The 72089-nt window shown below is 38.7% G+C and overlaps 2 protein-coding genes across 4 annotated transcripts; both read left to right on the top strand.

Annotated features, from left to right (window-relative positions):
• Positions 1-20037: 20037 nt before the first annotated feature.
• Positions 20038-20607, top strand: LOC104237976 (uncharacterized). Its single transcript, XM_009792226.1, has one exon. It carries the CDS (start codon positions 20038-20040, stop codon positions 20605-20607), a length of 570 nt encoding a protein of 189 aa, XP_009790528.1.
• A 9970-nt stretch (positions 20608-30577) lies between these two features.
• LOC104237972 (rRNA (cytosine-C(5))-methyltransferase NOP2C) lies at positions 30578-60837 on the top strand. 3 transcript variants are annotated; one of them, XM_009792222.2, is made up of 13 exons: positions 30578-30673; positions 30753-30871; positions 31564-31924; positions 33009-33156; positions 34351-34488; positions 36102-36164; positions 37552-37673; positions 55038-55248; positions 55804-56012; positions 56912-57012; positions 59437-59518; positions 59695-59756; positions 60478-60837. In XM_009792222.2, the coding sequence occupies exons 1-13, from the start codon at positions 30611-30613 to the stop codon at positions 60590-60592; spliced, it is 1794 nt and encodes a 597-aa protein (XP_009790524.1). In that variant the 5' UTR covers positions 30578-30610; the 3' UTR covers positions 60593-60837. The 3 variants fall into 3 exon arrangements, with proteins under 3 accessions (XP_009790524.1, XP_009790523.1, XP_009790525.1); XM_009792221.2 differs by having other exon boundaries at positions 55801-56012; XM_009792223.2 differs by lacking the exons at positions 59437-59518; positions 59695-59756 and having other exon boundaries at positions 55801-56012.
• Positions 60838-72089: the final 11252 nt, after the last annotated feature.

Below are 72089 nucleotides of genomic sequence, written 5' to 3'. Positions count from 1 at the left end.
GGTTATTTCCTATATTTCTTTTTCCGCTGTACATATAGCTATTTGAACTGCACAGGTTATTTGGTAGTCTGATCCTAGCCTCGTCACTACTTCGCCGAGGTTAGGCTAGGCACTTACCAGCACATGGGGTCGGTCACGCTGATACTACACTCTATGCTCTTTTACACAGATCCAGGTATTAGACAGAGGTAGTAGCGCGGGAGCCAGCCTTTATTCTACCGAGACACAGAGTTAGCCTTGCAAGCGTCCGCAGGCCCGGCGTCTCCTCTCTCTTAAATTTCATTTTGTTATCTCATGTATTCGAGACAAACAGTGTTATATTTCTTTCAAACGGTTGTATTTAGTACTCTTAGTAGTTCGTGAGTGATGTGACACAAGTTCTTGGGTAGAGGCATATATTGATTTTCGCATCATTGTTCAGCTTATTTAATTTAGGTCTTCCACTTATTTATTTAATTCTGTTGTTTTCATGCTATTAGTGATAATTGTTAAAAGAGGTAATGTGTTAATGAAAAAGGTAGATAAGAATTGGCTTGCCTAGATCTCATTAGTAGGCGCCATCACGACTCCCGAGGGTGGAAAAATCCGGATCGTGACAAGTTGGTATCAAAGCTCTAGGTTACATAGGTCTCACAACTCACGGACAAGCTCAGTAGAGTCTGAGGGATCGGTATGGAGACGTTTGTATTTATCCCCCAGAGGTTACAAAGTTTGGAAAATTTCACATTTGTTCTTTCTTGTCGTGCGGATTTGTTCCTCAAATGCTAATTGGATTTCTACTCCGTTCTTTCACCGATGGTGAGAACACGCGCTTCCTCAATTACCGCTCAGTAGCCTGAGCCCCCAGTAGCAGCTTCCACTAGGGGCAGAGGGCGAGGCCGAGGTCGTGCTAGAGGCCGAGGTAAGGGCAGAGCTTAGCCCCGAGCAGCAGCACCAGTGGCAGAGCCTCAAGTTGATCTTGAGGAGGAGGTTCCTGCCCCAGCAGTTCCGGTGGGTCCAGCTCAGGTCCTAGAGGGGTTCATTGCCACCCCAGTTCTTCAGGACGCTCTGGTCCGATTGGTGGGCCTCATGGAGAGTGTCACCTGAGCAGGTTTGCTTCCAGTAGCACCAGCCACTTCTCAGGTTGGAGGAGGGGATCAGACTCCTGCTACGCACTCCGGAGTAGGTAGCTCCCCAGGTTCAGGTTCCAACGATTCAACCAGCTGTGGCAGTTCAGCCGGGTGTAGTAGCTCAGACCGGCGATGGAGCGGCTATGTCTGCCGATTCTTTGTGGAGGCTGGATAGGTTCACCAAGATCTTCAATTCTATATTCAGCGATGCATCTACTGAGGATCCCTAGGATTATATAGATAGTTGTCACGAGGTTCTTCGGAACATGGGGATTGTTGAGACCAATGGAGTTGATTTTGCTACCTTTCGTCTGTCTGGATCAGCCAAGACTTGGTGTAGGGATTATTGCTTAGCTAGACTAGCTGGTTCGCCATCTTTGACTTGGGAGTAGTTCACAGCGTTGTTTTTGGAGAAGTTTCTCCCCATGACTTAGAGAGAGGCCTTTCGGAGGCAGTTTGAACGCCTCCAGCAGGGTTCTATGACGGTCACCCAGTATGAGACCATGTTCATCGATCTAGCTCGCCATGATCTTGTCATACTTCCCACCGAGAGAGAGAGAGGGTGAGGAGGTTTATTGATGGTCTTATTCAGCCGATTTGTCTTCAGATGGCCAAGGAGGCCGGGAGTGAGATCATTTTCCAGGAGGCGGCCAATATGGCCCCAAAGTTGAGATGGTTCTGTCACAGGGAGGTAGTCATGGGTCAGATAAGAGACCCTCTCATTCAGGCAGATTCAGTGGTACCTCATCTGGAGGTAGAGATTCATATGGTAGAGGCCATCCTCCTAGACCCTTTCAGTCAGCACTCTAGGTCTCACATGGTACTTCAGGTGGTTGTGGTTCTCAGACGCATTATTCTGATCAGCAGCCTTACAACTTTTCAATCTTGTCTACAACATTTGCCTTGTTAGTATTAAAATTACAACTTTTTAATTATATTGCCTCTAGTTAGTATACACTCAAACCATTATTTACTATTTCTGAAAATTGATTACTTGAATTCTTGCAAAACTAGTGATTGTGATTAGTAGGTTATTTCTTTGTGGGATTCGACTCCGGACTTGTAAACTGGATTATATTTACAACAATCGCTTAGTCCTTTTTGTAAGGTATAGTTGGGCATGATCAAATTTTGGCGTCGTTGCCGGGGAATTAATGATGTTTTAATTACGACGAAAAGAATTGTTAGAATTCATAGTTTATTCAGCTTTCTCGACTTGAAATTCATTATATTGAAACTCTAACATTTGTAGTCTTGTATGTTACAGGTGCATGCCTAAAAACTCCTCAAGAACTGATAAAATGTACGAAGTATTACCGGACCCTGAGAAAGCTTTCAAGGCGCTAAATCGAGCAAACAAGAAAGACAAATGACAACAGAACTCAACATAACAAATTGAACTAGACATGGGTGACGTAATAGACAACCAAAATAATGTGAATGACCCGAATAATTAGGGTATGGAACCTCTTGTGCCAGAAGCAGCCTTATATGATTGGGCACAATCCACTGCTGAAAACCTGGCAACCGCAATTGCAGTTCCTCCGATACAATTGGAATCATTTCAAATTACAAACAACAGGCTATATTTGTTGCAGAACAATGGACTATTCTCGGGATCTTACATTGAAGATCCCCAACAACATCTGAAAAATTTCCTGTCGATTTGTGCCATACAAGGCAACCGAATGTGACACCGAAAACAAAAAACTATTGTTATTTCCATTTTCAGTGATGGGAGAGGCTCAAACTTGGCTCAATTCACTCCCCACAAACTCCATCACTACTTGGGAGGAATTCGTTAAGCAATTTTTGAACAAATTCTACACACCCAATAAGACTGCCAAGCAAGTTGATGAGATATTGAGTTTCAGGCAGAAACCAGTTGAAACACTGCAAGAGACGTAGGAGAGACTTAAAGAGATGTTGGTTAAATGTCCACACCATGGCATTCTGGATCAGATGTTGGGACAAAGGTTTTACATAAGATTGGCATACATCTTGAAAGCCAACATTGATGCTTCAGCATGTGGAGCATTTTTTAAAAAATCATTTAGAGAGTGTAAGGTTTTGCTTGATAAAATGGCTCAAAACTCAGGATGGATGACAAGGGACTCTACAATCACTCCGGTAGTCCACTCAGTAGCTCTAGACCCAAACAACTCCATGGCTGAGAGTATGGCTACTATAATGATGCAATTGAGTATCCTCACCAAAAAGATTAATGAGTCAGGCCAAAAGCAAGTGCACATAGTTGACACGACAGACAAAAATAGGATTATGCACACGATGCATTAACCAGCCATATGTATGCTCATGGAGTGGTGAGAGTAGCAAGCAGAATTATCAAGAGAATATGAACTATATGGGAAATTATGGAGGCCAGAGGCAAGGTGGTCAAAATTAGGGGTAGCAGAATCAACAGTATAGACCAACACAACAGCAGTACAATAACAACAATAATCCTGGAGCTATGCGATCACAGAGTCAAGTTGTTCCTTACTAAAGGCAACATGGATACAATCAGCAAAATCAGCGGTCAGCTTATCAACAACCTCAACAATAACAGATAGTGAGACAAGATGGCGGGCTATTCAAAATTAAAGGAATGTTGCAACAACTCATTGGGTCCAACGGAAAAATGGAAGAAAAGGTCCACTAGATGCAAGAAAAAGTACTATGACATGACTCAGCTATAAAGGGCATTGAGATTCAACTAAGGCAAATATCCATGGCCCTTAACAATCATCCTCAAGGGACATTACCTGCAGACATACATGTTAACCCGAAAAAGTATGTCTCGAATCAGCAGATGGCTATGAGTTTGAGAAATGGGAGAGATCTTGATTTAGAGTAAGAAATTGCTTGCGAAAGCCGACCAACTGAGATACTTGTGATTGTACCAATTGAGGTAGATGAGTAAATTGAGCTAACAGAAGTAAGAGCGCATCCAGCCCAAGAGGAAGTAAACAAAGAAAAGAGAGGTTGCACAGGAGACTGAGAAATTGCAAGAGAAGGCATTAGAAAAAGTGCCCCAGCAGGATCTAACTCAAGCCACAGGAAAGAAGCGACCTCTATCACCCTTTGTTTACCCTTAAAATTGGATAACAATTAAACTTATAATATGATTTTAAAGATACGTGATTTCACCTAATACCAATTGATAAATACAAGGAGTAATAATAAAAATTAACAATAATATAAAGCGAACCCATGTATGAACAGAATCCAGCCCTCGAGTTTGAATACCGTCGAGCTAATTTGTGAAAGAACAATTAAAATATAACAAGCTGATGAATAATGAACAAGAATATGAATTATAGAAAAGACGTTATATTGCTTTGATATCTCAGAGTGTAAGTTGCTTACAAAATGATTAGGACTCTCTTTATATAGTAGAGGAATCCTATTTATGGTACAATTCTAATCACGGAAGTAAATCCTATGATTAGCCTAAACAACTGCCTTTGATTTGATTCGTTCCGAGATTCTCGCCATGATCTTCGACCGATCGCGGATATCTCGCTTTCCTGTTATTGTGCTTTGCTTGAAGTCTATCATGTTTGGTCTCGATTCTCGAACTTGGTACCTTGTCCTCGTCTTTAAATCTGATCCACCACGAGGCTGGCCCTCGATTCAACTCTTTGGTCTGGATCAAATAGTAAAATCGGGTAGGTCCGATTTTAACCGTATACAAATAGTCCCCTAATTTCTTGGAATGTAATGAGAAGAAACGAATTGAGCCTTCGATTTTATACTTCGATCTGTCATGATGTCACCCTTGTGAGAGCGTCCCGTCGGTACAGTTCCCAAAGTCATTAATGAGCGTCAAATGGGCCCTTTTTCTCATTGATTCAATCTTTACTTTTGATTCCTTCTAATCCGTTAAGCCTACATCTCTTAAGTTTTTTATTTCTTCAAAATCTCCAGGTTTCGTTACCAACCTTCCCTCAAAACATCAAGCTATACTCTCTTGTTCATTCTCTAAACTTATAAAAAAATGGTAAAAAAGTCAAAAATTGTTCCCCAAAAGGAAAAAGCTTCTTTATCGGGGCCGACCGGCGATAAAATTGGTGGAGCCACGCCCTGAGGAGTGTGTTCCCCGGGGGGTGTGAACTTACTTCAGACTTCAAAGTCGAGAAAACTTCGTCAGTCCCTGGTCGATGCGAGTCAATGTCGAGATATATATGCTCGATAACTGAGGATGATCTCGAACATGTGAAGAAAGACTGCCATTAGGAAGATAAAGAGGTGGTAATTCCGACCCCCGAAGAAGACATCACTACCCATGTGAAAGGGTTTCTGAGTGTTTACACTTACCCTTTCATGCTGGGCCCTATTGATCCTGTCATCATCGACTTTTGCAGCTAGAACCAAATAACCCTAGGTCTGATCCATCCCTCTTTTTGGCAGATTGTCATTCTGCTCTAATTCTTTGTGAGTAAAGTCGAAGGGATGTCTTTCACCCTTAACCATCTTATCAGGTTGTACAGCCCCTATCTATCGAGGTGGGTTAATAAGGCTTCAACATCGGGCTACCAAGGTGCTGTTCTCGAGCATAAATGAGGACAAAGATCGAGGTTGTATGGGTCAGTTTGTTCGAGTGAAGACCTAAGCCCTAATCCCGACGAGAAGATACCATTTCCCGAGAAATAAAATATGAAGCGCAAGTATAATCCCATCTATAGCTTCAATTTATAGTTTTGTCTCCTTTGATTTTCCTCATCGATATCATTTCCTATGATATAGCAATCCCTTCGATGCCCAGTGCAATTCCTAACCTCGAGAGCTGGGTTTGGGACCTGGATTTGACCTCTTCGTACGCTGAGCACTCATGGCGCGATTTGGCAAGGGGCCGATGGGAGGCCAAAATCATGGTAAGCCCCCTTTTCACGTACTTGATGATTTTCACTAAAATGTTTCTTTTCATACCCAGTTAGTTTCCTTTCATACATGCCTAGGAGAAAATGCTAGTATGAGGCCCCTGTCCAAGGAGGAAGAAAATCCTCCCCAACCGTCTGTTCTGAAATAGAAAAAAGAGTGGAAAAGGAGAAAGGCTTTGAACTCTATGAACCCGGATGAGAAAAATCCTAAAAAGAGGCAAACCCGCAAGAGGAATGTTATCCCTTTGTCAATGGATTCAGTCCTCAGGCTACGAGATGAGCCCGAAGAGGGTGAATAAGAAAAATAAAAAGAAGATGATTCAAGGCTGGTAGATCGTACTCGAGATTGCATTGGGTCTAGGAATGCTTCAGAGCCAATGAGGACCGATATTGACCGGTGTAAGCTCGATGAGGTCGAGGAGGATGCTTTGGCCCATGTCCCCGTGCCGAAAGGCATTTTGCCTTGGGGCAAAGAGGCCGTTGAAGAGGAAGTGGGTGCTTGTCGCGCCCCTTTTTTCTCGCAAAATCGGGTTTATGACATTTGGGAGGACAACTCATTACCTTTTTAGGAACTTGGGTTTGAATTGAAGAGTCGCCACCTAATTATTAAGGTGCATTAGCACACCAAGAAAGTTTGATTTGAGTAACCAGAGATTGGGTAAGGGCTTTAAATTATCCCAAGGAGAAGGTATTAGGCACCCCTCAGGATCCACTAGTGTGGTTCCCGGCCAGACTATTGTTGTGAATTTAGGTGCAAATAACATGTAGGCAAAAAAAACTTCAAATAAGAGGGGATTTTCACATAATGGTTACAAACAAAATTGGAAAGAATTAAAAGGAAGCTGATTTTCTTAAAAGAAATAGTTTGAAATCTTTAGAAGAAACAAAGGGAAAAAGGGGGTCCTAGGTTTTTTTTAATAATATGGATCACCCCACACAACATCCGGTAATCACTCCTCAGTAAGGGGCTACACGAGACGTTATCGCGTGGTCATCATATCCATATCTACCATTTCCCACCCCGTTAAGGCATTAAAAAGCGAAATGGTCTCGTTTCCTTATTGCATGCTATTACCCGTCCCAATCCTATCAGTCCCGGAGGCATTTAGGACTACTAAACTTAAGGGGGAGGGATATTAGGCTTATTTGTAGTTTCAAAGGCAAAATTCTAAGGCGACATACAAAAACATGTATACCAAGTTGGGGAAAAGCACATAACAAGTAAAAGGCTCAGATATACCTCCTTGAACAAAGAAAGCACATAATTAGCATGACTTTCACATACTGTTTATGGTCTGATTAAGAACTTAAAGGTTGAGGCAGACTGATTCATTACATAATTCAGATAAGAAGCCCGAATTAGGCCTACCTGCTGGTTGTAGTTAATAGCACAGATTCAGTTTATAACTTCGCCCTAAGGCTTGCCTAAGTGTTGGACAAGGATCCTATAGGCATGGTATCTACTGAATTTAGAAAGCAATAATAATAAACTGAATACATACTGGTTAAAAAGGTTGTCAAATTATTAAAGAAAGCAAGTTTTTACGAAGGTCATGAGTTCTGCAAATGATGATCCTTGTTATTACTGGTTTAGCTCTAGACGTGAATGAAGCGATTCAGATTCGATTAATAATTCCTATAGACATGCTTTCTACGCGTAGTTGGTCAGAAGCCTTATAGACATGGTACAAGTGCAGAAACCTTATAGGCAAGATATCTAGGTGCTAAATTTTGTTTAAGACCTATGAACATGATATCTAATTGCAGTTGATTGTTTAAGACCTATGACATGATTTGTAGATAAAAATGGATATACAAGATTCAGAAGGACCTATAGGCATATTTTCTATATGCATATGCAGAATTCAGATTTCCAGATACTTATGGACATGATTTCTATATGAGAGAATGCAGAATTCAGAAATACCTATAGACATGATATCTGTGTGAGAATGCAGAATTCAGAAATACCTATAGACATGGCATCTATGTGAGAGTGCAGAATTCAGAAATACCTATAGACATGGCATCTATGTGAGAGTTGCAGAATTCAGAATGACCTATAGGCATGGTATCTACCCTTTGCATACATAGTTACCCGCCCTTTTTACTAGCCATCCCCAAGAGTTTATTACAAAATATTACAGCCCATAATAAAGTAAAATACGTTAGAAAATGTAAATAAAAGTACAACCAAAGGAGAGCCTGATTCAGACTTCATGTCTGAAATATGAGGTAAACCAACTCCATAAGATCAAGATCCAAAGCCTTTCTCCCATTCGAGTGTGTCAAAGTTCCCTAAGAGACTCAAAAAGGACTCCGGGCAATGCTCACACACAAATGTATTGTCACATTAGGACAAGTGCAGTGTGGAAGGGCCAGTCCTCAAGTGTCTAAGTTCAGAGGGAGCTCAAAGGGTCCCAAGGCAAGGCTCACAAGAGAGGGGCAGAACTTGACTAAGAGAGTGTGCAAGTGCAGAAACAGAATTATAAAAGAGGGAAAGGAGAGGGAAATAGCTACAGATAAGTACACATAAGGGGTTTAGGGGGGATAGGGAAATTGAAAGAGGCAAGGGCAGGCTGTGAGTATGCCCAGCAATGGAGAATGCCAGCATACCCATAAGCCTGTTAGAACACACTATATAGAGGCTAGGATCCCAAGGGATCAAATTCAATTCGTGGACAATAATTTGCATATTGCCATGTATTAAACCATAGCTCAAACACATAGGGGGCAGGGGTTTGGGATTCAGAATAGAACAAGCAGAAAGAAATCAACATGCTAAAGTAAGTGTTGAACTATACATAAACAGTGAGTAGACATAGATATGAAAGCCATAAATAAACACTTTGTTGTGGTGCTAAAGCTTAAATCAGGACATACCAGTTTAAAAGAAACAAATAGAAAAAGCAGTAGGTCTTGTAAACAGGCCACAGTGCAGACAATAAGAGAGAATGTTATTGCGTGTAAGTGTAAGTTCAGAAAGACTATGAGTGATGGGTGTGCTAATGAAAGAGTCGTGTATTTATAGTGTTAAAAACAGGCAAAAATAAGGTAAGAAAACAATTAAGAAACTAGATGTCAATTAAGAATCAATCAACACAATATTTCCTTTAATTAAGGAATTCAGACTCAAAAGGTAAAACTATTTAAGGAAAGAAATCAAATAAACATCTTGTGCAAAGTAGGCAATTAGGGGTAAATATATAGAGGTTTATTTTAGGGGCAGAGCTTTGAAATACACGGTTGCATAAATAAGGTAAGAGAAATCAATTAGTAGCCAGTCAATCAAGGATCAGAGATTTTGTAATCATTGGTCCATGAATGAACCAACTCAGAAAAGCTGAGAAAAGTTTTTTAACTTAAGTCGAGTAACAGGGTAGTCAGCAAATAAGGAAAGAAATCAATCAAACTTGTACAAAGGAAGTCTAAAATTAATAAAAAATTGAAAGCCCTTTTAGAGGGAATTTCAGCACATATAAAGAGCACACAAGTATCACGCATGCGAAAAGGGGTCAAGTAAAAGGTCTTATAGAGTTTAGCAAAAGTCAGAATCATATGAAGAAACAAAATTGAAACAATGATTTTGAAACCTAATAAAGCACTAGATGAAACAACTCTAGGAACTCAAATAGGTCCAAAAGATTAGGGTTTCAGAGAAAAAGCACAAGCAAATCACATAACCAATGGTCTCAAAACTCAGATGAACCCCCAAATTCTAGGATTTTTACCATCAAGCGAGTGCAGAGATGAGCTCAGAAGGAACTAAAACCCTTAGCATGCTCTTTCAGTAGTAGAAACTCATGAAAAGCATAGTAAAAGAACAACATATGAGACACAGTAAAAGAAACATAGTAGAAGAAGCTAATGAGAAACATAGTAGAAGGAACTGATTAAGAACACGGTAGCAGAGACTTAACGATAACACAGTAGAAGAAACGTAGTAGAAGAAGCACACAAAAGAAAAAAGAAAAATCAGAGAAACATCTAAAAACCCTAGATCGGAAAATAAAGGCTTTGGAAGCATAACTTTGAAAGAAATATCAGAAAATCGTTTAAAAGCTTAGGGAAAACATGGATCTGGAACAGATCTACAAAGATCAGAAAACCCTCAAAAGCTAGGGTTTCAGAGAAACCCAAATGGTGAGAAAGGCTTGGATCTAAGTAGGAGGAGTCGAGGCCAAGCTCGAAATAGACATGGCTTGCCGGAGCAAGGTCGAAGATGGCTGTGAAACTTGAATCAACAAGGGTCTGGACCCAGCTCTTCGTGGTCAAGTCATGAAACTTCAGTAACCAAGCGTGAGGAGCCATAGAAGGCTGGTGGGTGGTGAAACCACCATGGATTCAGGCCAGGAGGTGGTCGGAGAAGATGGATGGAACTCATCGGAGAGGAGGGGAAGGGGGAAGGTTCTAGAGAGAACCAGAGATAGAGAGATAGAGAGAGAGTAGGTTGAGTGAGGAATAAGAGGGGTTTTGGGGGGTCGTTTGGTTTAATTTGGTAAGGGCGGATATGGACCGTTGATCAAAAATGATCAACGGCCAGGATTTAGTCTGGGTGGTAGATTTATGATTAGGCTTGAGTCTTGGGTTGGTTTAATTTGGGTTGGGTATTAGGTTTAATTAGGCCGAATTAAAAGGCCAAATGTGGCTATAGGTTAAATAGCCCCTTTTTCCGCATTAAAAAATAAAATAAAAAACTGAAAATAAATTAAAAACACTAAAATGACTTATAACGTATAATTATCAATTTAAAAATACAGAATCCCACTTTATAAATATGAGACGGATCTAAACATACAAATGGCTAATATTGCAATTATGCAATTTTATCCTTAAAAAACCAAATAAATTTGTAAAAAAATGTGAAAATGTCTTAGCTATATTTTAATATAAACATGAGAAGCCAATAAATAAATCACCAAAAATGATAATTTGCGAATAATTATTGGGTTTTTCTTGATAAAATAAGGCAGTAAATTGATTTGAAAATCTTTGAAAAATTAAGAAAAATAATGTAACCTTGGGATATACTTATATATGCATATACATGTTATTTTGAAAGGTGGTTTGCATATAAAAAATACAGGAAAAAATTGGGTATCAACAGTGCCGAGCCCGAGGCTCTTCGATATGAAGAGAACCCCCAAGTGACCCACTTGGGGTAATTAAAATTGAAGTTTCCCCGTCGTTTCCTTCATTTTCAGAGGGGACGATTCAGGAGGCCCGAGACATGGAGCCCTTGGAGGGGAGGACATTTTCCATGACTGTTTTACTAGGATCGAGGACATCCCTGGCTCGGGCAACCTGGAGACGTCGAGGAAAGATTCGGGTCTCTTCAATAAGGCACAACAGGCTCTGAATCGGGTAACCTTTAATTCCCTTCGTCTATATCATACTTGCAGTTTTCCCTCCTTTGTCTAATTCCTTTTCTTCTATATGTGTAGCCCTTGGAGCTTTATCAGGAGGCATTCTCTAAATCTCGGGCGAAACTGAGTCGGTGTGAGATCGACATTCAAAGGCTTACCATGGAGAAGAATGCCTTTGAACTTATTAGTGGGCAAAAAGAAGAGGAAACTAAAGACCTCCGAGATGAACTGGCAGCGGCTCAGAAAGAACAGAATGAATTGGCCGAGCAGGTAAATAAAGTTTTAGAAACTCATGGCCTCAGTACAGGATTGGCGGCTAATAATTCGATCTCACAGGTCCAGCAACTACATGAGACGACCGGGAAACTATGTAGAGAGGTAGATGTGGTGAAGGCAATAACCATAATGTGGAAGCAAAATATGGACCGTCTGTCCTTAGAGAAAGAGACTGTCCGGGCTCAGCTAACCTCAGTTAAAAGCCAGCTTCATGGAATAAACGAAAAGAACTTGGCACAAGCCAAGAAAATTGAGGAGCTCCAGGCTCGGTTGGTCACAGATCTTGTAGTGGCGAAATCCAAGGCTGAAAAGGCTAAGGCCGACACTAAGGCAATCACGACCATCTATTGATCCGATCTGAAGCTGCTTAAGCTCGAGCAAAGAAAGTTACTAATACTGCTTAGACTCGAGCATATTGGGCCGCTAGCTTGCTAAGTGATAGTCTCGAAGAGAGACTCTTTAAGAAATTCATGCTCGTGGTTTTAACATTGCTTTTGAGATCGAGAACACGAAGGAGCTTGAGGTCGAAGCTAGAATGTTGCTTTCTTCTTATGATGATGATTCCGGAAGCGTGAGTGGATCTGAGAGTGGAGGAGATCCCGATGGCAAGGGTGTAGCTCTCGAGGAAAATTAGGCACTTAGGATTTTTCTCTTTTGAATTTTTGTGTAGGACCCTGATTGTTCCTTGTAAATATTTTCATATGTATAAAAAATCTTTTGCTTTTTGACTTGTCTTTATTTCAATTTTTGCCTTGTGCAAATTCTATTTTGTCTATGCCTTGTGAAAATTTTGTTCATGAGTACAAGGCTTAGGCAATTTGATCAAAGTCAGACTAATGTAGTCTTTGTAATCGAGTGAGTACTTGCTCAGACTAGAAGTAGGGTGGCCCTTAGGTTTTAGTTGATTTAGGATAACTTCTTGAACTCAAAAAATAAAAGGGCCCTTAGGCTCTTGAATTAGGCCGATATGGCCTTAAAAGAATGAATTTTTCCCTTTTTGGCTTAAAAAGTAAATCATATAAAAAAATATGCCTTAGCATGAGATAAATTTGTACCCATTAGGATTTTTGAGCGTTAGTGTTATCAAAAACCTTTGCTTCATTACGCCTTAGCATGAAATAAGTTCGTTTGGAAGTTCGAACAATTCGATACCCCTTAGGGTTTTTTGAGGGTTGATGTGATCGAAACCCTTTATAAATTTGCTGAGGGTAGCCTTTTAAACTGGTTTTATGAAAATATTTGAAGGCCTATTTTATTACGGAATTCGGACGTCTCCGAGCCGTGTTGGTTTGGCCGTAGCTTTTGACTTGGGATTTGCCTCTCGGGCTTATTTTCCGGTTATACTTCGAACTTGTTCGAAGTGTCAGTCCCCGAGTGGGGTGGCTGTGGCCTATAAAAACGAGGGTTGCCTTTTTAAGGTCTTATGATCTCGAGATTTTAGTAGTTTAATTACATCAATTTTTCATACGGCAGTCCCCGAGTATAGGGTAAGTTGTTCGAACTTCAGTTGTGATCCTTAAGCCTGTTTCTACAACAGACCAAAAGTAAGAAATTTTTGAAGTAAAATTTTCTCTAAGGCATGAAATATTTGGCAAGGAAAAATACTTCTCTCAATATATTATACATGCGTACATGTTTGTCTTTAGGGCTCGAGTAATCTACATGGGCATGGTTCGTTTGACCATTTGGCCCTTACAAAGTTTTACTTATCGAGACCTTGTTAACACGAAGTACCTTCCTTGTAACAAAGTTAACATCCGAGGGTGATGCCCCCCAGTATTCAAGGTTGATTGTAAAGAAGCCTCGGATACAGTTGAATTGCCTCAAGGTAGCAGAAATATTGGTTGCCTCGTTAAAAACCTCATTGGAAAAAACCCACTTGGGACAAAAACTAGTCCAAGGTAAAAAGAGTGCAACACACACTTTAAAACCTAAGGAGAGAGTTCCTCGATGTCTTCGATCGGACACCTGCAATTGGTTAGTATAAAATACAAATGAAAATGGAGAAGGTCAAACCTTAGCAGTAATATTGTTTGAGGAGTGATATGTTCTAATTGTTTGGTAATTGCTCGGCGTCCATCATGCCAAGCTTGTAGGATCCTTTTTTGACGATATCGAGGACCTGATACGGTCCTTCCCAGTTCGGGCCAATTTTTCTTTTATTTGGGTCCCAAGTATTAATGGTGACCTTTCTCAAAACTAAGTCCCCGGTTAAAAGTGTCAAATATTGGCTCTTCAGTTGTAATACCTCTAGATTCGTTGTTTCTCCGTAGCCATTTGAACAAGGGTGGATTCTCTCCTTTCATCTAGAAGTTCGAGGCTCGTATTTATAGCATCGTGTTTTGACTCTTCCGTTGCATATCGAAACTTGAAGCTAGGTTCCCCGACTTCAATCAGGATCAGAGCTTCGGCACCGTAGACTAAAGAGAATGATGTTGCCCCCGTACTGTATTTCAACGTTGTTCGATACACCCAAAGGACCTCGGGCAATAATTCTCTCCATTTTACTTTGGCTTCGTTCAATCTTTTTTTCAGATTTTGGATGACAGTTTTGTTTGTCGATTTGGCTTGTCCGTTACTACTAGGATGGTACTGTGTTGACAAGATCCTCTTTATTTTGTGATCTTCGAAAAACTTCATCACTTTGTTGTCGACGAATTGCTTTTCATTGTCACATACGATCTCGGTAGGCATTCTGAATTGGCATATGACGTGATCCCAGATGAAGTCTACAACTTCTTTTTCTCTAACTTACTTGAAGGCATGTGCTTGAACCCACTTAGAAAAATAGTCAGTCATAAACAAAATGAATTTAGCTTTACCTGGGGCCCATAGTAGAGGGTCAACGATATACATCCCTCATTTCATGAATGGCCATGGGTATAGGACTGAGTGGAGTTGCTCTCGGACTGGTGGATCATCGGCGTATACCTTTGACATTTTTTGCATTTTCGAACAAATTCTTTAGTGTCTTTTTCCATATTGTCCCAATAGTATCCTGCTCTGATGACTTTGTGAACTAATGACTCAGCACTGGAATGGTTTTCGCAAGTGCCCTCATGAATTTCTCGTAGAACGTAGTCAGTGTCTCCTGGTCCCAAATATTTTGCTAACGGTGCATCGAACATTCTCCAATACAGTGTTCAATCTTCGGCCAAAGTGAATCATGCAGCCTTAGTGCGTAAAGTTCTCGATTCTTTAGGATCCGATGGAAGCTTCCCGTTCTTTAGGTATTCGATGTACTTATTCTTCCAATCCTAGGTTAGACTTGTGGAGTTTATCTCGGCATGTCCTTCTTTGATCACTGACCTTGAAAATTGCACGACATTCCCCAAGCTAAGTTCATCATCTTCAATCGATGACCCAAAATTTGCAAGGGCATCAGGCTCGTTATTTTGTTTTTGAGGTACGTGTTGTAGGGTCCATTCTTTAAATCAATATAGTGACACCTGTAATTTGTCCAAGTATCTTTACATTCATTTTTCTCGAACCTCGGAAATTCTCTTGACTTGATTCACCATGAGTTGGGAGTCGCACTTGGCGTCGATGATCTCCGCGCTCCTAAGCTCTTAGCTAACTCGAGACCTATGGGTGGCTTCAAAACAATGCCTAGCCCGGACCCCTTCCCATTCAAAGTATCATCTATGAAGAGGGTCCACACCCACGATGATGCACCCGATTTTAATAATAGTTCCTTTTTGACCTCGGGTACGAGGGCTGGCATGAAGTCGGCCATGAAGTCTACCAAGGTTTGAGACTTGATAGCCGTTCGGGGTTGATACTCGATATCGTACCCACTGATCTCGACGGCCCATTTGGCCAATCGGCCCGAGAGTTCGGTCTTGTGCAAAATATTGCGAAGGGTGTAGGTGGTTACAGCACAAATTGGGTGACATTGAAAATATGGTTTTAATTTCCTAGAGGTGCTTATTAAAGCAAGCGCCAATTTTTCTAAGTGTGGGTACCGGGTCTCTGCTTCTCCTAAGGTCCTACTAATATAAAAGACAGGAAATTGCGTAGCTTGATCTTCTTGAACTAAGACCCCACTTATCACTATCTTCGAGACCGCTAAGTACAAGTAAAGTTGCTCGTCTGCCTTTGGGGTGTAAAGTAATGGCGGGCTCGACAGGTATCATTTCAGTTCCTCCAAAGCCTGTTGACATTCTAGGGTCCATGTGAAATTGCTCTTTTTCTTAAGCAATGAGAAGAACTGGTGGCTATGCGTCCTGTTAAATCGACCTCGAAATAAATCGACCCAGGGCAGCTATGCGTCCTGTTAACCTTTGTATAGCCTTGACATTGTCAACAACTGTGATGTCTTTGATTGCCTTAATTTTATAGGGGTTGATTTAAATCCTCCGATTTGATACCATAAAGCCGAGGAACTTGCCCAAGCCGACCCCGAATACATATTTCTCCGGGGTTAAGTTTCATGTTATACTTTCTCAATATGTCGAAGGTTTGCTGCAAATGTTTCAAATAGTCCTCTGCTCGCAGGGACTTAACTAGAATATCATCAATATAAACCTCTATTGATTTACCTATTTGTTCTCCGAACATTCGATTTACTAGGTGTTGATAAGTAGCACCATCATTTTTTAGTCCAAACGGCATTACATTATAGCAATATGTGTCGTATTTAGTGATAAACGAAGTTTTTTCCTGATCCTCCGAGTTCATCTATATTTGATTGTTACTGAAGTAGGCATCGAGAAAACTAAGTATCTCGTGGCCAGCCGTGGCATTGATCATGCGATCGATATTTGGCAAAGGAAAAGAATCTTTAGGGCATGCCTTGTTTAAATCCTTATAGTCTACGCACATTCTAAATTTGTTTCCCTTTTTAGGGACTACAACTACGTTTGCTAACCATTCGGGATATTTTACCTCCTTAATGGTCCTATATTGAGAAGTTTTGTTACCTCGTCCTTAATGAATGCATGTTTTACCTCGGACTGAGGTCTTCTCTTTTGTTTCACCAAGCGAAACTTCAGGTTCAGGCTTAGTTGATGCGTAGTGATCTCCGGTGGGATCCCTGTCATATCTAAGTGGGACCAAGCAAAACAATCCATGTTATTTAAAAGTAATTGAATGAGTTTTTTCCTGAGTTCGGGAGTTAACCTCGTGCCCAGGTATACCTTTCGATCGGGCAAATACTCGATCATTATGACTTGTTCCAGATCTTCAACCATTGACTTCATTGCATCGGAATCATTGGGGATTACGAAGGTTCGAGGTATCATATAATCATCATCCTCGAAGGTTTCTCGCTCCTCCGATCGGCCCGAGGCCGACGGTTGTGGTTGCTATTTGACTTCTTGTTTCCCTTCGATTCTGATCCCTTTGTTAATGAAGTGCCGATACTGGTATTACCTCATCGATTGCAAACATTTTTTTAGCAGCGGGTTGTTCACCGTACACCGTTTTGATTCCTTCATATGTTGGGAATTTTAAGACTTGGTGAAGCGTCGAGGGCACTGCTCTCATATTATGAGTCCAAGGCCTTCCGAGCTACACGTTGTACCTCATGTCGCCTTCGATCATATGGAACTTTGTTTCCTAGATAGTCTCGACCACGTTCACCGGTAGAATGATTTCCCCTTTGGTAGTTTCACTTGCCATATTGAAATCGTTAAGTACCCGAGATGCGGGCACGATATGATCTTGCAGGCCGAGTTGTTCTACGACCCTTGATCGAATAATATTTACCGAGCTACCTGGATCAATCAACACATGTTTAACTTGAATTTTATTCATATGGATAGATATTACCATTGCGTCGTTGTGAGGTTGTTCGATCCTTTCTGCATCCTCATCGTTGAAGGACAAGGTTTCTTCTGGTAAGTAGTCCGAGTTTGCTTTTCCCTCGTGATTGTCACTTTGATGCATTTGAATACCGGTCCTTGAGGGATATCGACCCTAGTAACGACCATATGAATTATGTGATGTGGATCTTCCTGCTCATTCTACCTGTTCAAATTTTTATTTTTGAAGTGATTCTTGGCCTGATCACTTAGGAATTCTCGAAGGTGACCCTCGTTGAATAGACGGGCTACCTCCTCTCTCAATTGTCTGCGGTCTTTGGTTCTATGACCATGGGTACCATGGAATTTTCACATTTGATTAGGGTTCCTTTGAGCTGGATCGGTCTGTAAGGGTTTGGGCCATCTATTATCCTTAATCCGACCAATGGCTGATACAATACCTGATGCATCGATGCTGAAGTTGTTTTTTTGATAGTCCAGGTGCTTCTTTGGACCTGGCATCCCTATCGAAACCACTTCTGCTCATAAGCCCACAGGAACTCTGTCCTCGATCATTCCTTCTATCATTCCGTATGGGGTTGCGTCCAGGCCCATTATTTCTCTAATCTCCAATGTATGGTTGGTATCTATCTCTATTTGACTGTGGTTCCCGATCGACGTCCCTTCTAACTCTGTCCATGTGCCTTTGGGATAAATCGAACCAATTGGATTTCCCAGTTGATCATTTTCAACCCTAATCTTCAACTGATACCGATTGTGTACATCGGCCCAAGTGACAGCTGGATATTCGATCAAATTTTGCTTCAACTGTTGTGGAGCTATGAAGCTTCGAGTGTTAAGACCTTGCGTAAAGGCTTGAACATCCCAGTCGTCACTGACTGGAGGCAAAGCCATTCTCTCCGTTTGGAACCGAGATACGAATTCCCTAAGCATCTCGTTATCCTTATGTCTCACCTTGAAGAGGTTCGATTTCCTTGTTGCAACTTTAATGGCTCTGGTGTGGGCTTTCACAAAAGAATCTGCGAGCACAGCAAATGAATCAATAGAGTTGGGTGGTAAGTTATGATACCATATCATGGCACCCATCGATAAAGTCCCTCTAAATTTCTTCAATAGAACGGATTCAATATCATCATCTTCTAAGTCATTCCCCTTTATTGCGCATGTGTAAGAAGTGACATACTCATTAGGATTGGTGGTCCCATTGTATTTGGGGAATTCTGGCATACGGAATTTTTTAGGAATGGGCTTCGGAGCCGCACTTAGAAGGAAAGGCTTCTGCATGAACTTCTTTGAATCCAAACCCTTTAGAATCGGGGGTGCCCCCGGTATTTGGTCAACCCTTGAGTTGTACATCTCTACCTTTTTGTCATTAGCCTTGATTTTATTTTCACCTTATTTGATACGCTTAGTGAGCTCCTCGAGCATTTTCATAATGGAGGGGTCAGTCCCTGATTCATTGGTGTTTGATTTCTCCGATACAGGTTCTGTTCTGTGAACAACTTCTTGTGATGTTTCGAGCTCTATTCTGCTTGGTGCTCGATTCTGATTTTGGAGTTGTGCTATCGCAGCTTGTTGAGTTTGCAACATTTAGAATATCATGCGAAGGCTAATTCCGCCTTCTTCTTCGCTTTGTGAATTCTGATCGGCTGCTCGGCATCTTTGCGGATGATGTTTTCGTCATCGATGCCCAAATTCCCATTAATGGCAATATGAGAGCTGACATCGACTGGGTCTACGGCCGGTGGTCCATCGGGGTTGACTGGAGGTACTCCTTTTTCCCGGGACGATTATATTTTCATTTTCGCCATGAAGACTTAGGTCGTTGTCTGTTTGAATGGGTGCTACTTGAGAGTTTGACATGTTGATTCCTAAAATCAAAGACACTTACGAGAACAAGCATAAATCAGTGTGTGTTATGGGAATAATACCAGGCAATCACTATTATCCTTAGCCCCACGGTGGGTGCCAATTTGTTTACCCTTAAAATTGGATAATAATTAAACTTATAATATGGTTTTAAGGATACGTGATTTTACCTGATACCAATTGATAAATGCAATGAGTAATAATAGAAATTAATAATAATATAAAGAGAACCAGTGTCTGAACAGAATCTAGCCCTCGAGCTTGAATTCCCTTGAGCTAATTTGTGCAAGAACAGTTAAAATATAACAAGTTGATGAACAATGAACAAGAATATGAATTGTAGAAAATACGTTATATTGCTTTGATATCTCAGAGTGTAAGGTGCTTACGAAATGATTAGGACCCTCTTTATATAGTAGAGGAATCCTATCTATGGTACAATTCTAATTACGGAAGTAAATATTATGATTAGCCTAAAAACTACCTTTGATTTGATCTGTTCCAAGATTCCTGCCATGATCTTCGACCGGTCGCGGATATCTCGCTTTCCTATTATTGTGCTTTGCTCAAAGTTTACCCTATTTGGTCTCGATTCTCAAGCTTGGTACCTTGTCCTTGTCTTTCGATCTAATCCACCACGAGTCTGACCCTCGATGCAACTCTCTGGTCTCAATCAAATAGTAAAATCGGGTAGGCCCGGTTTTAACCGTATACACCATTCCCGTAGAGTATGGCCAAATATTAGAAGGATGAACAATATAAGAAATTCATGGAGATATTAAAGCAGATTCAGGTGAATATCCCATTGATTGATGCATTAAGAGAGATGTCTGGTTATGCAAAAATGATGAAGGACTTGATGTCTCGCAAGTTCGACTTTCAAGACTTGGCAACTATAACACTAACTCAGACCTGTAGTATTGTCATGATAAGACCCATAACTGAGAAGCTACCCGACCGAGGGAGTTTCACAATTTCGTGCACCATAGGCAGCTATGCTTTTATTAAATCATTGTGTGATTTGGGGGCGAGCATAAACTTTATGCCCTTGTCTATCTATGAAAGGTTAGGCATTGGAAAGGCAAGACCCACATCCATGTTACTACATCTAGCCGACCGAACGATGAAAAGGCCATCAGGTATACTTGATGATGTACTTTTGCAGGTTGGAAAGTTTGTGTTTCCGATAGATTTTGTCCTTCTGGACTGCCAGGTTGATGAAGAGATTCCCATAATTTTGGGAAGGCCATTCTTGGCCACATGGAGAGCTCTAATTGATTGTGGAACTAGGGAGATAAATATGAGGCTGAACGATGAAGAAATAACATTCAACGTGTAGAAGTCTATGCAGCAACCCAATGAGTTTGCTAACTGCTCTTTGATTGAAGTTGTGGATATGATTCTGGAGGAGGAAGATGAGACACTAAATGCAAAAGACCATCTAGCAACCTGCCTGATGAACTTAGAAGAGGTAGATGGTGAGGACATGGCGGAATGGGTTTTGGCCCTTGAAGTCCAAGGGTACTGGAAAAGAGAGCTCGAATTTGAGCCTTTACATTTAGAAGAAAGAAAGACCCTTCCAGCTAAGCCATCATTTGAAGAGCCACTACAGTTGGAGCTAAAACCATTACCGTCTCACCTCAGGTATGCTTTCTTAAGACCTAGTTCGACATTACCTAATATTATGTCATCGGGTTTGTTAAATGTGCAAGTAGAACAACTTTTGCAGGTTCTGACATAATGCAAGACTGCAATTGGGTGGACCATTGTAGACATAAAAGGTATCAGCCCAACATTTTGTATGCATAAGATTCTACTGGAAGATGGGCACAAACCTTCCATAGAACATCAAAGAAGGCTGAATCCCAACATGAAATAAGTGGTGAAGAAAGAAGTGATCAAGGGGTTAGATGCGGGAATCATCTTCCCCATCTCTGATAACTGGGCCAATGCAGTTCAGTGGATGCCAAAGAAGGGTGGAATGACTGTAGTGCAAAATGAGAACAATGATTTGATCTCAACAAGAACAATCATGGGATGGCGAATCTGTATGGATTACAGAAGATTGAACAAGGCCACCCAAAAAGACCATTTTCTTCTGTTATTCATTGATCAGATGTTAGACAGATTGGCGGGGAGGTCCTATTTTTCTTCCTGGATAGATACTCGGGATATGACCAGATCTTTATTGCCGGAGAATAGGGAAAAAACATCGTTCACCTATCCATATGGCATCTACGCCTTTCGGAGAATGTCGTTTGGCCTATGCAATGTTCCCGCCACATTCCAAAGGTGTATGATGGACATCTTTACAGATATGGTGGATGACGTAATGGAGGTTTTCATGGATGACTTCTCAGTGGTGGGAAACTCATTCGATGACTGCCTTATGAATTTGAAAAGAGCACTGAAGAGGTGTATAAAGACTAATCTAGTATTGAACCGGAAAAAATGTCATTTCATGGTACAGGAAGGTATAGTCTTGGGACACCTAGTGTCAAGTAAGGGCATTGAGGTTGACCGTGCTAGGGTTGATGTAAATTAGAAGTTGCCTCCACCCACTTCCGTAAAGTCCATAAGAAGTTTCCTTGGTCATTCTGGCTTCTACACGCGATTTATAAAAGATTTTTCTAAAATTGCTAACCATTTGTGTAAATTGCTTTAAAAAGATCACCCGTTGTATTTTCTAATGACTGTAGGGTAGCTTTTGAGGAATTAAAAAAGAGACTGGTGACTACACCAATCATAGTGGCACCTGACTGGGAGCAACATTTTGAGCTGATGTGTGATGCAAGTGATAAGTAGGGATTTTGACCGCTTATTTGCTCTCTTTACTTGCGTTTTAGCTCAAAAATGCTTAAAGGTATTTCCGGAAACTGACCAAATGTGCATACTTGCAGGAATATTGGGAAACGAGCCAAAGAAGTTAATATCAACTCATAAAGGAGTCAAAAGTTAACAAGAACCAAAATAGGGAAAAAAGGGCAGCAGTGCGGACCGCACAATTCTAGTGCGGGCGCAGAAGGGAGATTCAGAGAGTAGTGTTTGGGCCAACTAAAGGCATGCAGACCGCACCAAAATTGTGTGACCGCAGGAGGTCAAGTGCGGTCTCAGTCATTATTATGCGGTCCGCAAGTTTGAAGAATTAGAGAGCTATTTCAAGTCCAAAAGCAGAGAGTACATACCACATCACTTTTGTGCGGCCGCATAATCAGAAGTGCGGCCGCACCCATTATGCGGACCGAAGAAGCCCTGAAGTTCCAAGCCCAAGTTCCCAAGAATGCAAACTGCACGACAATTGTGCGGCCGTAGAAGCCCACTGTGCGGACCACACCAGAATTATGCGACCGCACAACCTTCGCAGGGGCATTTTTGTCAGATATTTTTAGCTTAGTATAAATAGTACTTTTTGTCATTTTAGGTTAAGTTCGGTTTACAGAAGTGCACCTGAGCCATTTTCTTTACTTTTTTGAGTAATTTTGTACTAGATTAACTTCTAAACATTAGATTTTCCTTATCCAATCAATTATTATGCATTCTATCTTAATTTCCTCCTGTATTTCTTTATTTTTTATGAGTATCTAAATCTTTAGCTAGAGTTGTGGCCCAACCCTAGTATTGGTATATAATGGGTATTTAATTTTAGGGCTTGTTTGTGATTGGGTTAGTGATATTTAGTCTTGTTCATGCTTGAATTCTAGAATTAATGGTTGCAAACATTGATTCGTGCCTATTTGACTTAGTCTCTACTTGAGAAAGAAAGACTAAGTCTAGGAAAACTTGGCTAACAAGGAATTGGCGCAAGAAATTGATAGCCCCAATTAAAGGATCAAATCTAGAGATAGTAAGACCCGACTTGAGCATATATCACTTGATTTGTGCAATACCCATTTGGACTTGAGAAAGCCAAATTGGGCAAAATCACTCAAACTACCGAGAGGTATAGAGTGAGAAATTGCGTGTGATTGCTTACGATCCTGAATAATCAAACTTGCCCTAGAGTTTACAACCCATTAGGTAACCACATAGGGGGATGTCACGACCATATATCCTTTATCATTTGAAAAACAATCAAAACCAAAAACATTGTCTTCTAGCTTATTACTTCCAATCAATAGCTAAAGTAGAAACAAAAACAACCAACAAGAATGTGGAAGTGCCCGACCCGTTTTCATTTGACCTTTTTGGCGTTGGCTCAGCACGTTGATTATTTTCATGTTCAGCTACACTCGGAGTTTTATTTTGACTTTGGAGTTGAGCGATGGCGATTTGCTGAGCCTACAACATCTCGAATATCACTTGGAGACTGACCTCCATCTCCTACTCCTGGTGTTCCTTGGTCCCCTGGTCAGGTTTCCCTGCGTGCATTCCCTACGGGGTCTGTGCCTGAATTCGCGTTTAGAGCATTATGTGAACTGATATCAACTTGGTCCATATTTGGCACTTCCTCAGGGTTTATGGGTGGTACACCGACCCATATATCGTTGTTTTCTCTAAGACATTCGTTGTCATGAACATGTGCGTTTTGTGTGCTGGACATGTTTCAGCCTGAGAATCAAAAAATCTTGACAAGAAAAAGTGTAAAGACAATGTGTGTAACGAGAATCAGTAAAGAAATAATCACTATTATCTTTAGCCCCACGGTGGGCACCAAACTGTTTACTTCGAAATACGAGTAACAATTAAATTTGATTTCTGGTTTTAAAGATATGTGATTTAGTTCAATACCAATTAATAATCAATAAATATGAAGTAGGAATTAAAAAAGACAAGTGAATCATACCAATATTATTTGATAGTGATGACCTCGAGACGGGCTAAGAGCAATAAAGTAAGAAAAGTAAAGTAAGAACAATAGAGCTAAAGGACAATGCTGACGAACAATAGGCGAAAAAGTAGAGAATATATACTTTTCTCAGTGATCGGATGATCTTACAAATGATTGGGTCCCCTTTATATAATAGGGAACCCCCAAATAAGGTATATTTCTATTTACAGTAATATTCTTGGTACAACTGTCTAACCGCCTAGTACGGAATCGTACAATCCTATTCCGCGATTTGCGCCATGACTTTGGGGACGTGGCAGGAATCTAGCTCGTTCGGGTACATATCCATAACGGTACTATTTCGGGGTCGAGCACACTTGGCCCCGATATTCCTCGCATTCCTATCTCCGGACACTGCACTCTGTCTTCGAGCTCAAGTCTGGTCAGCCGGTCTCGACCTCGACCTCGCTCGGACTCGGACCTATAAATCGGAGGTATACGATTTTGACCGTATACAATATGTACACGAAATAGGTTAAATAAAAATTGTGCCACCTGGAGTTATGAATTGGCACAAGGTGCCAGCGAAGAAGAGTCAGTTTAATTTCCCAAACGAGAAATTCAAAAATAGCTAGATTTACAAGTGATCATTCAAAAATAGTCACAGTTTCAAAGTAATTGAAAGTTACCCACTTTTCATGTAAAGATAAATCTGAACGAAAATACTGTTCAAAATCCGAAAAATACTCCAGCATAATATACTGGAATTCCAACATAAGTATACTGGAACTCCAGTATATTATACTGGAGTTCCAACAAATCCAACAACGCATATTGGACTTCCAGTATATTATACTGGAGTTCCAGTATAATATACTAGACTTCCAACATATTATACCGGCCAGCATAAAATGCTGGAAATTCATACACATGTGCACCGATCTTTAGTATATTATATTGGAACTTTCCGTGTTGCAGCAAAATAGTGGCTATATTTCAATGACTTTGCAAATGCTGGCTCTTTTTGAATGACCAGTTCGAAAACTGGCTAGCCCGTGCTATTTTTACATTCCCAGATGGTGTGGGTTCGATTCCAATTTGGTACACATTTTTCCTAGTGTCGAACCTATATTGTATTGTCAAAAAATTGTTATTAGGTAGAATTAAACTCTATGCCTCTTTTATCTTAAGACCCAACTAAATCAATAAGTCAAGGCTCTTCCTTTTTTTTACATAACTTACGATAAATTTATTGTTGGCTCTTTTCTGTTAATATTAACACGCTTACATGAAATTCTGTATGCTACGTTCAAAGCAGTGTGACACTTGAAACCTCCAAATCCTATATCGCACCTGTCTCGAAGTGTCAAACAATATTTTTGCCGAAAGTCTTCAAGACTTGATATTCAGCTTATTTGTTATAGTTCTGCAAAACTATACAGCTTCTACTCCCAAATGTCCCGATGTGCTAGTGCGCCATCACTAATCGCATGCAAAGAGATCGAAATTTCCTTTTGAATTACAAAAGGCAATCACTTGCACTTAAGAGAAAACGGGCCGATTTATTTTATGATATTCAAATTAAGAAAGTGTTTTTTTAAATCTTTTATATGTAAAAGATGGATTTCTCATATATGAAAGTAAATCTTTTATATATATATAAAAATAAGTTTGTAATGAACCAAAAAATTATTTGACCCATGCACTTGACACAGACGACACATATAATGGGGAGAAATTCAAAACGTTAAATTTACAAGTGGTCATTCAAAAATAGTTATAGTTTCAAAAGTAATCGAAATTTAGCCACTTTTCATGTAAAGATAAAATCTGAACGAAAACACTGTTCAAAATCCAAAAAATACTCCAGCATAATATACTCGAGTTCCAGCATAAGTATACTTAAGGGTGTCTAACGGGCTGGGTTTAACCGTACCGGGCCGGTTCCGGTTTTGTCTAACGGGCTGGGTTTAACCGTACCGGCCCAGACCGGTTAAAACCGGAACCGGCCTAGACCGATACAAAGGGGGTCGGGTGGGCTAGGTTAATAGGGTAAGGGGGGTTGGTCCGTTTACATTGGGGCTACCGGTTAACCGAACCAGTCAAACCCGATCAACGATTTTTACTGTACAACCGGTTAACCGGCCCGGACCGGCACTGCCCAGACCGGTGTAACAACTATTTAATTTATTTATTTTATTTTTTTTTAATAATGGGGCCTTTAAATTTACTCTTTTTTCGTTAATTTACTTGTTGTTAAATGTAAACCTTTCGATTTGTAAGTTTGAATTTTGAAATAAATGTAGCACTTGCAATTTATAAGTGCAATTTTTCCCCGTCTTCATTGTATTCTTTATATTTTTATTTTATATTAATATAACTTACAATAATTATACAAAAATAAAATAAAAATTACACTAACCCAACCTCTTGTACCCGTAACGCTTACGATTTATTTTTTACCCGGATGAACCCGAACCCGTTAAATCCGGTAAGCCCCAACCCGTAACCGGCCCAGAATCCAACCCGTACGGTTCCAAATTTTGCCTACTCAATCCGGCCCGGCCCACCTGTTAGACACCCTTAAGTATATTGGAACTCCAGCATATTATAATGGAGTTCCAGCATATTGTACTGGAGTTCCGGTATAATATACTAGTCCAGTATAATATACTGGAAGTTCATACACAAGTGCCTCTCGGGGTAGGGGTAAGGTCTGCGTACATACTACCCTCCCCAGACCTCACTTGTGGGATTATACTGGGATGTTGTTGTTGTTGCATACACAAGTGCTCCAATCTCTAGTATATTATGCTGGAACTTTCCGCGTGTTGGAGTTCCAGCATAATATGCTGGAAGTTCATACACAGGTGCATCAATCTCCAGTATATTGTGCTGGATCGGTCCCTATTATATTAAAATAGTGACTATTTTTCATTGACTTTGCAAACGCTAGCTACTTTTGAATGGACAGTTTTCAGCTATTTTACCTATATAATGTGCACCTTTGAAGGAAAGAAATGTCTACTCGGACAAATATCCTTCCAATAGAACCATGAGTTTTAAAATCAAGAAACTTTTGAATAACATGATGAAATCACATGTTTTGACGAGCCTATAATCAAATTAAAACACAAAATGACACTACAACACAAAAAGAGAGAAAAAATAGCACATGGCTCTTTGCAATTACTGCTGATTTAACGGAATTATGAGTTGTAACAACAGCCTTTTCATTTGCTATCGAATTTAATTTATTTAACCTTAATATGTACAATAATTGTTACCTTTAACTTCCAAATATACTAATATTGTATGCCCTCCAGAAGTGCAATGTGAACAGCGTACCTCAATTAGAAATGATAAACATGGGCATATCATGAAGTTGGACGATCTTGCGAATGTAAATCTCCAACCGCTCTAAAAAATAGGTAATTGCCACAGGAATAAAATATTATTGTCCATCCAACCGCTTAAGTTAAATATATATATATAATTTATATATAATCAGTATATAATCTATGTATACTGACTAAAAAAAGTAAATAATGAATCCGGCCGGCTATTTGTTTAAAGATTCCAAAATAAACTTGGTATGCTCGTGCTTGAACATGACCCGAGTTCTTTAATGAGAAAATTTCACTTTATACCCATTAATTCTAAACTATTTACCCTTTAATGCCCAGGCCCAAACTATTTACTACTCCTACCTATGCTGCCCAAACTATTTACCCGGTTATTTCCCAATAATCTTACGTCTGTTTGCGACTGGTGGCTTTGGAAGTTCATCAACTCCTCGAACTGGCATGAGTGACTCATTCGGGTTATGCTAATTGATTAACAAAGAGAATTCTGAATCTCCTCCTGTGGAGATTATTACTCTCAAATCCTATTTTGACTATTGAATACCCTATTAGCTAATAAACATAGACACTTGATATTTTGACTATTGAATACCTTTTTCTTTCTCTTCATCCAAATTGGTTTTTGGAGATTTATTGTACAAAAATTCAAATCCACACCTTGAAGCTTGAAACTCATAACTTGGTTTGTTTGAGTTTTTAATTATTTTGATTCGATACTATATGAGTTTGTTTGGAAAATTGATTGGAGGTTGTAGCTAAAGTTTTAGTCATTTTGGTGGAGATTTTATAGTAGATTTTAGAAGTTTGGGTTGAAATATAGTTGAACAAGAGAAGAAGACGAATTTGTATTATATACTCAAATAGTATACAAATATACCATTTTGGTATACAATTCATTCCAATTATATACCCTATTAATATAGCTATATACTATATTGGTATCATATGCTAGTTGAATTATTTTTTGATTGTATTAGCTGCATTTATTAGTACAATATTTGATTTTCTTTTAATACTAGTAATATAGTATAATATCTTGAAATACTTTATTATATTAACATGTGGTACACTAGTTTTTTATTTTTCTCTTTATGCATGTGTGTTATGTCATAGTAGTATAGTCATATAGTTGCGGGGAATTAAACAGTAAAACTGTATACCATGTTGGTATAATTATATGTCATATTGGTATCATATGGTAGTTTGAACATTTTTTTGGTTGTTTTGGCTGTATTTTTAAGTGAATTCTATTCTGAAATTATTTATATGAATGTAATTGCAGTGCTGGAATTTTTGTGTGCTGATGGATATAGATTATGTGTATTATGTAATAGTTTTTATAATTATAGGCAATTGTTGGAACAACCCATACAACTATATACCCTTTTAGTATATGGAATGAGCAAATTGCTTTGCGAATATTTAGCTTGCAATGCGAGCATGTAATTTTCTCATACTTTTATTGTATCATTTAATGTTTTGGTACAATAGTATAGTCACTGATAGTTGTAGCAATATACTAGAGCAATCATATACTCTGTTGGTATATATGTATACCATATTGGTATCATATGGTACTAGAAGTCTTTTTTGCTACTTATATTTTTATTGCATTTTTCAATATTTTATTATCATTTCTATTCTAACTAGTATATATAGAGATTTAGTGGCCGTAGATTATGTTTTCTTGCTCCATCATTGGTTGATGTTACTGCTAATGGTAGAGTATGTACTGATATTTGTAGGGAAGGAGATCAAGGTTAGCATGACAATCACGTGGAATTAGAAAAGGAACAAGAAATAAAGAAAAAAAAATAAAGAAGGAGTCAAATTGGAGTGTGAAATAAGTTATGGTAAAAATAAAAATAATACGATTTGGGCAAAAATAAATGAATAAAAGAGGAAAAATAAAAAAAATAGGAAGAAAATGAGAAAAAAGAAAAGGAGAAAAAGAAAGAAAAAAAGGGGGAAAAAGAAGCATAATAAAGAAAAAATTCTCCATAAAAACTACTATGGGTAGAAAAATAAAGGAAGTTTTACCTCATATAGCAAAGGTTGATACCTTATTTATTTTAAATAAATATCTTTTTAAAAAATTATATTCCATAGCTACCTTTTTTATTTTTATAGCCAAATATCTATTTATGATTACCTCCTACCCTTAAGCCATAAATACTCTTTGTATTATTTTTCTTTCTCATTCTTTCAGATTTTTGCTGCTTTCTTCTCCTCTTTTTCTTCCTTGTTATTTCCTTGTACACCACCAAAAACCTATAAGCTTTCTCGTTCTTCTTGATTTCTACTTTCAGAAAATCAGAAAAAGCCCCAAATTCAAAAAATGACATCTTTCGCATAGGCACCACCGGGGAACGAAGCAGCAGGGGTAAAGATCTTCAAGACCAACTATGCTCCAAATTTTGAGAGTTTCGAGTCAGAATCGCGGCCTTCTTAACGAGATGATATTAGGGTTGTTTTGCTCGACGGCGGATTCGCCGAAAATTAGAGTTTGTTCTTGAACAAAGACGACAGAGTTTGGGGCTGAGCAACTTGATTCTTTGTTAATATATTTCAATGTATTTTCAACGTAGCACGCTGTATTTTCATGTATTTCATTATATTTATTGTCTTTTTTTTCATTGTAATTCAATGTATCTCGCTGTATTCCATGTATTTTATTGTATTCACTATCTTTTTTCATTGTAATTTTATGTATTTCATTGTATTCAATGTCTCGCTATATGCCATGAATGTATTCATATGTTTTTTTAATTAATATAATTTATGTATTCAGATGTATTATATAATTTTTGTGAAGATTGCTATGTTTTTGGGGTATTTTTCATTTGAGAATCTTTTTTATAACTGAAAATACAAAATTTGTGTGTTATAATTGAGTTTGTTGAGTTATATTAGGAGTCTATTATGTTAATACATCTAATACATCTTATAACAACAGAAAACATATCTACAATCCGTAATATAGCTAATGATATCTATAGATAGCTAATTACCATTAAAAGATAGTGTTTTATAAAAAAAATTCAAAAATAAATGGGTAGAAAAAGATAAATAGTTTTGTTTTTGCGAGTAACTTTGTCGAAACCCGTTCTTTAATAGATGACCCGAGTTCACATGTTGCGGGTTCGTATATAAACATCGCAACGGTTTGGAAAGCACTTCCCCCCCTCCTCCGCCTGTAAATTGAATGAATGCAGAAAGGGTGGAACTTCATCAAAGTCATTCATAGAAGCTTCTTCACTCCCATTTCTCAGGTAACTAACTCTCTTTCTCTGCCCTTATCATTGATATACAACTTATGGTGACATTGTGTAAGTGTTCATTCACGTGTAGATGGATCACTCCACGCGTTACCGTTACGGCCCAACCTTGAAGTGGAACCCCATGGTTGAAGAATACTTCATCAAAGCTTACGGAGCTGATCATTTTTCTCGTATTTCTGCTGCCCTCGTGTATGCTATTTGCCTCATCTACCTTCCATTTCAGCTTTACATATGCCTATAACCAATTTACCATCTGTCGCTTGAGTTGATAAGAAGTTCTTACATTTGACGAAATAGAGTTGAGCCGTGGAGTTCAATCTCTGTCAAAACTGGCTTCCGAGTGTTATGATTTTTTATGGTTTCTTCTTGTTTCCAGAGTCAGCTCAATGGCAAGGTCATTGAAGCCATCACGTTAGGCCCCCCCAAGATTGAAGGCGCTAAAAGTACTACGTATTATTATACATAACATAGAATTTATTTAATTATCATTAGTAAAAATTTCTAAAGTTTATGTTTCTTTCAAAGTTGATTGAGGTTGTTCAGATGATGTGAATTACAATAAATTTTCTTCTTAAAACCTTTGTCTCCATCTTGCCTATTTCTCTTGTCTCGTTTGATTGACCCCATAGATCAAGAAGCCCTTTTGTCTCATTAGTACATGAACTTTATGAAATAAGTATAAGGCCTCTTAATATGGTTTGACTTTAGGCTACCAATTCCGTGGAGGCGCCCCTGCATGTTTCCAACTGTGTGTCTCAACCTGTTTCTTTGCTTTGTTAGTGATATTTGAATGCTTGAACTCTAGCCCAAAAAGCTTTACTTATATTTCCCTTTCATGTAGATGTTTCTTTCTAATATTCAAATTCTAATGCTTTTCTTAGGCGCCCATCATGTTACTCTTGTATCCGTGTGAATACACTCAAATCAACAAATGATGCTGTTATAGAGAAGCTTTTGGAAATTTTTAAGGAAAGAGGAATGCCTGATGTCGTAGTTCAAGAATCTGCTACCACATGGAAGCCAGATAATTGTTGCAAGACAACCCTAGAGAGCATTGGAAGTGCAGAGTCTTCTAAGGCCATCAAAAGTATCTCAAAGTGTCAATTTCCTGGCCTGGATTATGTAGTTTTTGTTAAAGGTTCAGGACCACATGCTATTCATTATGGGTACAACGAAGGCAAGCCTCTTAAGGAGGTAATTGTGAGCCGGAAGTGTGCAGAGGCAGTTCTTCGTGGTGCCCAAGTGAGTGAGTTTTTCAGCACTAATATAAACTCGATCAGCTATAGGAATTAGTGAATTGGAGAGGTCCATTGTTTTCTCCCGATTCAACGTGGATAATAGTTATATTTCAACCTGTAGATGGAAGGATGAAAAAATGCTAAAACAAGATGGGATTTTCTAACTTTTACCAAGTGATTTGTTGTGTGTTTATGTTATCTAGATTGCAGCTTAGCTACGCAGCATGCAAATACATGATGTTGTGGCCGGTATATGAGAGTGTCTGAGAGTTGTACATCCTTACCTAATATCTTGTCTATTATGTTAAAACACTTACTGTCCCGACAACATTCTTGCCTTTGCTTTCAACAACATTGCAGCCTAAAATCTAAATCTTGCGCTAATAAGACAAAGAAATGGACAGTCTATGGCTTGAATGTATCAGTAACAGCAGATTAGTGGATGAGGGATCAAGAGCGGATAGGGAGGGAATGGCCTATCAACCACTGGTTGACCTTCCGCTAAACCAGTCACGGAACTCTCAACTGAGTTGTTTTGGTTCTGGAATTGAATCTCTAGTTTCATTTGGAAGTATTTTCATGAAGTATATTGGAAAAGAACTTGTCGAAAAAAAGAAGGAAAAAATCAAAATAGAAGACGGAAGTGTGCTGTTGTATAAACTGCAAGTCTTCTAACAATTAAGGTCATGCAATCATGTGATTATCATATTCAGTTATTTATTCTTCTCTTCTTTCTTTTCTTAATTTATCCTGGTTTATTCAGGGGTGCAAATTTGGACTGGTACTTCGAATAGTAACTTGACCAATCTTCTCCATCTATCCACTGGTTTAAGATGAATCTATGTAAATAAATGACACCTTGATCTTCAATATCACTTGATGTTATGCATTTTAGTTTTCCACCTATAGGGGCACAATCATATGGACAGGAGACACATGTCCCTACAAGGCTGCAATGTTACAAAAACAATGGCATGGGAACACCAGAAGATCTTACTTCTTTAATTTGCTAGAATTTTTTCGTAAACAGTGCACGTACTTTAATTAAATTATAGATTAATCTTATCACTTACTTATCATGCAACCAGGTTTATGTGCCTGGTGTTTTGGCATGCAGTGCTCATGTCGAAAGAGGTGATGCAGTTGCAGTTTCAGTTGCTGTGGAACAGTCTGGTCCGGATGGTGGATGGGGTATTGCAATGACACGTGGAACTGTTCTACAAGGATCACAAGCAGGTAAACTAACTTCATTCTCAAAAAAAAAAAAGGGCAGGTAAACTGAACTTCTCCTTTTGCACCTTTTCACATCTAATCAGTGTTCTTTCTTAATTTTTAAACTGATTTAACCCCAATGGCATTAATGTGTTTTCTTTATGAAAACGCTTGCTGAGGAGCTTATTATTTCTTTGCATAATCTTGACATGTGCGAGTAACTGCAGTAAACATTTTGGTCATGCTTCTGGCTTTTCCCCATTTTCACTTTTTGCCCAAATATGAAGGGGCATCAGTAGTTGCTGACTGTATGGGTTACACCTGCCTCAACTAGTAGTTATAGTTGGGGGTACGCCAGTTGGTTTCAACTTATGTGATCATGATCAAGTGGGATTAAATTAGATCATGTAAGTTACGAAAATTTCTGATAGTGTTGATTTGTATTATCTGATTATGATCATATGGGATCAAATCAGATCAGATAAGTTAGGAAAGTTTCAGATTCTTAGGGATTGGTTTTAGATTAGAATTCTAGACTATTTAGAATCAATGGATTATTTTCCTTTTCATTGATTTGTTTTTCTAGTAAATTGTATTCTCTTTGAATGAATAAAACATACTACTCCGATACCAAAACTTTCAGTTTCATTTGCTGGGTTGACGGTATGTGCTTAATGCGCATAATCAGATATTTATTTCTCAATGAACGAGAAATTCCTTAATATGATAGTCAATTTGACTCCTTATTTTGGTGAATTTCTTACAAAAGGAAAAGCTAATTATGCAGTAAGATATTTCGTAATTTATCTTGAACCTTTGGCTTCATTTCACACTGTTGTGCTCCTCTGAAAGGATTTTAATGTTTATCAGAAATTCCTCCTTATCACATGGCTATGGTGGGATATACTGCATTCGCATGGTTAAATACCAAGATGATTTTGCATCTAATCTGAATTTTTGGATACACGTTTGCTATGGTCTTTTTTCTTTATTTTGTTACCAATAGAAAGTGTGCTATGGTCTTTCTTAAATATACACTAAATCTGCTTGGTTTGTCGAAATGTTCTCTCTCTCCCTCACACACACACACCCCTACCCACACCCACACCCACACGACACACACAATCAGCTTTGCTGTATATAAATCTATTTCATCTTATTGCTTAGTTGTGTGACATCCTTCCAGCCAATAGACTGACCATTCTCAATTTTGTGTAGATCCTTATTATTTTGAAAGAGATGGTTTCTACATTGGCCAAGGAACAGCAATGATGTCAAGAGCTGGGATATTTCGTGCATCTGAAGGAATTGCAGTGGATATGAAGGAGAGAGTATTTAGACTACCCTCCTTTTATGGTACAAGTTTTTCGCCTTCTCCAGTATTATGGAAATCAGTTACAGGATAATATGTGCATAACAGTTTTAAGGACACTTGGTTTATCGCACTTGTCAATGTTGTTACCATCTAGTTTTAAAGGTAATTAATTCTAGTCTGACGAAGATGTGTTTGCCTTTTTTCTTTGGGTAACTGTGTTAGTTTTGTTTCCCGTTTCTCATACAAGTCAGGAATTACTGTGGCACATTTATACTATTAGCTGGTATTTTAATTCTAAAGTCATGGTTCTGAAATCTTGAACTTGAAGTGAGGATATTTAACATACTCAAGTTCACAATGGCGAAAGTGATGTAAGATGTCTGTGAGAATTGGAAGTGTGGTACTCCCTCTGTAACAATTTATGTGGCACTCTTTCCTTTTTAGCTTGTCCAAAAAGAATGTCACCTTTCTATGTTTAGAAACAATTTTACTTTAAAATTACCCTTTCACCCTTAATGAGATGATTTATAGCCACAAATATGTCTAGGGCTTGTTTTAGACTACAAGTCTCCAAAATTTTCCTTTTTTTTTTTCTTAAAATCCGTACCGAGTCAAATGGTGCCGCATAAATTGGGACGGAGGGAGTATACTAGTATGACCTTTGTTTAAGCATTTAGTGCATATATTTTAGAGTGTCATAACAGTTGATGCATCTCCTTTGTAATGATTAATTAGATCTCATCCATATATCAAGAAGAGTGAAAAAGGCAATTTTATCTTGGTGTTATTTTTAATAATCTTGCGTTAGAAAGCTTTAGTTTTTCGACTTTCTATATTTTAGCTTCAGAATCTTACGAAATTTGCTGGTCATCTTGGAAGGCAAATTAAGACCAATTTCGTGGTTAGACCAGGATAAATTCTACATGAATGATATTTTTCCATTAGAGACCTTTCCGAGCTCTCTCTAAATATGTCCGTCTCTAATTATGTCCGTCATGATAGTCAGTTGCCTATTCATTTTCCTGAGAATGGTCAAGGGGGAAAATGGGTCCCATATTGGTTGACGAAAAATAGTGTACATAATGATTTCTGGTCACTTTCACTAGACAGTATAAGTTTCCAATGCTAGATAGAGACGTTAAAGGCTTTGGTCACTGTAAGAAGGTAATGCTCTTTTTGAGGGATGCCAAATTTGCAAATATTCAGCACAGTTGGTTAGAATCTGACAGTATTGCAGTATTACTATCTTGCTGAAGATAGCGCTTGGGTAGATGCTACTGTCACTTTGTTTGGTGAAAAGAAAATGACACTTTTAGTAGTCTAGAGCTGTCAGGGGTGCAGAAGTATGGGAAAGTCCATTCAGTTAAACTTTTATTGTTATCGGTGTCCTCAGTTGTTCTTCTTCCTCTGATCTTTAAAGGTATTCTTATTTATGATGAAGGAAACACTTTGTACAATTGTCATCTCCATAAGTGAATTTTCATCGTTGTCTATTGTTTTTGACACCATATTTTCTGTATATGAAAGAAACAACTAACATGAAACATTGTGAACATGAATATACTCCTATGGTTTTGGATTGTGTTCGAATAGCAGCTTCTTTTAAAGTTGTGAGTACATGCAGTGATGTTTGATTATAATATCTTGCTTCCAGATTTGCTTGAGGGTGAGATTTTTCTTCAGAACCTGCCAAGCATAATAACTGCACATGCCTTAGGTATGTTCATAGTTTCTCAGGCATTCTCTGTTTTTGTCTAACGTTGAGTCGGTATCATTACAGAATATTACATGAATTGCCTTTTGTTTCATTTATGGTGTAAATAAGGCTTTGTAGAGGAGGCAGAATCTTTAGTAGATTTTATAGGTGCTCTGTACCTTTAGGTTAACATAGCTGGGGTCTGCTCCTTTTTAAATATAGCTTGGCACTGCTTTTGTGCTGTTTTTTTGGTCTTATTAATATATGTACAAGTTGCTATTCTCAAAAAAAGAGTCTGTATCATTACATTATATGCACAGTAGAGATTCTTACGGTAACTCATGGTTTTTGACCCTTTGACTTGGTCCTTATATGCTGCGAGTTTTAAAGTATTCATATTGTAATAACAATGAGTTTACAGCAGTTTTAAGTGCTAGTTTGAATTTGAAGGGGTATGGTAGATAATTAATTTGGTCGATCATTACGCTTTAAGATCAAAAGATGTAGTAATTGTTAAGTGATTAATTGGATTATGCTGTTTCCGTTTTGCTCTGGAAGATGAACACTGGCATTAATTTCTTGGAATGAGACATTATCCTCTGAAAGTATAGGACAACAAAATGAAGAAGTCTTCCTACAATTTATATCTTTTAACAGCTGATCCATGGTGATGCTGCATCGGTTTATCTCCTTGATTAAAAGCTTATCTTTCTTTGGTTTTGAAATCTGTAGTCAAGCTTCACCATCCCTTGTATTAAGTTATTAATGCTTTTTACACATGCAAATTCTACCATACAAGACTATCACTAGTGCAATGCTTTCCAACACTAACAACAGCTTTGAGAGGGCCACTCAAAGAGTATCTCCTGAATGTCCACAAAGAGTTGCATTTGCATAAAAACTTGTTTAGTTGCACCCTAAGTTTTGCTTCCAGATGGTTTTTATTTAGTTTTAATGCCCAACTAAAATTCTTCCAGCTTGTAGTTGTGCTTTATATTGCTACATCCTCAAAATTCAATATCATCACGAACGGACTCATAGAATTCTTGAACATTCACTTGAAGTATCATAATGTATTTTCGAAAACACTTGTTTGTGAATGCACATTATGCCATGAAAATGGTGATTAAGATATTGTTTTTGCTGGATATCGAATATATAGCCTAATACATTTCATCATCTGGAAAATGGAATTTTGGTTTCGTGCTAAGGTTAGTTGCTCTCTCTCCTGCATTTTTAACAACTTAAACTTGTATATTTCTTTCTACGAATGAAGTTTTCTTTTGTATTTTCTTTCAACATTCTAATACAACCTATCACGTAAATTCTGCAAAAGGTAGTTTGGTTAGGTGAGTATTCTCCTCATCTCAAATGACATGTTTTGTCTTCCCACATCCAATTGTCCTAGATCCTCAACCAGGAGAGAGAATATTGGACATGTGTGCAGCTCCAGGGGGGAAAACCACAGCAATAGCAATCCTTATGAAGGACAAAGGAGAGGTTGTTGCTGTTGACAGATCTCATAATAAGGTGCACCTTCTGAACTTGGCAGGTGACTACAAGCATAATATTTTTCTATAATATTTGGCACATTTTTAACTTCACAGTTTTTTTTGGATTCCTTGGTGCTAACCAAAATGATTTTACATGGAAGGTCGTCACCTGGGTTAAAGGTGTCCTTAAATTTTTGGACTTGCACCATGTTAGTCAGATCCATATATTGATTTTAAGTATTTGCTTAAGAATGATGTAGCATTTTATGTTGAGTAATAGAAAGAATGGAAAGGGCCAAATTACCCCTGAGGTATCGGAATTGGTACAAACAATTCCCTCTGTCCACCTATTTGAATAAAAATGCCACTATTGTTATTTTTTGGGCTCAATATTACCTTTATTACTAAACTCCCTTTTGCTGATTTTTTTAAAATTAATATCCACGTGTCATCGTCTCATTTGGAGTGCAAGTTCAATCTGGAGCCTAAAGGTTTCAAGTTGGGCAGGACTAGAACAAAATATTTGGGGTGCAAGTTCAGTGACACGATTCAGGAGGCTGGCGTGGAAGTGAGGCTGGATTCACAAGTCATCCCCAAGAAAGGAAGTTTTAGGTACAACGGGGAGATCGACGTCACACATCGTATTGGAGCGGGATGAATGAAATGGAGGTTAGCATTTGGTATCTTGTGTAATAAGAACGTACCACCAAGACTTAAAGATAAGTTCTACAATGTGGTGGTTAGATCGACTAAGTTGTATGAGACAGAATGTTGGCTAGTCAAGAACTCGCATGTCCATAAGATGAAAGTGGTGGAGATGAGGATGCTGAGATTGATGTGTGGGCATACTAGGAGGGATATGGATAGAAAATGAAGATATTTGGGGCTAGGTAGGTGTCGTCTCCGTGGTGGATAAGATGCGGGAAGCGAGGTTGAGATGGTTCGAGCATGTGAAGAGGAGATGTCTCGATGCCCCACGGAGGATATGTAAGAGATTGACTATGGTAGGCCTGAGGAGAGGTAGAGGTAGGGTGAAGAAGTATTGGGGAGAGGTGATTAAACAAAACATGACGCATCTTCAGCTTACCGAGGACATGACCCTTGATAAGAGAGTGTAGAAGTTGAAAATCAGAGTAGAAGGGTAGTAGGGAGTCGAGCGTCTTTCCTTTCATCCTAGTAGTGATAGTGCTATTCTCGTATTTACATATTGTTAGATTTATATTACTATCTGACGATGTTGTGTTTCGTTTTTAATATTATCTTGCTATTGTTACTGTTTCTTTGACTTTTTCACTACTGCTTATCTTTTATCTATACTATTGTGATCAATCATGCTTGCCTTGAGCTAAGAGTTTACCGAAAATAGCTTTTCTACCTGCACAAGGTAAGGGTAAGACTGTATATTCTATCATCCCTAGACCCTCACTTGTGGGACTACACTAGGTATGTTGTTGTTGTGTCATCGTCCCATTGGCCTAAGCTAAACCCACCCCTGATATAATTAAACCCACCCGTAACTCGCCCGAATATTGACCCGCTCAAATAGTTATGTTTCGTTTCTATATTTATTTCTCCCCAAACAAAGAAAATCCTTAATTTTCTAATTTCAAGCCGTTACTAGTGAATCTACAACAATTTCAAGCTTCTTCCTTTACGCTGATTTTGAGAGAATAGATTTGGGTAAAACTTTGTGGAGAAGACTCCAAAAACAATATTATAATATTGGGTAATGAAAATTTTGTGGAGAATTCTCTATCTTGTTTCCATAACATCTTTATCCTCTCCATTTCTTTGAGTTTTCTTTGTCTATGACCTGTTCATTACAAAATCAGAAAGTTAATTCATCTGGAGCGAAACAATGTAGTTGTCTTAAAGCACATAATAATTCATCTGGAGCGAAACAATGTAGTTGTCTCAAAGCACATAATTGTCTGTTTAAAGTTTTAAGGATTATTTCCAGTATCCACCAAAAAATACCACAAAACTTCCATCTTTGTTGAGTTCCAACTCAGAGAATCTGAATATGGTGCGAAAATTGGGTCTAATGGATTTGTTCTTTAATTTGAATGTTGGATTTTGTGTTTTGCTGGAGAGAAGAATCTGAGTCTCCTGTTGACGGTATCACCGATGCCAACACTGACGATTATGGTGGTGTTTTAATGGTTGGTGTTGGGAAACTGCAATAGTGAACGTGAACTTGGGGAGAGAAGAGAAATCATTGGACAATCATAATTGTTCAGAAGTTGAACTTAAAAACAAATTAATGGTGGATTTTTTGGTGGATGAGGAAATTATGGAAAGTTCTTAGCTTGAACTTCGAATTGGATTCTATATCGCCATCATCGTTAATGGCAAAATGTATTTTTTGTCAGCAGTTTAGACAAGAAGTTTACCGCAATACTTCTTTCCTTGAGCTCCCAAATCCCTTTTCCAATCAATTCTTCTTTCTCTCTTATTTCTTTTAGTTTTTCATATCAGGATTTTAAGATCGGGGCGGGTCGATATTCAGGCAGATGTATGGGTGGGTTTAATTATATTTGGGGTGGGGTTTAGGTTAGGCCAATGGGACGATGATACGTGGATATTAATTAATTTTTTTTCCCGAAAGGGGCGTTAGTAATATGGGTAAGACTGAGCCAAAAAAATAATGGTGGGGGCATTTTTATTCAAATAGGTGGATTGGGTTTGATTCCTGCTGCCTGAAGTCCTCCTTGATGATGGGTTCTTTAGTCCAAGAAAATCCATAAGGAGGTTTAGAGTATGCTTACCCAGTTGTTGGCTAAGGCTTGCTCAAGGAACGCTAAGCCCTAAGATATGATGTGAAGTAGACTAAGTGTTGCACTTCACTTAGGGAGTGCTTTGGTGCAGAACAAAGCGTTACAGTGTGTACCTTATTGCCCATGTGTTTTGTCGTAAAGAGAGCAATACCAAACAATACTTGGTAAAGTGAAATATTAATTGTTAGGAAACATTATGAACAAATTTATTAGTGTTTGTAGGAAAAGTAAATCAGAAATTTACTATTAAGAAAACTAGTTATGTAATTTGAATTAGAAACCTAATGTTGCACATTTGCCTTTGAATCTATTTGAAACATTGATTTGTATAGTTATTATTAGATATGTACATAATGTAGTCTTGTCCCACATTGGAATATGAGTAGTATGTCCCTGTATAGTATAGCTATAAATAAGGACCTCTTGTATTGTATTGAACACACAATATCAATATATCATATTTTCTCCCGTGCCTTCTCACATGGTATCAGAGCCAGGCCCATCCCAATTTATTGTTACCGATGTTGGGCCCCCATTTATATTGTCCACGCTCCAATTGCAGGCCTGGGCGTGAGGGGGGTGTTGAGTTGTGTCCCACATCGGTGGGTTATGGGTATCTTGGTCTCCTTATATGGTCTTGGGCAATCCTCACCTCACAAGCTAGCTTTTCGGGTTGAGTTAGGCTCAAAGTCCATTCTTATCATGGTATCAGAGCTATCGTGAGAGATTTATTGCTGTGCATAAATTCCAGCGATTCCGGAAAGTTAAATAAGTCACCGGAACCCTTTTTTTCCGGCGATTTTTCAAAGTTGTTTTGCTTTTGCTTTGTCTCGGTCAGTGTTGTGCAAAATCCAACACTACCACAAGAGTAGTCATTGTCCGGCGACCAAACCCCAGTGAAGTTTCGACGTCGCGTGGGCCACCTTGCGGCCATTTTTTGGCGACGACTCTTCAGGACAGATTGTTCCCCTTGCAATTCCGAGCTTACCCATCCAGGTTACACCAAATTCCGACCACTTTTATATTTTTCCGACGTGAACAGTGATTTCAGAAGTGGACTGCCGGCCATTTTTTGAAAAAGTTTCTTCAGAACAGTTGGGTCGTCTGGTAATTCCGATCCTACCCCTACTGTTTTATTTCATTTGACCACTTTGAATTTTTTCCGGCTGCTACAGTATTTCCGGCATGAACAGTGTTTTCCACGCAGAACAGTGTTAAGTTTCCGGGCCAGAAACAATGTTTTCTTAGCGATTTCTTTAGTTTTCCCAAAGGAGTTACTAATTTTCACTATTTCAAGTTAACCCCACTACTATTTATTGTAGCAACATGAGAACCGATACTTCGAATAGTCAGATGGTTTCTTTAGCGGATTATTTTGAGTTTCTTCAGTACAAAGCAGGTAAGCAGACATCTTATGAGATAGCTTCCGTTGTTCAAACAGGTAATAGCGTGACTTGTGTCTCTCAATCTTCATCCTCTGAGTCTTGGGTCATTGATTCAGGTGCATCGGATCATATTTCTGGTAACAAATCTCTTTTCACTACTATTTCGTATTCTCAATCTCTTCCAAGAGTCACAATGGCCAATGGGTCTCAAACCATGGCAACTGCAATAGGTCAAGCAAGCCCAATTCCTTCCTTACCTTTAGATTTAGTTCTTTATGTCCCTAATAGTCCTTTTAATCTCATAGTTGTTAGTCGCCTAGCCAAATCACTTAAATGTGCCATTTTATTTCTTGATAATCATATTTTTATACAGGAACGCAGTACAAGGAGGATCATTGGTACCGGACGTGAATCAAATGGACTTTATTACTTTATCCTTGCTAAATCACATGGACTCACATCTTGTCTTCCATCACCAACTTGTCCTGTTACTGATTCACCAGCTTTATTACATAAACGGTTGGGACATCCCAGTTTGTCAAAACTTCAGAAAATGGTACCTGGTTTATCTCACTTGTCAGCTCTAGAGTATGAGTCATGCCAGCTCGGTAAGCATACTCGCTCTCATTTCCCTCGACGTATTGATAATCGAGCAGAGTCACCTTTTACTTTAGTCCATTCAGATGTTTGGGGTCCTAGTCGGGTCAGTTCTACATTAGGATTCCGCTACTTTGTCAGTTTCATTGATAACTATTCTAGGTGCACCTGGATATTTTTGATAAAAAATCGATCTGAGTTGTTTTCTATTTTCCAGACCTTTCACGCTGAAATTCAAAATCAATTTGGGGTTTCTATTCGCACATTTCGTAGTGATAATGCCCGAGAGTATTTGTCTTCCCCATTTCAGCAGTTTATGAATTCTCATGGGATTGTTCATCAAACATCTTGTCCGTACACATCTCAAGAAAATGGGGTAGCTGAAAGAAAGAATAGACATCTTATTGAAACTGCTCGTACCCTACTCATACAATCTCATGCTCCGTTGCGTTTTTGGGGGGATGCAGTTCTTATATCTTGTTATCTTATTAATCGTATGCCATCTTCAACTATCCAGAACCAAGTTCCATTCTCTGTATGTTTCCCCACTTACCTTTGCTCTCTCTTCCACCCCGTGTCTTTGGAAGCACTTGTTTTGTCCATAACCTTACTCCAGGACCAGATAAGTTAGCTCCCCGTGCTCTTAAGTGCGTATTTCTTGGTTTCTCGAGAACGCAAAAGGGGTATCGATGCTATTCTCCTGACTTCCAGTGGTACCTTATGTCCGTTGATGTTACCTTTTTTGAAACCCAATCATACTTCACAGGTCCAGGTAATCACTTAGATATTTCTGAGGTATTACCAGACTCTTCTTTTGGAGATTCAGTCACTATCTCCCATCCATCTTCCTCTACATCTCCAGCTCCACCATTTATAGCTCCCGTTCCACCATCTATAGCTCCAGTTCCATCACCTATAGGTCCAGTTCCTCCACATAATCCAGTTCAACCTTCTGCAGCTCCGCCACTCTTGACTTATCATCGTCGTCCACATCCAGCATCAGGCCCAGGTGATTCACGTCCTGCATCAGGTTCTGCACCTACTGCGGACTTGTCTCCTCTTAGTCAACCAATTGCACTCCGCAAAGGTGTACGGTCCACACTTAATCCTAATCCCCACTATGTTGGTCTAAGTTATCATCGTCCGTCGTCACCTCATTATGCTTTTATATCTTCTTTGTCCACTGTTTCTATTCCTAAGTCTACAGGTGAGGCACTATCTCATCCTGGATGGTGACAAGCTATGATTGACGAGATGTCTGCTTTACATGCGAGTGACACTTGGGAGCTTGTTCCTCTTCCTGCAGGTGGTAAGTCTATTATTGGTTGTCGTTGGGTTTATGCAGTCAAAGTCGGTTCGGATGGCCAGGTTGATCGGCTTAAGGCTCGTCTTGTTGCAAAAGGATATACTCAGATTTTTGGGCTTGATTATAGTGATACTTTCTCTCCCGTGGCTAAAGTAGCATCTGTTCGTCTTTTTTTATCCATGGTTGTTGTACGTCATTGGCCTCTTTATCAGTTAGACATTAAGAATGCTTTTCTCCACAGTGATCTTGACGAGGAAGTTTATATGGAGCAACCACCTGGTTTTGTTGCTCAGGGGGAGTTTAGTGGTTGTGTATGCAGATTGCGCAGGTCATTATATGGTTTAAAACAGTCCCCTCGAGCCTGGTTTGGTAAGTTCAGCACAATTATTCAGGAGTTCGGCATGACTCGTAGTGAGGTTGATCACTCTGTGTTTTATCGGCATTCTACTCCGAATCTGTGTATTTATCTGGTGGTTTATGTTGATGATATTGTTATTACTGACAACGATCAGGATGGTATTACTAATCTGAAGAAACATCTCTTTGAGCACTTCCAAACTAAGGATCTGAGCAGTCTGAAGTATTTTCTAGGTATTGAAGTTGCTCAGTCTAGCTCAGGTATTGTTATTTCACAACGGAAGTATGCCTTAGACATTCTTGAGGAGACTGGAATGATGAGTTGCAAACCTATTGACTCTCCTATGGATCCGAATGCTAAGCTTCTGCCAGGACAAGGGGTGCCTCTTAGAGACCCTACGAGATATAGGAGGTTGGTTGGAAAATTGAATTACCTCACAGTGACTAGACCTGACATTTCTTTTCCGGTGAGTGTTGTAAGTCAGTTTATGGATTTTCCCTGTGATAGTCACTGGGATGCAGTTGTTCGTATTCTTCGGTATATAAAGTCAGCTCCAGACAAAGGATTACTATTCGAAGATCGAGGCCACGAGCAGATTGTTGGGTACACAGATGCTGATTGGGCAGGATCACCTTTTGATAGACGATCTACATCTGGATATTGTGTTCTAGTAAGAGGTAATTTGGTCTCGTGGAAGAGCAAGAAACAGAATGTAGTTGCTCGATCTAGTGCCGAAGCCGAATATCGGGCCATGGCCATGGCAACGTGTGAGTTAGTTTGGGTCAAACAGTTGCTCAAGGAGTTAAAGTTCGGAGAAATCAGCAGGATAGAACTAGTATGTGATAACCAAGCTGCTCTTCATATTGCGTCAAATCCGGTGTTCCACGAGAGGACTAAACACATTGAGATCGACTGTCACTTTGTCAGAGGAAAAAAAACTTTCAGGAGATATTGTTACAAAGTTTGTAAAGTCGAATGATCAACTAGTAGATATTTTCATTAAGTCTTTTACTGGTTCTCGTATTAGTTACATGTGTAACAAGCTCGGTACATATGATATGTATGCACCGGCTTGAGGGAGAGTGTTAGATATGTACATAATGTAGTCTTGTCCCACGTTGAAATAGGAGTAGTATGTCCTTGTATAGTATAGCTATAAATAAGGACCTCTTGTATTGTATTGAACACACAATATCAATATATCATATTTTCTCCCGTGCCTTCTCACAGTTATTTCTATAGTTATGATTCTTTTATGATTTGTATAATTATTTGTATGATTTTTTTACCTTATTTTTTCCCAACTCTATTGTCCTTATAATTGTTGTTTATTTGTAGTTATTTTTCATTACATGTATCCATCTGCTCTTTTTCACTAAAGCCTGCCTTTTGTGATTTGTGCTTAAAAACAGTCAAGACCTTTGTGCCTTACAACAACAACAACGATGACCCAGTAAAATCCCACAAGTGGGATCTGCGGAGGGTAGTGTGTACGCAAACCTTACCCCTATCCCGATGGGGCAGAGAAACTGTTTTCGTCTTTACAATAGACCCTCGACTCAAGAAGACCGAAAAGACGAGAAGAAACAAATTATCAGTACCGTCAACAGAAAATATAGAAATAATAACAACAACATAAGAACCAGAAAATAAATGACATGCAGTAAGAATAACCAATAAATAGGTTAAAGGATCTGGCAGGGAGTAGTTGATAGATGTTGTAAAAAGTTGACTCCATGTAAAAAGCAATACTTATCCCTTGGAGGCAGACTCACCTTGGTTAGTAGTGTATTGGATGGGATTCCAACTTATTTGATGTCTTTATTCCATATACCTGTGAGTGTGGAGAAGAAACTGAATACTATAAGGAGCAAATTTCTGTGGGAAGGTAGTGCAGAAAAAAGGAAGCTACATTTGGTCAAATGGCAAAAGGTGATGACTGCTAAGAAAGGAGGTGGACTGGGAGTTAGAAACTTGAGATTCCATAATAAAAGCTTGCTTTATAAATGGTTATGGAGATATAATGATGGAGAAGAGAGCATATGGAAGAATCTTATAAATGCCAAGTATGAGAAGAAGGAAGTATGGAGCCCTCCAGTTGTCATTACTTCCTCAAAAGGGAGCATCTGGAGCAACATAAGTAAACTGTGGAGTGAATTTCAGCAACATGCTAAATTGAAGTTGGGGAATGGAGCAAAAATCAGATTCTGGACTGAAGTATGGGTGGGGGATGTAAGATTGAAAGACAGATCCTTATACAACTGCTCTCTTAATAAAGAAGGTAGTGTGGCTGAGCATTATTCTTCCAATGGCTGGCAGCTGAATTCCAGAAGAGGTTTTAATGATTGGGAGATGGAAGAAGTTTGTCAATTTTTTCAGTTAATGGACACAGTTATGATAGAGGAAAATAAGGAGGACACCATGATTTGGACAACAAGCGCAAATATGAAGTATTTTGTCAAAAGTGGCTATAAACTTCTTCAGAAACAAGCAGACCATTATGTATCTAATTGGCCATGGAAAATGCTATGGAGTACAAAGGCACCTGTTAAAGTAGCCTGCTTTGGATGGTTAGTTATCAGAGAGGCCTGCTTAACTCAAGACAATCTGCAGAAAAGAGGTTTCAATTTAAGCAATAGGTGCTATCTGTGTGAAGAAGATCTGGAATCAGTCAACCATCTGTTCATTCATTGTAAAATTGCAAAGCAATGCTGGGAGCTATTCCTGAACCTCTGTGGAATTACTTGGGTTATGCCCTTAAGCACAAGAAATCTACTCGCTAACTGGCAAGGACAGAAGATAAGAAAGGAGATGAGGCAGATTTGGAGAACTATCCCATTATGCATATTTTGGACCATCCGGAGTGAGAGGAACAATGTTTGTTTTGAAAATAGAAGAAATCAGATTTCTAGAATCAAATACTCTTGTCTACATAACTTGTTTTTTTGCTGTAAGAGGTGTATGTTAGAAAACATGGATCAGTATATGGAATTTTTGGATTTGCTAGGAAAGATGTAATTGGAAGTTTTCTGTAGATGTTGTCTGGTCCTTTTATGTAATTTTCTATACTACCTTGGTACTTTTATCAATAAAACTTTACCTTATCAAAAAAAAAACCAATAAATAGGTACGGAAGGATAGGGTGAACACAATATTAACCACTAGCCGTCTAAGATCAACCCTATCAAACTGGCCTCACCCTCGGGTCGAAGAAGAAAAAAGCTCGACTACCTCCTAACATACAACCGTAATGTTCGACCTCCACACCTTCCTATCAAGAGCCATGTCCTCGGAAATTTGTAGCCGTGTCATGTCCTGCCTGATCACCTCTCCCCAATACTTCTTAGGCTGCCCTCTACCTCTTCTCGTACCGGCCAAAGCCACACCTCCTCACCGGAGCATCAAGACCTTTGTGCCTTCATATACATTTTAGTGCCTTCTATGGTTTTCAACTTTCACAACACTACTGGGCCCTAAACTAATTTAACTCTCCAGCTAATGGTAACAGAAAATAATAGAAAAATATTGCACTCTACACTTATCAATAATGAAAGACTTTTCAGTTCATAAAATTGAAAGAGGAAGAAAGTTTTACTTTAATGAAGGTACATCGATCAGATTATTTGATATTGCTCTATAATTGTAGATTACAAAAGATACTTTCTGCTTTAAAGATTTAACACACTAACAGATTTAGATTATTTGATATTGCTCTATGATTGTAGATTACAAAAGATACTTTCTGCTTTAAAGATTTAACACACTAACAGATTTGATCAGGAGCCTATGGAGATAAATATGAAGCCGAAACTCTGAACCAAAAGGGCATTAAGCTAAGCGAGAAATATTGCTATTTTCCTTCTCTCCCTACTTCTAGCCACATCATTAGCGGTGCATTCTCTCTATCCTTCCATATTGTCCTTCTCAATGCATGACACAACCATTTAATGATTAATCCTGACTTGAGTGCAGTTATAGGTCTCCCATAATTTTATTTCTATATAGTGTGAGTTTAGACCATGATAACATGTGGAATTTGGATTATGAACTTTTTCTTCACTCTAAAGTATAGAGACAATAGAGAAATCTCTCGTGTTGTATTCAAGAAATAACAAGTATATATACAAGTACATAGAGCCTTAACTATGGAAAGAATCAAAAAGGAAATTCTATAAATCTGCTGTGAATCCCTATAATTATGCTAGCTATGTATATTACATAAGATTATGTCTACATTCAGATTATGTCTACGTTCATTATCTAACACTCCTTCTCAAGCTGGAGCATAGATATTGATCATGCCCAGCTTGTTACAAAGGTAATCAACTCGAATTCCATTCAACGCCTTTGTGAACAAATCAGCTGGTTGTTCTCCTGTCTTCACGTAACCAGTGGAGATCAAGTTCTCCTGAATCTTCTCATGAATAAAATGGCAGTCAACCTCAATATGCTTAGTTCTTTCATGATACACCGGATTTGACGCAATATGGAGGGCAACTTGATTGTCACACCAGAGTTTTGCTGGTATTGGATGCTCTAACCCAATTTCAGTCAACAGATGATGTATCCACATAATCTCACATGTAGACTGTGACATAGCTCTATACTCGGATTCTGCACTAGATCGAGATACAACACTTTGCTTCTTACTCCTCTATGATACCAAGTTTCCTCCAACAAAGACACAATAACCTGTAGTAGATCTTCTATCAATTTTCGATCCAGCCCAGTCAGCATTTGCAAAACACTCAATACGAGTATGATTGTGATTGCTATATAATATGCCAAGTCCAGGAGCTCCTTTCAAGTAACACAAAATCTGTTCCAAAGCTGCCCAATGTTTGACCGTTGGTGCAGATATGAACGGGCTAACAACACTTACTGCAAAAGCAATATCTGGACGAGTCACAGTAAGGTAGTTTAATTTCCCCACTAACCTATTGTATCTCTCTGGATCATCAAAAGGATCACCATCATCTTTCATAAGATGCACATTAGGAACCATTGGAGTACTGCAAGGTTTAGCTGCCAACTTTCCAGTTTTTGCAAGCAAGTCAAGAATGTACTTTCTCTGAGACAAAAGAATTCTCTTCTTGCTTCTATTTACTTCTACTCCCAAAAAGTATTTCAACTGGCCCAAGTCCTTTGTATGAAACCTAGTATGCAGAAAAGACTTGAGGGGAGAAATCCCAGCATAGTCACTTCCTGTGATAACAATATCATCAACATATACAACGAGGAGAATAGTGCCAACTACTGATTTCCGATAGAAGATTGAGTGATCGCACTTACTCATTTTCAACCCAAACTCCTGAACTACCTCACTAAACTTGCCAAACCAAGCTCGTGGACTCTGCTTCAAGCCATACAAGGACTTCTTCAAATGACAGACTTTCCCATACTCCCCTTGAGCAACAAAACCGGGTGGTTGCTCCATATACACTTCCTCCTGAAGATTACCATGAAGGAACACATTCTTGATATCCAACTGATGTAAAGGCCAATTCTCGGACGCAGCTAGAGAAATAAATAAGCGGACAGAAGTGAGTTTGGCAACCGGGGAAAAGGTGTCAGAATAATCCACCCCATAAGTCTGAGCATACCCTTTCGCCACAAGTCTGGCCTTAAGTCTTGCCACAGAACCATCTGGATTAACTTTAACTGTAAAGACCCACTTGCATCCCACTGGTTTCTTTCCCTTTGGTAAATCTACCAAATCCCATGTGTGGTTGTCCTCTAAAGCATGTATTTCCTCAAGCATTGCATCAGACTATCCAGGATGATTCAAAGCCTCCTTCACTGTTTTGGGTATGGAGATGGAGTCTAGAGAAACAATCATAGATCTAGACGTAGAGGATAAGTGGTCATAGGAAACAAAGTTAGCAACAGAATATGTCAATTTGCAAGTACGTGTACCTTTGCGAAGAGCAATAGGAAGATCAAGGTTATTTGGAGGATCAAGCAAAGAAGAATCAGATGATGCAGGAACTGGTGCGGGACATGTATCATTTGTCTCTCGCCTCCGCGAATAAACTTGAACAATTGGAGGTCTTGCTGGAGCAGGTACTGAAGGCATAATAGTCGATTGGTGCTCAATAGAAGAACTGGGAGATTGAAGAGTATCATCTGATTGTTCTGTCAAAGTACGGGTAACCTGATATACTAGCCACTCATTTTCCTCCCCCTGGCTTGTAGAAATGGGAGGTGCATAGAAGAATGGTGTAGTCTCTGAAAATACCACATCAGGCGACACTAAATATTTGCTAAGCTCAGTAGAATAACATCGATACCCCTTCTGAAGGCGAGAATAGCCCAGGAAAACACACTTCACAGCCTTGGGATCCAACTTGGTAAGAGATGGTCGAACATATCGAACATAACATGTGCTTCCAAACACCTTAGGTTCCACCGGAAATAATGACTTATTCGGAAAAAGAACACTATAAGGCACATTACCATCGAGTACACTAGATGGCTGCGATTAATCAGAAAACAAGCCGTAGAAACCGCATCAGCCCAGAAATGTTTAGGAACCTTCATTTGGAACAAAAGTGCTTGAGCTGTCTCAAGTAGATGCCGATTCTTTCTCTCAGCAACTCCATTTTGAGAGGGTGTATCAACACATGAAGACTGATGTAATATACCATTTTGTCTCATGTAGGACTGAAATAACTCTGACATGTATTCTTTAGCGTTGTCACTCCTTAGAGTACGTACTGAAGCATTGAATTGAGTTTTGATTTTAGCACAAAAGGCAGAAAAATGAGTAAACACTTCAGAGCGGCTCTTCATAAAGTAAATCCAAGTAATTCGAGAAAAATCATCTACAAAAGTGACAAAATACTTATGCCCAGTTTTAGAAACAACCGAACATGGTCCCCAAACATCATAATGGACCAACTCAAAAGCTGACTCAGTTCGCGTATTAACCCTTGGACTTAACGAGATGCGATGGTGTTTTGCAAATCGACATGACTCACAATCCAATGATGAAATATTCTGAAACTGAGGACAGAGCTTCTTTAACAAAGGCAAAGAGGGATGTTCAAGTCGACAATGTACTTCAAAAGGAGACACGATACTAGAGCATGCAACAGACCGTGACTCCCATACATCAAGAATGTAGAGATCACCAGATATATATCCTTTACCAATAACTTGCATCGTCTTAAGATCTAAAAACAAACAATGATCGGGAAAGAATGCAACACAACAATTAAGGTCTTTGGTAATTTTACTAACAGAAATCAAGTTAAAGGCCAAGTTTGGTAGACTTAATACAGATGACAGGTAATAGAGGAAGTTGGTTTAACAGTCCCAGATCCAACACTGCTACAAGTTGATCCATCAGCTACAGTAACCGGAGAGGGTATTTTATGTGAGCGAAAGCTAGAAAAAATATTTGGATTACCTGTCATGTGATTTGTAGCACCAGAATCGATCACCCATTTATTGGAAGAGGTGATAAGACATGTTTTATCTAACCCAACAAAGGCAGTAACTGAAGAAGATTCCTTAACTGATTTATGATATTGAAGGAATTTTAGAAACTCATCCGAAACCAAGATTGTTGGACTAGGAGTTGTTGCATTATTATTCTTTACCATTATTTTTTTTCCTTTCAATAACAAACTGATTAAACTAACAGAAGTCCCCAAAGCTAAAAGATACTCAAACAGATCCTGGTAGATACGAAATCAACAATCTATTGAACAAGATTCAACTTTAATAATCCACTCAACCAAATCAGAGAACCAAACGAATTTGTCCCCAACTCAAACAAAATTAGAGACCAACAAAGTTTCTGATAAGGAAAGATCCAACAAACAAAATTAAAGATGCAAGCTTCTCACACAGGCACCCTCCAAGAAAAATACCACAGAATTAAAGAAATCGAATAACCAATAAACCAAACTCAAACCTGACCAAACAAAGTGAGAATAAGATCTGGTCTGAGGTTGTTCTTTGCCAAAATATGGTTCTATGATCAGAGAACCACCACAAGTCAACTAGAAATGTCATAAAAACCTCAGATTAGCTTCCGGCCAAGGAATTTCCGGCAGCGGATTCGACTCAACTCCGGCGAGCAGCAGACCTGCTCTGATACCATGTAAAGTATAGAGACAATAGAGAAATCTCTCTTGTGTTGTATTCAAGAAATAACAAGTATATATACAAGTACATAGAGCCTTAACTATGGAAAGAATCAAAAAGGAAATCCTATAAATCTGTTGTGAATCCCTATAATTATGCTAGCTATGTATATTACATAAGATTATGTCTACGTTCATTATCTAACATTCACATTAAACTATGTCAAGAAATTATGAGCGAGTTGGCTTGATTTTGTGCTAGAAAGTGGTAATAAGCGAATTCGGTGGTGTTGAAAATCCTCCATCGTGCACCCAAGGGTGTGTGAGCTAGTGGTCAATGAAGGTGGTGAGAAGCATGAGGTCTCAGGTTCAAATCCTAGCGGAGGCTAAAACACTAGGTGATTTCTTCCCATATGTCCAAGCCTTGGTGGATAGAGTTACCTGATACCTGTTGTTGGTGGGAGGTCACAGGTATCCTGTGGAATTAGTCGAGGTGAGCGTAAGCTAGTCCGTACACCATGGTTATTAAAAAAAATATACCACATCGGTGAGGATGAGGTTCATTGGTTTCCTTATCTCATCTTGGGCAATCCTTACCTCATGAGCTAGCTTTTGGGATTGAGTTAGGCCCCATGTCCTTTTCCTTAACATGATATCAAGCAGCCAGAGGTCTTGAGTTCGAGTCTCATTGCCACCCAATATCAAAAAGAATTTTCACGTGCTTGGCTCATAAAAAAAAATCAAGCCTGCACGTGAGGGAGCGTGTTGAAGACATAATTAAGTAAATGAATGTGTGTTCTCTAATTAAGTAAAGAATGAAGCCCGCACATATTGCATTTTGATTTCTAAGTGGTTATTGTTTAGCATTAGTACTTTCCTTTTGGACTCGATGGTCTTAATATGCTCACAGGGCATATATATCTGTGCCTGGATTTAATTAGGGATTGTTCGGTGATGAGATTCCGTGGTGGTGTTCCTCATGATTATTATTAAAATGAAATGCTATTAACATTGTTGTGTCTTTTTGGCGTAATGCCATCTGATTTATGTGGTAGAGGAGGATCCCTAGGATGTGTCAATGTTGGACCGGTTAGGTGTATCACAGACTCTCTGAGTTTGTATTGACCATGTAAATCTTTCTCCTATTTTCTCTAAATGATTAACTGTTTGCGCCTTCATTTTTGTTCTGCCCGCTTTAGCCTTTTTAATCCTGCTATCATTCCAGGCATGTTAGTATTAACATGCTAGGCATGCAGTTCTTCCATGAAGAAAACCTAGCATTTTGCATTTAATCACCTTTTTTTCCATCTATATGACTAATTGCCCTTGATAGGTAATTTTTGTAGGTGCTAACTTTTTTATTGTTGAAATAGTAACTTCTTGGGTATTTATTGCAACTCATAATTTACCATATTAGCTTTTCTTCCTCAAAGTGGACTGAGTTACCTTCCTACTTCTGCGGAAGCTAGTTCCAAGTCCTCTATCATCTAAGTCTCTGCATAATTCCAATCAGTGATTACTCAAGTCCAATTGTAAGATGTACCTAAAATGTGCCCATGCTGATCCTATTTTGCATATTAATTGTTATTGCATGTGTAAACAGTCAAATAAGGTCATAGCGTGAAGATAAGCTACGGACAGAGGCGATTAGACATTAGCAGGATTCCTTGTGATAAAATAAAAATTAGCAAGATTCACCTGTCCCTATTTCTCACTTTGGTTATTGGCTATAGCCTATTGTGTATGTTCTTTATTAAGATACCTGCTTCTCACTCCTCTAATTCCTTTCTTCTCTAAGCTCAATCACAGGATCACTTCTTAAAACTTCTCAGATCTTTTTTTTTTGATAGGTGAAGTCTTTTATTAAACTAGTACCAAGATGGCACAGAAACAAGTTCAAACTTAATCTAGTGTTATTTTAAGTCATCACTTTGTCGCTTAAAGTGATGAAGCGATGCGAAGCGAGGGGTTACCGCTTGATTTGCATAGCCATGTGCTACAAACAATGTGACACAAAGTAATCCTAACAGGAACGGGTTGATATTTTGAATCTCAACTTTGAAAAGTTGGATTAGTATCAATATTATTTTAAATTGGATGCTGGAATTAGTTATCTTAATTGCAATTTGATTATTATAACACTATATAGACGTGTTTGGGTATTTTTGATTTTCTGTAACTTGTGCACTTCACTTCTCGCTTTTTGCTTCAAGCCCTATGGACCTTATCACTTTTTTGTGTTTTTCGCTTTTAAAAACACTGCTCATATCCTTTTTCACATTTAGGCAGACCTAAATGGAGAACTTTTCTCATTCTATTCAATATGTGCTTTGTACCAACTTGAGAGAAGACTGATCTTTCTGATGTTGCTGTTCACTAAATTTGCTATCAAATTCTTGTCTTCTCATTTAGTTGTTGGCTCATTATTTCTCATACTCCATACAGCCAGCATAAAGTTGTACATTCCCTTGTTTCATAGTCCGGCAATCATATTCTTCGACATTCATATCATGAAGTATATTTCCTATACTATTCTTCGGTGATACTTTTTGTAGATGAACTCCTATTGCCAAACCTTGCCGCCTTGATAAGAAAGCCTACCCAGTGCTTTCATTTGAGGTTAAAAGCGAATCCATTTGAGGTTAAACACCTTTCTCTAGATACTCATACCTCATCATTTCATAATTGGTAATTAAAGAACTTGAGAAGTCACAAGCTACATCAGTAAATACATAAAAGAGATTCCTATCTCTAAGAATAAGCTGTGAATTTGCACTTTTCCAGCTCAAAATTCAAAACTTCTTTCCATTTTTTGGATTGTGTAAAAGAGGGCCAAAATTTGCTGGTCCAGTTCTTTGAAGAGATCTAATTGTGTTATGATACAGGTGCTTGGAATTCAGAAATTGGCGGCTGAGCTGGATTTAAGCTGTATAACTACATATAAGCTTGACGCACTGAAGTCTGTTTGTTGTGGAGCTGAATCTGATAATTTGCCTAACACATGCTGTAGCGAGGATGTACAAAACATGCAAAAATCAGATTTATCATCCGCTACTATAGATGTATTTGATGAAAAGTTACTATCCCAAAAGAACAGTGAGTAGTCAGAAAGCTTTCAGTTTGATCATGATATTTTTCCAGTTCGGGGATGTGTTGTTAATGTTGTATTCTGCTTGTTTTGTGATCTGCTGAAAAGAATGTCTTTGGTCTCTCCTTTTAGCCTGTTGAAGAGGTTTTGGCATCTACCCGTACTTGTTTATTTTTGGGGTCCTTTGAAACAGTGAGCTCCTCAACTAGTGATTCCACTATATTGATGTGCGTTGACCTTGCCATTGCCCAACTTCGTGTAATTGAAATGCAGTTGGCTGATGCTGTATCTTTACAATCAATTGGCATTTTATTTAAGGAAATTATGATGCGGATGAATTGTTTGATGTGCCATTTACATGTGTGTATATAAACAGCAGATATTTATTTGGTTAAGGTTTGTAGTATAAGTTACTCAGACTGGTTTGGTAGTCCTTTGAATAATGTTAGCTCATGATTCTCTTAATTCAAGAACATTTTCACAAGTTCAGAACCTGTAAATTCAGTATGAAAATGTTCTGACAGTTCCAGTTAACTAGAGTAACTAAACGAATCTCTCAGTAGATGACTTGCAGGCGAAGGATGGTCAGTACACTAGCAAAGCTGAACTACGGAAACATATAAGGAAACTAAAAAATGGGCCAGGAAGGAATCACACTGCAGGTGGGAGGGTCGAAAAGTCTCAAGGTTTTTCTCCCAATAGCTTTGATCGTGTGCTCCTTGATGCTCCTTGCTCCGCATTAGGTTTAAGACCTCGTCTCTTTGCTGGAGAGGTAAGACAGCTGTGGAATTGTCTCATTTCTACAGTATTCTTGCTCTTTTTCTATGCTAAAAGTTTCTCTACCATTTATTTTGTTGGAATTTGGATGAATAAAATGTTCTGCTTATGTAGGAATGGTTTGAGATGCATGGAGATGATCTGATAAAAGTGAAGGGGTTGTTATATTTTCTGTCTGTCGTGTTCTGGACTATTTTATGATGTATAGATAGCAAATGGCTTACCTTTGCTCCTTTAATATACAAGAAGAGTTGCTTGTCTTTAATAATTGAGAATGAGTATTACAGTGGAAAGTGATTATGAAAAGAAGTGGGAATTGTGGGATAGTAAACCACAACGTGGAGATGAGGAAAGGACTAAGATTTGTTAATTATATTTTGTGTATGCCTTATTGTATTTAAGTTAACATGACTTGGTTAAAGTACCCAAAGCAAATGATGCATTCCATTAATTTTATTAAGGGGTGGATCACTAGCTTTTAATTCCCCCCCCCCCCTTAAAAGATGACTTAACTCTTAAGTAATAGCTGGTCAAACCTTTTATCTTCATGGGATGGTGATGTCATGTCAAGCAAATTTGTTATGAAAGTGAATCAGCAGTCCTTGAGGTAAAAATTCATTGATCCAATGACATGCAGATATTCTTAGACATTTTTCTATTTGATGATGAAATTGAAAATGTCTATTGTGTCTGGAGGTTTCTGATGGATTGGGTTGGTGGGGAGGCTCTGATCAACTGCACCCATTTTGATCAGAGCAAGTTTATTCCTATTTCCTGCATATTTCAACACTACTACTCAAAAGTTATCCCCTTTTTATTGTAAATTTGTGAAGACATTTCTGTTGTTATTTGAGGGACAACTGATTCAGAAAACATTTCTCTTGTTATACCCAGGAGACAATTGATTCGTTGAAGAATCATGCTAAGTATCAGAGACGAATGTTTGACCAGGCTGTTCTGCTTGTTCGCCCAGGTGGAGTTATTGTCTATTCCACGTAAGTACAAACATGTAGCTAAACCTTTTCTTTACGAGACTTAAGACTAATTTCGTTATTAAGATTATTACAGCGAATTTCATCATTGCTTTTGTTGACTTATTCCATCCATACTTTGTCTTCCTTATTGACCTTTATAACAGCTCTACATCTCTTTTTGGATCATAAACAAATTTCATTATTAAGATTATTACAGTGAACTTCTCTCCTTTTGGATCATAAACAAATCTCTCGCTCCCTTTTCTGCAGTCTTTTTAACATTGTTCCTTTGTTCTGGTGAATGACATAGTACTAGATCCTAGTTCTTTTTAATGCTAGAGGCTGTGCTTGCAGAAAGTATCAGACGTGGCGCCTGACATCCATTTTGTAACAGTGTGCTAAAACATTTTTTTTATGAATTAGAAATAATCTGCTAAAACATATATGCATAGAGCAAGTTTCTTAGTTTTCCTCTATCTTTATTCTTTAGGCATGGCTGTTTATACAGATCCATTTGGGAGTTGTTGCATAAAATGCCGTTCCAAAATGTGGACTCATGTCTTAATATGTAAATACATCATTTACATACGTCACCGACCAACTTTCAGTAAGACTCACTAAGACATTGAGGTGGACTCATGTCCTAGTATTAAATACATGAACACAGACCAGATTTCAATGAGACATTGAAGTGTAGAAGACTTAATTGGACAAATTAATAATTGGGAGAGCAAAAGTTACATCATAAGAAATCAAATTCACAATATTCGGAATGCTATGCATGATTCTAACACAAATATTCACAATTTGTTTTTGAATCCCGTATGAAGGAGATTGAGAGAACCTCTATCTGTGCGAAAGTCATCCCATGGATTATTCACTAGGTGCTATATTCTGTGTGAATATACCATGCAGATTATGATGCTACTTTTTCCATCCGAAGAAAATTTAGTGGGTTCGTGTGCACTTCCTATACCTCCGTCCCCAAAAGAGATTACTTTGTATTACTTAGATACAGAAATCTTTAGAATAATGTTAAATGTGGAAAGTGAAGTTGCCAGAAAATCATCAAATTTTTGTAAGACAATGTAAACTAGTACTTCCTCCGTCCCAATTTACACGACAATCTTTCCAATTTAGACATCTGAAAATGTTTGACCCCAATCCATTTCTGTAAAAAATTTACAATTTTCAAGAATCCAAATTCATTAAACTATTCAAAGTTTGAACTTCAGTATGATATTTTCTCTATCAAATCTAACTTTGCAGCCATTACTTTAATAGTTTCTTTCTCTATCACTAATATAATATAATTCAAATTAACAATTTAAACTCCTTTTCCTGTCAAATGATGTCATATAAAATGGGTTGGAGAGAGTATTAGTATATATCGTTCGAATTTTTGGGGAATGAAAAACTTGCACTTAGTGAAAGGGATCCAAGAAACTGGGATGGATTTAAAGGAATGATGACCAGGTACATACGGATGGAGAGACTAGTAACCCTTGGACAGACTGTCCAAATAGAAAGTAACCCTTACACAGACTTGGCAGCTATTAGGACGGGAAAGTTGTACATACTAGCTATCTCAATTTGTTTGCCATAGAAGGTCCATACTTGTTCCAGAGAGTAGATGGTGGACCTTATCAAAAAGAGTGTAGATCATTGAATCTAGACTTCTTTAAATGGTGGTTCTGATTGTACGCAGAAGTTGGTGGGACTTGGGAGATATTTGTACGACCAAAGTGAAAACTGCTAAATAAGCTTGCTCTTAACCACTTGATTGAGCACCACAACTTCCTCTTTCCCTTTCATGTAGACATGAGCACATTTTGCTCTCAGCCATAATGTCCACTGTGGAAAGAAGTTCCTCTTTGGGAGCCAGCTTAAGTTATATTTAGACATGGTAAGATTCTTCATCAGGCTAGAGAAGATGGTGCTGATTGTGGTTCTACTTGTAGTTGCAATTTACTGATGAGAAGTTGGGAGATTAAGATTCAGAAGGATTGGGTGGAACTGGATCTGATGGCTTTTCTTACAAATTCACTAATTATATGTTTAGTCTTTTAAGTATATAGGGTTGCCCAGAGGTGACAAGAGGTTTTCTTGTTTGATTGTTTTTGGAACATAATTCAAGTTTTTAGGTTCCGTTGCTTTAAACAGTGTAATATATATGCTTCTCTACTGCTGCCAGTAGTTCTTTAGGTGCATAGGTTTTACTTTTGTGCTTTCTGAATGCGGTAGGGCATGTATTAGTGATGGAGTTTTTAGTTTCTGACAGTAATACCTCCATGTTCCTCCACATTCTTTCACATTATTCAAGACGAGCATTTAATGTCATGGGTTTAATTATGTTAAACTTTAGGGATTGGTTGATTGATTCTTCCAATACTGAGTCATATGCTTAATAGCCTGAACTACTATTGTTACTGGTTCCAACTTCAGATGTACGATAAACCCTGGTGAGAATGAAGCGTTGGTTCGATATGCATTGGACACCTATGAGTTTCTCTCGTTGGCATCACAGGTTAGTTTAAAAGGTTGCATATTCATGCAAAACAACGCTTCCAGTAAATTGATATTAAAAGGAAATATTAGCAGTCATTTAGGATGTCTAGTGAGAAATATTTTTCATCAATATACTTATTAAGTTTTTCTAGCTGACTTTGATCGATATTTCTCTACATCATGTATGTCTTTCAGCATCCAAAAATTGGAGGACCCGGCCTCACTGGTAGTTGTCAATTGCCTAATGGGTTTGTTGAGTAAGCATCTTGCCGTTTTGTAGTGTTTGCTTTGCAAGACTTCAGTTGTCACTTGTGTGTTGAAAAACTGTGTATATAGTTTATACACGTGACATGTGCTTTAGCTATGTTAAGCTATTTTGTTCGTTCTGCATTCATTTTCATTTGTTCTTATAAGATGGATGTGTTAGTGTCTATTGGGTAATTCCTAAAATATGGAAGGCGAAGCTTGATGGTTAGTCTCTTTGAACCTGTCCAGTCAGTTTCAAATTACTGGGCTTTAGATGGAGAAAGATATGTCTCTTGGGCTGTGATGTAAGTGACGACCGAGGCACTCTTTGCTTTGATGGTATCGGACAAATTTTTGGATAGTATAGGAGAATGTTGCTAATTGTCTCTTGCTTTTCCTAACAGTTCTATTTGTCAATGTGTGTATGTGCATGCCCAAACAGAGACTGTAACAACCAAAGATAAACAAAGAACCTTGGAATCATCTCTATTTTTCTGAATTTTAACTGCTAAGACTACTGGCAGAACAGAGATCAAGTTAAGATACAGAAGTTCTGCAATGGCTGTAAACATATTTAAAAGCTAGTCATTTTTCCATCTTTTTATTGTAAGAACTGCTTCCGATAAACATCATGGTGTGATGCTGTTTTTTTGTGTGTAAACGCCTTATTAAAGTGTTGCGTTAAATCATGAGTGTCGGTATTGACATCTCCGCTGCTTCTAAATTCTCCAGGGAATGGTTAAAGCCTGGCGAGGAAAATCTTGTTCAGAGATTTGATCCATCATCCGACCACGATACAATAGGATTTTTCATAGCCAAGTTCAGTGTTGGACACAAAAATATCTGAGTTGAATGTGATGCAATAAAATTACATGAACTTGGATGATGTACGTTCAGCCTCCTGGTTCATTGCAATGTAATAACTTATTGGATTGGTGCTCTTGGTGTTACCCTCATTGTTATCAATCTCCAGCTTGAATATTGATGCAGAATCAGTTAATGAAACTGTGAATGCAAGATAAATTAGGCATATACTGGTAGTCCTGTAACAGATAACTGACAATCTTATATTTAGTTGGTTTTTGAACTCTATGATTGCCAAATTCTGCAAACCTCCAATCATTAAAGACATTTTAAACCTTGCTCATTAATCATGAAAAAACTTGGTTTATGATTCTCATGCGGTTTAAGTCTCAAGAACAATATGTGGGACTCCCATTTATCCCTGTAGTGATTTTATTTTAAACATCTCACTGATTGCAATGAAAATCTCTTAATTGTAATTCTAACTTCCTCAGCAAGATGTTGACTTCATTGGGGACAGCAAAAGTTGCTACTTCGGCTTATAGAGCAAAAAAGAAGTTTTTTAAAAATAAAAAAAAATCTACAGAAAATGATATAATAACTGCGGACGAGCCGCAAGCAGGGAAAGCGGTATACTACTATACTGTACTAATATGTGTAGGTTATTATAAGCTGTACGGTTAACTTGTTTTTTATCGGTAAAATATGAGTCGAGTCGGATAATTTATCTGTTTTGTATTACCCGTTTTTGAACTGCCCATATCCGACCCGACTCGCCCGTTGACCACTCCCTAGCCTGCACCATAGAGTTCAGCCCACTCTCTTCTGTCCCAACACCTCTGCCTTAAACTCCATCAAAAATTCATGAAACCTTATATGGCTTGTTCGTTAATTGTATATGCTGAAGTGGTGGACTGTTTTGTGGAAGACAGTGAGTTCGAGTGAACTATCATTTGGCAGAGCGATCTTTGTAAGCTTAAGTGAATGGCTTTTGGAAGTATTGTAATAACCCAACCCTTCATTCTGCGCATTTCTGATCTAAAATACGTTTTGAGTATGTGTATAGTAGAGGCGGAGCCAGGATTTTATGGTTTCGAGATCCTAATCCTTTTAAGTTACTGGATTCTAAATTAATAATTTGTACATATTTAATGATTTAAGACAAACACAAAGTTTGAACCAAAGCTATTGGGTTCAACCGAACCCGTAATCGACACTGTGGCTCCGCCTCTGTGTATAAGTAGGTATAGCTATTTTGGACCTGTCGAGATGGTTTTGGATAGGACCCGAGAGGCTAGGGTATTGGATCATAGTTGAGTTGATATAAGTATAGAGTGCAAACAAGTTTTTATCATTAATCTATGCTCTATAGTCCGAATTAGGCATTTCAATCACAACATGGGTTGAATAGATGCTGGCTCAAATCCTGCCACTAGCATAGCATGGTAAGAAGTAAGGATTTTTCCACTAAGAGTTTTATATGTAGGAAAGAACTCCTTTTGATAACCTTCAATGATGACAAAACTAATAGGAATAACTCAAAACTTTTCTTGCAGATCATTCAAGACGAGAAAATCAAGTCGCAAGTCAGATGATTTAATATCCCAGATGAGCCAATTAAAAAAAGCAAGAATCAAGATGAAAGGATGATTAATGGAACACGTCAGACAAAGTCGAGCCACATGATCCATAATTTTGTTCGAGTTCACAAGGGTAAAGTGGTCAATTGTTGTGTGTCACAACTCCTTTTTACTATACCCCGGAGGGGTATAAGGGGAGTTTTTTTTCCAACTTAAAGTGACAATCGAAACATGATTATTTTTTATGTAAAATTCAGAGTTGCCAATTGGGATAATTTAAGGTGTCCCAAGTCACCGGTTTTAAATCCCGAATCGAGGAAGAATTGACTCTGTTTTACAGTCCCCGAACACAGAAATCCGGGTAAGGAATTCTGTTAACCCGGGAGAAGGTGTTAGGCATTCCCGGGTTCCGTGGTTTTAGCATGGTCGCTCAACTGTTATAATTGGCCTATTATCTGATTTTTAATACATGTTTTAGCCTATGGTTCAATTTTAACTTTGTAACCGCTTTTATTTAATTATTTTTAGGAAAGATTCAACGTCATCTAGAATACGTCTTGAACCACGTCACATAAATGCACCCGCGGTCCATGACACATTTTATCAAACGTTGTTGAGATTTGGATTTGGGTCACATAAATGCACACCCGAGTTTAAGGAAATTAATTTAAATTATGCGCCTAAAGCAACTATGCACTCTCAAGTTTGCGAGGGCCATGGAAAATTCAGCTAAATGACACACCTCGATTTCTAAAGGATTAAAATTAATTAAATGAGGGCCATGAGTTTAGAGATTTTATTTAGCATGGCACGCCTCAATTTATTTCAAAAGAAAGTATTCAACTAAAACAAATCACGGATGTTCATAATTAATTATTTCCTAAACTAATTTGAGATTGTTGCGAGGTTCTCATAGTATGAAATTTGTAGTGAGGAAGTGTAACATTTAGCTATTATTGTCTATTACATTAATGACCATCACTCATAAGACTGCAAATGAAATAAGTTATTGAAAATAAGAAAGGATATTACTGCAACAATCCATATTATTCCTATAATAAAGCATAGAGACAATCCTAAGAAGGAAATAACTTTAACAACAATACAATCACATCAGGTTAACAGAGAAGCAACGTAGAGGACATTCTTCCACAGAACACAAAATGTAAGCACTAAAATATTAATAATAAAATTGATCAATTTATGTTATTAAAGGAAACAGTAGAATTACAATAAGAGTAAGAGTGGACCTTTACGTCAAAGCCTAGGACGTCAACGCCCTTCGAAACTTTAAAGACCAAAACCGACTTCGAACAAAACTCAGTGGCCGAAAATATCGCCGGTGACTGAACCTCGATCGAAACCCAATACAACAACTTGTATAAACCTCGCCGGCAACCTCAAAACTCGCCTGAACACTCGGACTATGACAAATGCCTGCAGTTTAGAACTGGTACTCAACGTTTGAATATAGGTTGCGTTGGCTGTAACCCAGAAATGGTGTTTAACGTCGAAGGCCTGGTCTTGAGGTCTGTTTTGGGTGGAGATGGAGTCCGTTCCGGCGGGTTTGGGTGGAAGAACGACGACCTGTTGGTGCGTGTGTGCGTGTGTCCGGCGTTAGGCTGCTGGAAGCAGTTGTTGGAATGAAGAAGAAGATCGAACGAGGGGTCGTTTGGGGTGGTATTGAAGACGATGATCTTCAGGGGGGTCGGGTTCGTCTATTGCGACGCTGAAAAGCTGATGGTAGGGATCTGATAGGTTTTTCTTTAGGTGTCCCCCTCTTTTAGGCCTTACTTTCCCTATGTATAGGTCTAGGTCTAATGTGTATTTTTTATATATTTTGTTAATTAGTCCCTAAGTCTTTTTGTGTTAAGTCCTTAGGGTCTTTTTATTTATTTTTTGTTCCAAAGAAGAGTCTAGAAGGGTCTCTTGGATTAGCTTAATGGATATTGAATATTGAGCTTAAGTAATGAGCTAGAAACTTTGGCCTTTATGGCTAGCTATGTTTAAAATTAGCTTAATTAACTAAAAGTATTATTGAAAATATTAATTACCTCTACTTAAGTAAAAATAATTATTAAAATAAGACTGACCATTAAAACAAAAATATTTTTTTGGTATTTTTTCAAGATTAAAAATGACTACAAAACATTAATGAACTTATTTTTTGTAATTTTTGTTTTCTTGTAATAAAATAAAAGTAAAAGAGTAAAAATGAGTTGAAATAGCTATATTAGGCCTAAATTAAATATTTACGTGCTATAATATGAAAAATCTTGGGGAGGGTCAAAAATCACATGTCTACAGCTGTCCCTCTTTGACTGGAAAGACGAAGTATTTTCTGACAAAGAACGACTAGACAAGTTTTTTGACCCGACCCTTATTTGGAGAGACTAAAACTAAGAGAGAGGGGAATGTGACCGAGCCCTGGTATCTGAGCTGCCTACATATCCTTGGCTATAAAGGAATCAGACCACGTGTAGTTCAAAGGTGAGTGAGATGATGGAGTATGCCGAGGTGGATAGCCGGTCGAGGTGCTGTTCCGCCGAGGTTCCGGTCCGCGGTCCTGTTATAACATCAAAATCAAAAGAAATGAAAAAGACTAGTTAAGCCTGTCAACTACGAGTTACAAGATTCCTATCTATAAGTCTTCTGAAGCTTGATCTTGAGTCTTGAATGGTTCTTCATGCAGACTTTGGATTTGAACCTTGACACTTGCTAGTTGCAGGTGCTAGCTCGTTCTTCTTCAGATTTTGGGATCAAGACTGTACATGTAGTGCTTGTGACCTCAACCATGTCTTGAGAAGCTCACATCTTTCATCAACTTCTACATTTGGATTCACTTCTTGCCTCTCTCTCTCTCTCCCTCTCTCTCTTGATCGTGACTAACTTTTGTTGATCACCTTGGACTGTTGAGTTGCATTCTCGCCGCGAGCTTCTTTTATTGCTGACTTGAATTGCGTTCTGAAGTGAATTCCCTTATTCTCCAGGTAAAGTTCCTGATTGACAATACTTGAACTGTCTTCCTTCGACACTTGGACTGCCTTCCCTTGAAATCTGTGTTATCTTCCTTTGAAACTTGAATTGCTTTCCCTTTGTTCTCCAGGTGGATGCCTGATTGCCGAACTTGAACCGTCTTCCTTTGAACATTGCTGCTTTGTTCTTTAGTTGGGCTCCTGATTACCAACACTTGAATTGCTGCTTTGTTCTTCAGGTGGGCTCCTGATTACCAACACTTGAATTGTTGTTTTCTCCTCCAGGTGGGCTCCTGATTACCGACACTTGAATTGCTTTGTTCTCCAGGTGGGCTCCTGATTACCGACACTTAAATTGCTTTGTTCTCCAGGTGGGCTCCTGATTACCGACACTTGAATTGCTTTGTTCTCCAGGTGGTCTCCTCATTACCGACGCTTGAATTGCTTTGTTCTCCAGGTGGGCTCCTCATTACCGATACTTGAATTGCTTTGTTCTCCAGGTGGGCTCCTGATTACCGATGCTTGAATTGCTTTGTTCTCCAGGTAGGCTCCTGATTACCGACGCTTGAATTACTTTGTTCTCTAGGTGGGCTCGTGATTACCGACGCTTGACTTGCTTTGTTCTCCAGGTGGGCTCCTGATTACCGAAGCTTGAATTGCTTTGTTCTCCAGGTGGGCTCCTGATTACCGACGCTTGAATTGCTTTGTTCTCCAGGTGGGATCCTGATTACCGACGCTTGAATTGCTTTGTTCTCCAGGTGGGCTCCTGATTACCGACGCTTGAATTGCTTTGTTCTCCAGGTTGGATCCTGATTACCGACGCTTGAATTGCTTTGTTCTCCAGGTGGGCTCCTGATTACCGACGCTTGAATTGCTTTGTTCTCCAGGTGGGCTCCTGATTACCGACGCTTGAATTGTTTTGTTCTCCAAATGGGCTCCTGATTACCGACGCTTGAATTTCTTTGTTCTCCAGGTGGGCTCCTGATTACCGATGCTTGAATTGCTTTGTTCTCCAGGTGGGATCCTGATTACTGACGCTTGAATTGCTTTGTTCTCTAGGTGGGCTCCTGATTACCGATGCTTGAATTGCTTTGTTCTCTAGGTGAGCTCCTGATTACCGACAAAAATAGACAAAACAAAGAAAATTTTCTGCCTTAGTTTGGTAGTTGGGCACATCTGTGAGTGTTAACTGAATCATGTTACCAAATATAACTAAGAATTTGAAAGCTAGATCCCATTATCCAGGAGGGTCCTGAAAACTCCTAGTTAAATGACAGTTTTAAATCTAAATTATATCTTCTAAAGGTATTACTTTTGCTACATCTTGTTATCTAATGTAAATCTTAAAGCTAAGTCCCATTATTCAAGAGGGTCCTGAAAACTCCTAATTGAATCCTATCTCAAGCATGCAAACTTTGAAGCCAACATATATTTCTTTGGAGTACAATTATACTAGATTTTGCTACTCATGATTGTTTTGAATTTTAAACTAGGTCTCATTTTCCAGGAGGGTCCTGAGAATTTACGGTCAAACCTGTCTGGTGCTCGCTTTTCCTTACGGAGGGTTTCTCCGAAACAAACAAAATTTTCTGCCCATGTTTCAATCAAAGAAAACTTGTGAATTTAAACATGGTGGTTGGTTTGTGGCCTTGAACTTTGAGGGCGATTGCTCCTTCACTTCCTATGGTAACTTCGGTTTCAACTCGAAAGACCTTTCCTGTTTATTGACTGACCATTTTTCCCTATCACCTTTATCACGGAGAATACCTTTGATCTGTTCAATTGCTCCTTCACTTCCTATGGTAACTTCGGTTTCAACTCGAAAGACCTTGTTTGTTTATTGACTGACCACTTTTCCCTATTACCTTTATCACGGAGAATACCTCTGATCTGTTCAATTTCTCCTTCACTTCCTATGGTAACTTCGGTTTCAACTCGAAAGACCTTGCCTGTTTATTGACTGACCACTTTTCCCTATCACCTTTATCACGGAGAATACCTCTGATCCGTTCAAACCCAATACCATTCATCTGTTGCATTGTGCTCTTGCATTGACATATACTGAACCTTTGTGTTTCTCATGAATCCCAAAGCACGTCAATTGCCACCCACTTAGTGCGCATGTTGTTCTTTCCTGACTTAAATCACTGGCCTTGGCCTTGAGGTCTATTGCTCCATCACTTGCCATGATAACTTTGATTTCTGCTTGGAAGACCTTGCTTGTCGCTGGTTAACCACTTTCTTTGTCAATCTTATCACAGAAAATACCTTTGATCCGTTCACGCTATACCCTCCATCTGTTGCATTGTTCATGAATTGATATATACCAAACCTTTGTATTTCACATGAACCCCAAAGCATGTTGATTGTTACCAACTCAGTGCGCACGTTGTTCTTTCCTGACTTATGCCGGTTTGATGTGCTAGCCAGATCCCGTTGGAAAGTTGGTGGCAAATTTTGAAGTCATTTCTCACTTGTTCTGACCAAACAGACTCCGAAAGAGGAAGTAAACAAGACAAAAGGAACAGAGTAAAGGACAAAGGAAAGAGATGATTCCTAACAAGAAAACTACAAAGTAGAAACCTAGATACCAACTCTAATGACCATGACATACACATGTTGATTAAGTGACCTAATATGTCAAACAAGTCTGATGTTCAACTCTTGTTATACCCCTAAATCGTGAAACTGGGCTTTAATGCTCCGATTATCTAATCTGATTCACGATCCTTATTCGACTTGTAGTGCCCGAAGGGTTTTCACCATGAAGCCTCTCTCATTTTGTTCTTTCTCTCAACTTACCGTCACCTTATGGTGCCTGTGAAGGTTTTCACCGATAAGACTCTGTCATTTTTGTTTTCCTTGTGCAGAACAGAGTGTTGCCCCTGATGTGAATCATACCTCTAATTCGCTTGACTTGGCACTACTCAAAGATTGATCGGAAGGTCTTTCTTTGGACCGTAATGTGCGCTTTTGGATAGGGTTAGAAAAAAAGGATAAAAGCTCAAAAACAGCTTAAAAGGGCTCAAAATTACAACTTTTGGAATCAGATCTCTTACAATGACCACAACTTCTGCCATAGTTTCTTTGCTTGGGGTCTTTTGGATTTTATTTTGATGGGGCCGAACCGTGAGGCTGCCTACGTATCCTTAAAAGGAATCAGGTCGAACGTAGTTCCTGACGTAGGAATTGCTTTGTTTTTGTACTTTTCTCTCTCTTTTTTTTCTCTTTTCTTTTTCCTTTTCTTTTCTTTTCTTTACTCTTTTTCCATTTTTTTCTCTCTTTTTCTATTCTTTTTTTTTCTCCTTTTTTTCTGTATCATATTTCTAAACTCTGCTTCTAATTCCAAAAGAGGTATATGAAAGAAGATAAATAAGGCTCAAAAGGGGTGACAAGGGATAAAGTGTTTAGATAGAAGAATAAAATGTCTTCGTCTTTCCAATCTTCAAAGCATGCCAAATACAAACAATACAATTAACAAACCAAAGAAATCATACGTAATATCTTTTGACTACATCAGAATCGATAGCCATATCCACACATTTTCCTTCTACATTTGTTAAATACAAAGTACCATTGGACAACACTCTCATTACCACAAACGACCCCTGCCAATTAGGGCAAACCTTCCTTTAGCTTCAACTTGATGCGCCAAGATGCGTTTCAATAAGGTTTCTTTATGTTCTATCTACCCCAGTTTCACACAATTCGGGCTTGAAGTGATCTCAAAATTCCTTTATTTATTTCCCTCAAATGTCCATATCATCTTCAAAATTGTTTCATTGCTTCATGATTAAACTAACTTTAAGACTAGGTCGAGAATTACGCATGCATGTTATGTCACTAGAGTCAACAGGAAAAGGACTATAAAAAGAAAAGAGAACTAAACAAAAATGACTAGAAATAACAGAAAACAGAAAATTGCATTAGACAGAAAGGGTTTGAACAACAAAATAAGCAAACTAAACTGGGGTTACAACCCTGGAACAAACCTAGACAACACTAAACGAGCTACTACAACTAAACAAACTAGGCAAAATAAAAGGATAGAAGGATTTGAGTCACAAGACAATATCCGGATTGCAACCCTGAAAATAACCCGGACAACAGAAATGACAACAAAATAAACCGCCAAGACTCCTCCCCAGCTAGCCAAGAGATAAGCGTCTTTCCAATTACCAAGCTCTGCATCTTAGCCACTGAGTTCAACATCAACATTGCTAGAACCTTCACAAGTCTTCATCTCATTGTCCTTAGCAAATTGCTTTTGGGTCTCTTTGGTCGGCTCGTTCTTATGATCAACTTTCGGAACCAAGAATGATAACGCTAAAAGCTTTGCGGCAATTGGCCCTCCGAGGATCTCAGAATAGTTCTCATATTCCTTTTGCACACAAATCATGTCCTCCATATGCGTCTCAGGCAATGGACTTTGGCTAGTATCTGCTGCATTTGGATTTTGCGCGGTAATGTCACCTGCATCAATAAGCTTCTAGACTGTTTCTTTCAGATGCCAACACTTTTCTATGTCATGCCCCCGGGCATCTGAGCAATATGCGCACCTTTGAGAAAAGTCAAACTTTTTTGAAAGATGGTTTGACATTTTTATCTGAATCGGCTTCAACATGTCCAATTGCCTCAGCCTTTGGAACAGACTGGCATACGATTCTCCAATAGGGGTGAAGGCCTTTTCTTTTTTTAGTAGTCTTTTCATTATATACTCTGGCCTCGGTTGGAACCTTTTGCGGGCAGGTGGTTGATATACCTGAGGGGGCGGATACGACATTTGTGGAAGTGGTGCAGGCCATCGCGGGCCTCGTGGATGTGGAGCATATGGTGGCGTATTGTGGACGAGGTATCGGGAAAGTGATGTACGATTTTGGGGGTTCTGTGGAGAGAAGCAATAGTGGGGAGGATTACAAGGATATCCGCGGGGTCAATATTGAGGCTGAAAGCGTTTAGCAAGAACGCCCACTGGACCCTGTCGTCGGCGGGGCTTAGCAACATCTTTTCTATCAATGAGAGGACTATCCCGAGCAACTTGTTCGTTCCATCTGAGCCAAAAATCCTTAAAACTTTCCTTGGGTTTCTTTTCCATCTGAGATAGGGAGGAGCGGTCTAGGACAATGTCTATATTGTACTGAAAGTGTCGCACAAAATCTTGAGCCACGTCACCCAATGTATGCCATTTACCGACATCTTGACGATTATGTCATTCCAAAGCTGCCCCAGTCAAGCTCTCACTAAAATACGCCATCAACAAACCATCTTTCTCGCCAACACTTCTCATTTCACTGCAATAATCCCTCAAGTGGGCTACCGGATCTCCACACCCATCATACAAGTTAAACTTTGGTACTTTAAACCCCGCGGGCAGGCGAACGTCAGGGAACATACACAACTCTTTGTAAGACATGTTAACCTGGTCTCCCATCCCTGGCATGTTCTTCAAAGACTGTCATATGCTTTTCAGCTTCCCGAATATCTCATCTCGCCCTTCTTTTCCTGTAACCTTTTCATTTTCAGCATGAAGCTCATCCCGAGGGCTTTCCTTGTATGAGTCAGGAACCTTGTGGGTAACCTTTGAGGGGTAATATTGGGCATTATGAGCTTTGAGTGGGTATTCATTGTTGGGAATGATGGATATGACAGGAGGACAATTGTGGGGAGAGGTAATTGGAGGATGAGTGATGGAGCTGCTAGGGTGGTTGGGAAAGCTATGATAAATGGGTGGATCTGGAGAGTATGGATGATCATCTGACACTATGACCGGAGTTTGGGCAAGGGTAGCATCTAAGAAGCTGGGTGGTGGCGGGGGTGGTGCCTTCCAAGTCATCCAGGCCTGATACATGTCCGTCATGTGTTGTCTTAACATTCTTACCTCATCAGCCAAACCAGTGTCCTGTTCAACCAACTGCTTTCGAGCATCGATATCAATCAACCCAATTTTGTTGTTGTTCACCATTGCCTTTTGACTTTATGTTGCGGAGAGGAGTTACTACTTCGAGAACCACAAACCAACCACCTTTCTGCTATGAAGATATCAAAAGAAATAAACTGGAGTCATCCCGTTAGCGTTAGGGCATTTAACAACAAAAATATCACATTGCGTGCAATGCACCTAGCAACAATTAATGATTCTAGAATGACTTCGAGGGTCATAAGGTCACTTGGCATCATCCCAATTTGTCCATTTGAATCTTCTCTTTTCTTTTCTTTTCTTTCCTCGCACTTCTTAGCTCGCTCAATTTCTTTCCCCTTTTTCTTTCTGATTATCGCTCTTTTTCTTCCTTCTCATTTCTCACATCCCATAATTTCACCATCTTTTTCTTCTTCTTTTTTTTTCTTTTCTTTTGGTAAATAAATAAAAAAATAATTCAATCGAACCTTATGTAGGTTGCCTACATATCATGACGTCGGATGAATCAAATCTTTGCGTAGTTCGGGAAGATCAGGAATAAAGGAAACAAACTGACGTTCTCTTTTTCTTTTCTTTTCTTTTTACCTTAGCGACTAGTCTGATGAGAAAAGGGAAATAAAAGAAGCAAACCTTTTTTGAATTTTCTAGACTCCATGTTCTATAACCTATCCTAAACTCAAGCTTAACGAGCATATATTTTTCTTTTTTTTTTGAAACAAACACTCTATGAAAAATTATTAAGGAAAAAATCCTACAAGAGATGAATATTTGTTTGATTTTTTTTCCTGAAATGAAGTCCAAACAATAAGCCAAAGAAAAATATTTCGAATTTTCATTTCATATCCCTGAAGGGAGACTTCGAAACGAGAAATGAACAAAATAAAACATATTCTTTGGATTTCGATTTTTGATTACCTAAGAAAGAAACCTTAAAGATAAAGATAAAGTATGTTTTTTTTCTTCTATCACAATGTCCTAAAGTTCTTGGGAAAATAAAAGAATATTTTTTTTCATTTTTCAATAATTTTCTAAAGAAGAACCTCAAAAGAAAATCTTTTTGGATTTTTG

Source organism: Nicotiana sylvestris, chromosome 7 (genome assembly GCF_000393655.2).
Source record: "Nicotiana sylvestris chromosome 7, ASM39365v2, whole genome shotgun sequence".
NCBI classification, from domain to species: domain Eukaryota; kingdom Viridiplantae; phylum Streptophyta; class Magnoliopsida; order Solanales; family Solanaceae; genus Nicotiana; species Nicotiana sylvestris.
The sequence above is the reverse complement of the archived record's forward strand: the minus strand, read 5'-3'. Positions and strand labels throughout refer to the sequence as shown.

What these genes read in the sequence shown, in the direction of transcription:
- LOC104237976 (XM_009792226.1), top strand. Translation starts at nt 20,038, where the DNA reads ATGGAGATATTAAAGCAGATTCAGGTGAATATCCCATTGATTGATGCA.
- LOC104237972 (XM_009792221.2), top strand. Translation starts at nt 30,611, where the DNA reads ATGCAGAAAGGGTGGAACTTCATCAAAGTCATTCATAGAAGCTTCTTC. An exon ending in CGTATTTCTGCTGCCCTCGT is followed by an intron (nt 30,872 to 31,563) that starts GTATGCTATTTG and finishes TGCTTTTCTTAG; the next exon opens with GCGCCCATCATGTTACTCTT. An exon ending in TTCTCTCGTTGGCATCACAG is followed by an intron (nt 59,519 to 59,694) that starts GTTAGTTTAAAA and finishes TATGTCTTTCAG; the next exon opens with CATCCAAAAATTGGAGGACC.